The sequence below is a fragment of the Micromys minutus genome, assembly GCF_963924665.1.
Source record: "Micromys minutus genome assembly, chromosome: 6".
NCBI classification, from domain to species: Eukaryota; Metazoa; Chordata; class Mammalia; order Rodentia; family Muridae; genus Micromys; species Micromys minutus.
Genome location: NC_137975.1, coordinates 77,104,306 through 77,176,394, shown reverse-complemented (window position 1 = coordinate 77,176,394; position 72,089 = coordinate 77,104,306). Strand labels below are relative to the sequence as shown.

At 36.3% G+C, this 72,089-nt stretch overlaps 1 protein-coding gene across 1 annotated transcript; it reads right to left on the bottom strand.

Moving 5' to 3' along the window:
• Nucleotides 1–40,320: 40,320 nt before the first annotated feature.
• LOC308422080 (prolactin) lies at nt 40,321–48,477 on the bottom strand (the record flags this gene model as incomplete). Its single annotated transcript, XM_080918536.1, has 5 exons — nt 40,321–40,512; nt 41,957–42,136; nt 44,546–44,653; nt 46,472–46,641; nt 48,450–48,477. The coding sequence occupies 5 exons, from the start codon at nt 48,475–48,477 to the stop codon at nt 40,321–40,323; spliced, it is 678 nt and encodes a 225-aa protein (XP_080774662.1).
• Between the last annotated feature and the right edge of the window lie 23,612 nt (nt 48,478–72,089).

Below are 72,089 nucleotides of genomic sequence, written 5' to 3'. Positions count from 1 at the left end.
GGAACCCTAGGACTGATCCTCGGACGAGGATCCCTTACAGCACAAGGACTGATAGTCCACCCAGGCATAGTAGACAATGAACACTCCTCTGAAATACAGGTACTGTGCTCCAGCCCAACGGGCATATTCTCTGTAACTCAGGGCTACAGGATTGCACAGTTATTGCTCCTCCCTGATAGCTCTGATAAAAAGACTAAGGAAAAAGCAGAAAAACAGATGGGTTCCTCTGGGACTGACTTAGCTTATTTAGCAGTATCTTTGAATACCAGGCCAAGGCTTAACTTGTGGGTTAATGAGAAAAAATTTGAGGGCATCCTCGATACAGGGGCTGATAAGAGTATTATATCCACTCATTGGTGGCCCAAACACTGGCCTGTTGTAGAGTCATCACACTCCTTACAAGGATTGGGTTATAAGTTCTGCCCCACCATTAGTGCAGCCTCACTCACCTGGAAAGCCCCTGAAGGCCAATGTGGGCGATTTGTCCCCTATGTACTCCCTCTTCCAGTTAAATTATGGGGGAGAGATATAATGCAACAAATGAGGCTAATTCTATCCAATAAATATTCTGCACAGGCTTATGATATTATGGATAAGATGGGATATAAAGAGGGAAAAGGCTTGGGACGCTATGAACAAGGACCCCTAGAGCCTGTCTCGCCTAACCCCAACAAAGAAAGGCAGGGTCTGGGCTTTTCCTAAGCGCCATTGAGGCAGTACGGCCCATACCATAGAAAACGGAAGATCCGGTATGGGTTCCTCAATGGCCCCTTACCTCTGAAAAATTTGAAGCTGTTACCCAATTAGTTAGAGAACAACTACAATTGGGTCATGTAGAACCCTCTACTTCACCTTGGAATACCCCCATTTTTGTGATTAAAAAGAAATCAGGAAAATGGTGATTGTTGCATGAATTGAGAGCCATCAATGAACAAATGCATTTGCTTGGCCCTATACAACGTGGCTTATACCTCACAAAAATTCCAACAATTTTGTAGCCACATGGTGGTGACACATCTAACAGGTTTGCCTTACAACCCACAAGGGCAAGGCATCGTTGAACGTGCTCACCGCACCCTTAAATCATATCTAATAAAACAAAAAGGGGCAATTATGCAGGCTTTGCCCCCTGTGCCTAGGACCGCAGTATCCATGGCACTATTCACCTTAAATTTTTTTAAATCTTGATGACCATGGCCATACGGTGGCTGAAAGGCATTGCCTACCCATGGATAAACCAAGAGAGATGGTGAAATGGAAAGATGTCATAACTAATAAATGGAAAGGACCGGATCTTGTGTTGATCAGATCCAGGGGAGCTGTTTGTGTTTTCCCTCAGGATGAAAATAATCCCTTTTGGGTCCCCGAGAGGCTCACTCGAAAAATGGTGGAGACTCCTGATGACAGCCCTGCTCCTGATGCTTTGGAACCAAAGAGTCAGAGGAGAGGCAAGATGGGCGATTCTGTCGGCATTCCTGAAACCAATTCCAGTGGAACATGATGCTACAGTCTTCCCTAAGCTTTTCACCACCGATATTAACTTGGGTGGGGGTGGGACTCTTTGGAGCAATCCTTTGCTGCGGACTTGCGTTGCTTCTCTGGCTGGTTTGTAAGCTCAAGGCCCAAACAAAAAGAGAGACAAGGTGGTTATTGCCCAAGCGCTTGTCGCTCTAGAACATGGAGCATCAGCCGATATCTGGTTGTCTATGCTTAAGCAGTAGGTCGCCGGCCAGACAGCTCTTGCATTTCTAGAACTTCGGTTCATTGCACAGGATTAGAGTGTCTGGTTTGAGCAGCCCATAAGGGATGCCGAGCAAAGCATCGCACTGAGAGCCCCTTGTCTCGGGGTATCTCTGGGAGATATGTCATCTGGCGTGAGGGTTGCCTGCCCCAGTGTCCCTCCCTCAGAAAAACGGCAGAGTGACAGGTCAAGAGTACTACGGGCTACAAAAAGCCTAGTGGTTACTCCTGTACATGGTCTTTATACACCTTAATGAGGATTTGACTTCTATCTCCGCCCTCCTAATATGGGTGTCCTACTTTGCTTAAAGAATAAAAGAAAGGGGGAGATGTGGGGTGCCGCCTGCACATTCTCCATTACAAGATGGCGCTGACATCTGGCTGGAGTTAGCAGTAAACAAGTCATGTGCGCACGTGCTGGGTAACTTTCCACTCCTTGAGCTCTGCCTCTCCCGTGGCGTCATATGGCCTGATGAGTTTCAACCAATCAGGGGGCTCCGCGTCCAAGGCAAGGACTGATTCCTATATAAGGGGACGGGCTAGATAGTTCGTGGTCTTTGCTTCTACTTGATCTATGCTTATGCTCTGCCTCTCGAGAACATTAAAGTTTACCAGAGAAGAATCCTATTTCATGTGCCGCGTCGTTCTTGCAGGCGAGACGGTTGTGCGGGACAAAATATGGATCTTTCAGTGTTGCTAGTGAAATCTCACCAATATTTGAAGAGGAAATTATATTAATACTTTACAAACTATATCAAGAGTTTCAAGAGAGAACCTTTTCAAATTCATTTGTGTGTGCCACCACTAAATACACAGCAGAACCAGATAAGAGTCGAAACAATGACAAAATAATGATGAGAGAAATAGAAGACACAATAAGCAGAAAGACTCTGTGTATTTATCCAATGAACAACTAATACTGTTAAAATATCAACGGTGTTGAGAATGGCCCATGGATTCAATTCAGTATTAACATAACCATAACTTTCCTGTTTTAAAGTTTATTTCATTTATTTACATTTAAAATGTTGACCCCTTTGACAGTTTTCCCTCACTTTCCTATCTCCCATTCCCGAGCATCTATGAGGGTGTTCCCACAATCCACCCATCCACTCTCACCTCACCCAGCTAGTACCATTCTAGCATACCACCTCACTGCGGCATTGGGCCTCCACAAGACCCAGGGCCTCCCTGCCCACTTATTTCTGTTTCATATGCATCTAGAGTCATACATCCCTACATGTTTATTGTTACATTGTTGGTTTAGTCACTCTAAGTTCTGGGAGGTTCAGTTAGTTAATATTGTTCCTCCCAGCCAATAGAAAGTCCTAGACGCCTGGGATGTAAGAGGTTCCCAGGACCCAACAGAGTAACATTATTCCCAAAAGTGAAGAAAAAAAACCTGTAGAAACCACATATATTTGAGAGGACTTGGCCCCTGGTGGAGGGTTCAGGCCAACCACCCTTTTCAAAAATTTTACCCCAGAGGTTTTACTTTCTAAAGAAAGTGCAGAGACAAAGAGTGGAGCTGAGATATAAGCAAAGGCCATCTAGAGACCACCCCAACTATTGATACATTCCATCTTCAAAAAGCAAACCCAGACACTATGGCTGATGCCAAGAAGTACTTGCTGATGGGAGCCTGTTAAAGTAGTCCCCAGGAAGCCTCTGCCAGATCCTGAAGAATACAGATGAGGATGCCTGCAGCAAACCATGGGACTAAATTTGGGAACCCCATTGGAATAGTTTGAAAAAGGACTGAACTATACTTCTTTTTATTTTTCCCACAACCTCACTTGATTCTTTAAATACTAGGATCACTCACAGCCTTTGTTATGGTAAACATCATTCTATAGCTTGTTTCTCTTTTCTTCTTCTTTTTTTTTTTACTTTCTTTGTTTCTTTCTTTTTTGTTTCTTTATTTTTTTCTTCTTTCTTCCTTTTTTCTTTCTTTTTTCCTTCCTTCCTTCCTTCCTTCCTTCCTTCCTTTCTTTTTGTTGATTATACATTCTGAGCAAAATGACTATGACCTACCTTTGGGTATCAAACTGTCACTATTTCTTCATGGACACATTATAATGTAGCCATCAATTATGTGCAGTTCAGCTCAGCAACAATTACCAATAAGCAATTAATTTTTATACTTTTACCTTGAGTCCAACTCTGTAAAGCAGTGGAATTTGAATTTTTTATATTCCTCAAAATTTTTTCTGCAGTAGCCATCAAGAGCAGGATGAGGTTACAGCCCCTAACACCCAAGATAAGGACAGATTCTTGGCATCACAGCCATACTCTAGATATGAACAAACCTCTAAACTATTTCCTGCATAGTATATGAAACGTAGGGTCTCCCTTGTCATGAGTGGAAGGAGAAATGTATATTTTACATTCAGAAGGTCATAACCAAATTATGTTCATTTTCCTCTTTTAAAATTTGATTTTTCTTACAAATCATACAAATTGATATTACTGGTTAAAGAATACACCAGGATATAAAGCTTCCATCAAAAATTATAACTATCTTTTTCTGTGGTTATTTTCAAGGAGTTCCTTTAACATGGTCATTTTTCCACATCAGATGTAAGGTTGAGGCTATAACATTTATATCAATGCATATTTGATAAATCAGCTTTTAAAAATTAAAGTAGGTCATATGGTGTTGAAATAGGCTAGGGTGTCTCTATATATTTATGTATATGTGTTTGTGGGTATATTTGTGATATTATATAAGCCAGAAAATAGTTACATTGTTCTTGTGAAGAGTACTTCTGACCTCATTTAAAAAATATTTTATAGAACTGAATCTCACTTATTAGCATAGTCTTAATGAAAAGACATTCAGTGATCTTGTGTTTCATTTTCCCCAGTGGTAGGATTCAAATGTCTGTCATTGTGGAAGGTATCTTTGTTTCTGAGGATGAAACTTGGGTCCTTAGGTTTAAAAGGGAATGACTTCACAGACAGAGGCATTCACCCTCCCACGCTAATTTCATATGAACAGAATGATGTGATTCATTAATATCATGGTATGAAGAATTTTTTAGAAACTCTGTATTTAACTTGATGCATATTTATTCTTTTGATGATTTGCAAAGAATATTCATTTAATACTTTGGTTGAGTGGATTACTTAAGTACTTCTGTGTGACTATAGATATTGAGTTTTCATGGTAAAAAGATTCTCTAGATTCTATTTCATTTTGCCTGGTATTCTTGGTTTAGAATGATATTACATCATTGTCTCCTTATTTGTTTTGTCATCATTATGTGAAATCATCTTATGTGGACACATTTTTTGGAGTTCTATATAGTCAAACCTCTGTTTTTCATCCACTTACACTAAAAGTAAGTTCTTCCATATTAGTAGGAAATTTATTAAGCAGTATGAATGCTAAAAGGAATGTGAAAAAAAATGTCCAAAGAGGGTGTGAGAAATTCTATCGTGCTGAAAACATTACTCACCTGAGGTACAACAGAGCTCCATAGCTCCTGGTCAACCTCAAATTAGTCACATCCTGGAGGACACTGCATAGCGGAAGGATTATGACGTAAAGACTTCAGGGAAATACTTCCAGATGAACTCAGCAATCTGATATGCTCTCAGACCTCATGTATTCCAAGGCAAAGCCTGCTTATATCACCAACTTGAGTTATAGGATATAGATATATCAAACTAATAGTGACTGGTTTGAACATTGATTCTTACTGGAGAGCATTCATACTATATAAAGTGATGATTCACAATATGAGAGGAAATAGTGGGAGCAAAATTTATCACTAAGGTTTCATACAATTTGTGAACTTGTATGCCATTGTATACACACAATAGCAATAATAGTAGGATTTGACAAATACTCCACAGGATTAAATTCATGTCTCTTTTATCAACCATGCCAAAATCACTTGCTTCTTTATTTTATATGCTGAAGGGAAATTTTGATGCTATTATTCTGTTCAAAATAATGACAATTATTTGACCCTTATGTTCTTGCATATATTCCTTTAGGTTTGGGGAGCTCTCAGTTCTAATCAGAAAACATTTTTAAGTACTAGGGCATTGCTTCTTCCAAAAATAAACATTGTGGAACATGTGCATTCCAAATACTGAAGAGTTTTAAGCTTCAAATGAGATAAACATGAACTAACATTTTCTGTAAATGTGAGAGTCATTATGCACACTTATCTATGAAAGTTCTTACTATATTCATAAAAGCTGCATATAATCAATCCAAGCCAAAGTACATCAATTTTAAAATGAAGCTAATGAAGTACTACAAAGTATTATAATATTATATTATTCTATGTTTAAATTTTTTCTTGGATTTTCTCTGTATTTAAATTTAAAATGATATCCCTGGCAGAACAGGCACACAGGCAATCCGCCACCAAGAACAATGGAGATCCAGGACACAGGCCTGGTGAGAAGGCGAGAAGCAGAGAGATCTCTGCCGAGCATGCAGAAAGTGTGCACCCTCCGACTGATTCGGAGGAGCAGGAACGCTGCTTCTGAGTTGTGTGTTTCCAGCCAGTGGCCCATGCCTGCAGAACAGGCGCTTGGGCCATCTGCCAACAGGAACAGAGGAGATCCAGGGACACAGTCCTAGTGAGACAGTGCTCTGAGTAGCCAAGTAGCTGGGAAAGAGAGGTATGTGCAGAGAATGTGGAAAGTGTGCCCCCCCATTGGTTCAGGGAAGCAGGAACACTGCTTTGGGCTGTCTGTTATCAGCCAGTGGTCCCTGCATACAGAATAGATAATCAGGCCACCTGCCATCAAGAATACAAGGAAATCCAGGGAAACAGGCTAGGAACAACAGAGAGGTGAAAACCAATCACTGACAACAAGATCACATATAAACACAGACAACAAGATGGCAGGAGGAAAGCAAAAAAACTTACCTTAGGGAAAACAAGACAACAGGGCAACACCAGAACTCAGCTCTCCCATCACAGCAAACAACGGAATGTCAAACATTCCAGAAATAGAAGACTCAGACCCAAAATCATACCTCAAGATGATGATAGAGATCCTTAAACAAGAGTGGGAGGAAATGAATAAAGAATTAGGAGCTTTTAAAGAAGAAACAAGAAAAACACTCAAAGAACTCAAAGAACTAGAGGAAAACAGGACCAAAGAGATGAAGGAATGGAAGGGGGAATTTAAAATGGAAATGGACACAATAAAGAAAACACTAAAAGAGACAACCCTGTAGGTAGAAAACCTAAAAAAGAAATCAGGAGTCAGAGATTCAAGCATTTCCAACAGACTACAAGAGATGGAAGAGAGAATCTCGGGGGCCGAAGACAACATTGAAAACATAGACAATACAGTCAGAGAAGATGCAAAAACAAAAAAAGCTTTTAACCCAAAATGTCCAGGAGATCCAGGACACAATGAGAAGAGCAAACCTAAGAATAATAGGAATAGAAAGGATGAGGAATATCAACTAAGAGGCAAAGTAATATCTTCAACAAAATCCTGGAAAAAAACTTCTCTACCCTTAAGAATGAGATGACCATGAGTATAAAACAAGCCTACAGAACTCAAAAAAGGTTGGACCAGAAAAGAAATTCCTTACCACAGGAACAGTCAGTATGCCAAGTGCCCAAAGCAAAAAAAAAAAAAAAAAAAAAGAATAATAAAAGCAATAAGGGGAAAAGGACAAGTAACATATAAAGGCAGACCAATCAGAATCACACGTGAATAATCAACAGAGACTGAAAGCTATAAGATCCTGGACTGATATCATGCAGACCCTAAGAGACCACAAGTGCCAGCCCAAGCTACTATACCCAGAAAAACTCTCAATCACCATAGATGGAGAGACTAAGATATTCCAAGACAAACTAAATGGACACAATATCTGACCACAAACCCAGCACTACAAAAAATTATAGGTGGGAAACCTCATACAATGAGGGGAACCATATCTTAGTAAAAACAAGAAAACTCCTAAGCAAGAAAACCAAAAGAAAAAAGACACACAGGCACAATTCTACCTACAAAAGCAAAAATAGTGGGAAACAGCAACCACTATTCCTTAATATCTGTTAACATAAAGGGACTCAATTCCCCAATAAAAAGATACAGGCTATCAGACTGGCTACATAAACAAAACTCAGCATTTTGATGCATACAGGAAAATCATCTCAGAGACAAAGACAGACACTATCTCATATTAAAAGGTTGGGGAAAAAAACTTCCAAGAAAACAAAATAATACATTTTTTTAGCATCACCAGGCACCTTTTGAAAAATAAGCACATAATTAGTCAAAAAATGACCCTCAATAGATATAAGAAGATTGAATTACTCCCATGCATCCTTTCATATCACCATGATCTAATAACATGGTTTATTAACAACAAAGACAACAAATGCACATATGCACATGGAAACTACACAATGCACTATTGCACGATCACAGGGTCAAAGAAGAAATAAAGAAAGAAATTAAGAATTTTTTACAATTCAATGAAAATGAAAACACAACATACTCAACCCTATGGGATGCAATGAAAGCAGGACTGAGAAGAAAACTCATAGCTCTTAGTGCTTTCAAAAAGAAACTGGAGAGAGCATACACTAGCAACCTGACAACACAATTCAAAACCCTAGAACAAAAGGAAGCAGATACACAAAAAAGGAGTAGACAGCAGGAAATAATCAAACTTAGAGCAAAAATAGACCAAATAGAAACAAAAAAACCATTCAAAGAATAAACAAAACCAAGAGCTGGTTCTTTGAGAAAATTGACAAGATTGATAAACACTTAGCCAGACTAACTAGAGGGCAAAGAGAGTATCCAAATTAACAAAATCAGAAATGAAAGTGGAGACATAATAACTGAAAACGAGGAAATTCTAGGAATCATCAGATCCTACCACAAAAGACTATACTCAACAAAGTTGGAAAATCTTGCAAATGGATGAATTCCTTAGACAGATATCAGATACTAAAGTTAATCCAGAACCAGGCAAACCATCTAAATAATCTCATAACACTTAGAGAAATAGAAGCAGTCATCCAAAGCCTCCCAACAAAAAATAGCCCAGGTCCAGATGGGTTCAGTGCAAAATTTTATCAGACATTTATTGAGGACATAATACCAATACTCTCCAAACTATTCCACAAAATAGAATCAGATGGAACACTACCTTACTCATTTTTTGAGACTACAATAACTGTTGTTCCTTAACCACACAAAGACCTTACAAGGACAGAAAACTTAGACCAAACTCACTTATGAATATTGATTCAAAAATACTCAACAAAATCCTTGCAACCTGAATCCAAGAGCACATCAAAATGATCATTCACCATGATCAAGTAGGCTTCATTCCTGGGATGCAGGGATGGTGTAATATAAGGAAATCCATCAATGTAATCCACCATATAAACAAACTCAAAGAACAAAACCACATGGTCATCTTACTAGATGCTGAGTAATAATTTGACAAAATTCAACACCCCTTCATGTTAAACGTCTAGGAAAGAACAGAAATTCAAGACCCATACCTAAACATACTAAAAGCAATATACAACAAACCAACAGCAAACATCAAACTTAATGGTGGGAAACTGGAAGCAATCCCACTAAAATCAACAAGGCTGCCCACTCTCACCATACCTATTCAGCATAGAACTGGAAGTCCAGACCAGAGCAATTAGACAAAAGGAAATCAAAGGGATACAAATTGGACAGGAAAAAGTAAAAACATCACTATTTGCAAATGACATGATAGTGTACTTTAGTGACCCCATAAATTCCACCAAAGAACTCCTACAACTGATAAACCAGTTCAGCAAAGTGGCTGGATATAAAATTAACTCAAATTAGTAGCCTTCCTCTACTCAAAGAACAAATATATGAAGAAAGAAATTATGGAAAAGATACCTTTCTCAATAGTCACAAAAATATGAAATACCTTGGTGTGACTCTAACTAAGCAAATAAAGGACCTGAATGACAAAAGCTTCAAACCTCTAAAGAAAGAAATTGAGGAAGACCTCAGAAAATGGATAGAGATCCCATGGACATGAATCGGAAGGATTAACACTGTAAAAATGGCCATCTTATCAAAACCAATCTACAGATTCAATGCAATCCTCATTAGAAGACGAACACAGTTCTTCATAGAGTTGGAAAGAGCAATCTGCAATTTCATCTGGAATAACAAAAGACCTAGAATAGCAAAATCCATCCTCAACAAAAAGAAAACATCTGTGGGATTAACTATCCCTGACCTCAAGCTATATTACAAAGCAATTGTGCTAAAAATTGCATGGTACTGGTACAGAGAGTGGCATGTGGTTAAATGGAATAGAATAGAAGATTCAGCAATGAGCCCTCACATATATGGTCACCTGATTTTGACAAAGAAGCTGTAAACATTCAATGGATAAAGGACAGCCTAATCAACAAATGGTGTTGGTCCAACTGGCACTCTGCATGCAGAAGAATGAAAATAGACCCTTTTTGATCACCTTGTACAAAGCTCAAGTGTAAGTGGATCTCCACATTAACTTAGGTACAGTGAAACTATTAGATTAGAAAATAGGGAAAACCTTAGAACACATAGGCACAGGAGAAAATTTCACGAACAGAAAACCAATGGCTAATGTTCTAAGTCCAAAGATTGACAAATGGGACTTAATGAGATTGCAAATTTTCTGTAAGGCTAAGGACACTGTCAAGAAAACAAAACAGCAACCAACAGAGTGGGAAAAAATCTTTACTAACCGCACATCATATAGAAGCCTAATATCCAAGTTATACAAAGAACTCAAGAAACTAGACACCAGAGAAGCAAACAACTATATCAAAAAATGGCTTACAGAGCTAAACAAAAATTTCTCAATTGAAGAATATGGAATGGCTGAGAAGCATCTAAGGGAGTGCTCAACATCATTAGCCATCAGGGAAATGCAAATCAAAACCACCCTGCGATTCCACCTCACAGCATTCATTTTGGACAAGGTCAAAAGTTTAGATGACAGCAGATGCTGGTGATGATGTATAGAAAGCGGAACACTTCTCCACTGTGGGTGGTGTTGCAAACTGATACAACCATCTGGAAATCAGTCTGGCGGTTCCTCAGAAAATTGGACATAGTACTACCTGAAGACCCAGTTATTCCACTTCTGGACATTTACCCCAGAGATGCTCCAACACACAATAAAGATACGTGTGCCACAATGTTCATTGAAGCTCTATTTTTAATAGCGAAAAGGAGAAAAGAACCCAGATGTCCTTCAGTAGATGAATGGATACAAAAATTGTGGTACATTTACACAATGGAGTACTACTCAGCTATCAGAAATAATGACTTTATGAAATTCTTAAGAAAATAGATGGATCTAGAAAATATCTTCCTGAGTGAGATAACCCAGTCACAAAAGAACAGATATAATAAGCAGTCACTGATAACTGGATACTAACCCCAGAAAGCTCTGAACACCCAAGAAACCACTAACAGACTATATGAATTTCAAGAAAAAAAAAAAAAAAGAAAAGAAAAGAAAAAACCATTATGCTTAATCCTTACACACGAAGAAAACTTTGACTAATTCCAGGTTACATTCTGTTTTATATGTACTTTATGCTCATTGTAAATAGTAAGATCTTAATGCACACAAACCTCAAAAAAAAAAAAAAAAAAAAAAAAAAAAAAAAAAAAACCAAGCACTGACAAAAATGTATTCGTAAACTTTTATGCAAAAATGCTTAAAATTTGTACATTTATCTTTGTTTTTAAAAATAAAGTTGTTCAAAATAAAAAATATTAAAAATAAAAATAAAAAAGAACACGAAAAATAATTAAAAAAAAAAAGTCTAAGACTGGGATATATTCATGTCTCCCCTCTATGACCCTTTGTACCTCTCCCTACTTCTCAATTTGTACACTTCATTATTTCTCCTTTCTGATGATTGTGATATCTGTCAGGGAGGAATTTGCTATCATAATTGTTTAGTTGAATAATCTTATAAGAAATCATTATAATCTCTGAAAAAAATAAACAATCTTTACTAAAAGAAATAAAATGATATCCCCTTTCCCATTATTCCCATTCATCCCTCCCATGAAGGTGCTGCCTCTTCCAACCACCCTCTCAACCGCAGCATCCTGGCATTCTGCTACATTGGGAAATCCCACCCTCACTGGACCAATGGCTTCTTCTCCCAGTAATGCCAGACAATTCTATCCTTTGCTGCATATGCAAATGGAGTGATGGTTCTCTCCATTTGGGCTCATGGGTTGGTATTGTATTCCTTGGGAGTTCCAGAAAGTTTGGTTGGTTAATAATGTTGTTCTTCCCCTGGGGTTACAGATCTTCTCAGCTTCTTCAGTCCTTTATCTCCTTTATTCAGTCTGATAGAAGAACCTTCCATTTTCTGAGATCTTCTTCAATTTCTTTCTTCATAGTACTTGAAGTATTTGCCATAGAGATCTTTCAGTTGCTTGGTTAGGGACACACCAAGATAGTTTATATAGTTTATGACTATTGTGAAAGGTGTTGATTCCCTAAATTTGTCAAGATTGTTTTACTTTGAGTAGATGAAGGCTACTGATTTGTTTGAGTTAATTTTATATCCTGCAACTTTGCTGAAGTTGTTTATCTTTTGTAGATGTTCTCTGGGGGAATTTTTGGGGTCATTTAAGTACACTACCATATCATCTGCAAATAATGGTATTTCGACTTCTTCTTTTCCACTTTGTATCTCTTTTACTTTCTATTGCTCTCTATTTGCTCTGGCTAGGACATCTAATATGTTATTGTTATTGAATAGTTTTGGGAAGAGTGGGCAGCCTTGTCAAGTCCCTGATATTAGTGAGATTGCTTCAAGTTTCTCACAGTTTTGTTGAGTGTTGGCTACTGGCTTGCTGTGGCCTTGAAATTTTTAATCTTTCCAAGTCTGTTAACATGAAGGGGTATTGAATTTTGTCAATGCTTTCTCAGCATAAATTGAGATGATCATGTGTTTGTTTGTTTGTTTGTTTGTTTGTTTTTAATGAGTCTGTTAACATAGTAGATTACACTGATGGATTTCCATATATTGAATCATCCCTGCATCCCTGGGATGAAGCATACTTGGTCATGGTGAATGATCATTTGATATTTTCTTGGATTTGATTTGGACAAATTTTATTAAGTATTTTTAAAATGATGTTCACAAAGGAAATTGATCTGAAGTTCTTTTTCTTTGTAGGTTTTTGTTTGTGGTTTAGGTATGTGTATAATTAGGGCATTGAAGAATGAGTTGAATAGTGTTTCTTCTGTTTCTATTTTGTGCAATAATTTGAAGATTATAGCTATTAGTTCTATGGAGGTCGGATAGAATTCAGCACTGAACACATTGCTCCTGGGTTTTTATTGGGGGGGGGTTGCTCTTTGATTTTATTTTGTTTGTTTGTTTGCTTGAGTGAAAGCTCTTTCATGACTACTTTTATTTCTTTAAGGATTATGAGGCTGTTTAAATAATTTATCTGTTCCTGATTTAACTTTAGTGCCTAGTATCTTTCTAGAAATTTGTCCATTTCTTCTAATTTTCAATTTTGTTGGGGATAGGCTTTTGTAGCAGGATTTAATGATTTCTTGAATTTCCTCTGTTTCTGTTGTTATGTCTTCTCTTTCATTTCTGATTTTGTTAATTGGTATAATCTCTCTGCACCCTCTAGGTAGTCTGGCTAAGGGTTTATCATTTTTTTTGATTTTCCTAAAGAACCAACTCCTGGTTTTGTTGATTCTTTGTATAGTTCTTTTTGTTTCAGCTTGGTTGATTTCAGTTCATAGTTTCATTATTTCCTCTCATCTACTCCTCTTGCTTGTATCTGTTTCTTTTTGTTCTAGACCTTTCAGGTGTGTTTCAAGCTGCTAATATATGCTCTCTCCAGTTTCTTTTTGGAGGCACTCAGAGCTATGAGTTTTCCTCTTATATAGCTTTCATTATATCCCATAAATTTGGGTATGTTGTGCCTTTATTTTCATTAAAAATTTAAAAATTCTTAATTTCTTTCTTTATTTCTTTTTTGTCCAAATTATCATTGAGTAGAGCATTGTTTAACTTCCATGTGTATGTGGGCCTTTTGTTAGTTTTGTTGTTTAGAAGATCAGCTTTAGTCAATGGTGATCTGATAGGATGCATGGAATTATATCTGTGTTCTTGTATCTGTTGAGTCTCGTTTTGTGAGCAACTCTATGGTCAGTTTTGGATAAGGTACAATGAGGTGCTGAGAAGAAGTTGCAACATTTGAGGTTTTTAACTTTCAATGAACCTTTTGAGAAAGTGAAAGCTAATGAATGTTAAGCCAGATAATTGCTCTTAATGGATATGCATGTAAACATTCTCTACTGTAGACTTCTTATTCACTTTATGTTAGAGCTTCCACTCAGTTGTGTAAAATTAAAAAAAAAAAAAGATTGCTTGGATAAAACGTGTGATCTCCCAGAAATGGTAGAAAAGACTTGGAAAGATTACATTAACATGCATAGCATTAGGAGTAAGGAAATTACTAAGGTTACAACAGAACGGAAGGAGTAGAGAGAACATTTCCAGAGGGGGAAAAAAAAAACAAAACACAACTTTTGGACAGAACTAAAGAACATTCATGAAACACTTTTAAAAAGAAGTTAGAAATAAAAATTAAAGTCACTTTTCATAGTCTCTTTTTTTTTCTGCAGCTTCAACTAAGAATCTTAAAGATAGAGCTAGACAGTTCCTACAGAGATAGAAGAAAGGAAAATTCACTTTATTCCATGTTGTTTTATAATGAAGTGCTAAATGAAAGAGGCACTAATACTGGACTCTGAGAAATGTTTACTGTCAGCCCAACTAATAAAACACTGAATTTTCTCAATAAAGAAGAATACATTTATATTTTTGCTCTTAAATATCGCCAAGTATTATAACTGTAGCATGCAAAAATCATGCGGACTATGTGATATGTTAATGCTAACATAATCAAAAATAAATCATTTAATGTTAGTAATGTTTGAAGTACTTATTTAGCAATGAGTGAATAAAGAATTTAAAAAATATTATTCAATGTTTACATATTAATTAATAAAAAAATAATTTGTTTTAGATAGTTACTATTTAAATTATAAATTAATTATTTATCAGTATCAAAAATCATATAAGAGTTTAATGGGTTCCTAGGAATGCTTCATGTTGAAATATTGTGAATGAGGTAGAATGATAATGAAACTAGTTAAACATTAAAAAAAATCAGAATGTTTATTTCAAATCTAGGGACATCCTGATTTCTAATTTAGAAAAAAAAAATACTCTTTTGCTGTTTATAATTTCACAAACTCCAAAACAATCAGTTACATCTGTGGGTGCAAAAAGAAAACATATTTTATGTCTAAAATGCATCTTTCTCTTGCACTAAGTCACTCAACAATAAACATTAAACTATAATTCTTAGCCTTTGAGGAGGTTTTATTATATCTCTATTTATATGTCTTCAATTTTCTTTCACTTTATTCTCTAGACACAACTACCTGCACTGAAGTTCTCCTGGTCTGATTCTCCCCAAACTATAGGTAAGAAATGACTATAGAAATCGACCCCCAAAGGATGTAACACCAAGAAATCACAGTTCCAGAGAAGTTTACCATACTTTGTTATCTGAAAGTATTAAGAGAATTATTAGACAGATATCTTCTAAACTTTGCTACATGTTTCTAAATATCTTGAGATTGCCTAGTCCTCTGTGGGAGTAGAAAATTTCATGTTTTCTTTCCTTTATTTTGGTCAAAAATTAAAAAATAAAATTGTGCATTTATCATTTTCTTCACTATTTTTTCCCATCCCCATTCTGTGATTAAGTCATAGAGACTCGTGCTAATGTTCTTTAGACATACCTGCAGGTAGAGCGTTTTGCTCTAAATCCACAGTTGGGAAAATATATGGTTTTTTGTCCATGTGGTTATTTTCAGGTAAATCCTAGAAGTTGGTCAGCTTTTCATAGTGTTCTAAGACTGAGGTTGCAACAATTAGATCATTTCATATTCACTGAATGGGGCTAAAAATGGAAGTGGCTCCTCTGATTTTTTTAGACAATCTCAGGTTCTTTCTTGATGTATTTTTTTGGAAATATGTGTGCACAGTGACAGCAAACAAAACACAACCATGATGTCATTCTCAGGAATGATGTTGACCTTATTTTAAAAAGTCTGCCTTGTTGACATGAATCTTATTAATTAGGATAAACTGACTATTCAGACACCCAGGGATCTTTATGTATATCTCTCCCTTGAGTGTGTATTGTATGGAGATCTACTGAGTCAAATACCTATTGTTAAGGGTTTTCTAGAAATACATAGATTTTGGAGTAAAGTTTAAATTTAAAGGGTGTGAGCTAAAGTGTACTAAAATGGAGTTTCAAACATCTGAGAAGCTCAATAAGCTCAGGTATTAAATACCTCTACTCTGGAGGTAAAAATACAAATGAATCTGGTGCTACTGGCCCTGCTTTGCAGGAGATGATTCAGTGTATATCCAATGTGTCCCACTCTTTTCTCTTCCACGTGGTCCCCTGGACAGAGAGCAGGATGTGAGTGCCCTGGCTGCTTCTCTGTCAAGAGGTCCATGATCTTCCCTCTCCACAAAGTCCCAACATATACATCCGAACATCTCAGAAGACTTTATAAGTCCCACCACAACACCCTCCTTTGAATTCAAGTTCCCACATCAAAGAACACCAAATTATTCTGTGGAGAGCGGGTGTGGCGGCAGTCCAAAGATGGCGCTTGGGACTCCTGCCTAGTGTTGTGACTAGCACCTGACTTATTCCTGCCCCAGAAATTAGCCACTCCCACCGTGCGAGCTGCGCAGGCACACCCATGATGTGAGATCAGACCAGATGATGCGGACCTATGAACTGCAGCCACGCAACATGGACTGAGGAGGTAGAGCTGATAGAGGATAAAAGGGATTGTGCTTGGGGACAGAGGGGGAGAGAGAAAGAGAAACAGAAAGAGAGACAGAAAAGGAGAGAAAGATTTTCACTTGCATGCTATAAGGTTCCTGAATAAACCTCTTTGAGAAGAACGCTGTATCTTCACTCCTTTTCTGCTGGTCAGAGACGGTAGCAACAAGTGGTGGCCCATATGGGGATCTATTCAGAACTCATGGTGGTCAGGGTGACTAGTTGGTGAGCTCCCAGGTAAGTGGGACAATCAAGGTTCTCGGTTACCGACTATAAAGCTCCCTGGTAAAGGGGACGAGGAAGGCTCTCGGTTTGAGACGATAAAGTTCCCGGTACATGGACAAGTTACATCCGCAAACTATGGAAAAAAGAAGACCAGTTCAGACAGTTCACCAAGCTCTGAAGGATTTGCTGAAAGCAAAAGGAATCGGGCTAAAAAAGGAGACTGTAGAGAATTTTTTAAAAGCAGGTAGCTTCCTGGTTCCCGGTATCTGGACATCTCACAATGTCTAGTTGGAAAAAATTAGGAAAGGATTTGCAGTTTGCCAAATAGCAAGGGGTACTAGCTAAAGGAGTGTTGCCGGTATGGAAATTGGTGAAAAACTGTATAGGAGATGAGGAACGGTGTAGTGTGGAGCTGGAGATGGGAAATGAGGCTGTGAATCAGGTTAGAGAAGAGTACTCCCAGAATTCAGAGACAGGAGAAGTGTTTAGTGAGGAAGAAATGTCGGAAGCCAACCTAGAAAGCATAGCCATGAGTTTGGAGAAAATGAAAGTATGGGTTGAAGCGTCGGCTCCGGGGCGGCCAACTCTGCCTCCTTATGCCCCAGGTGGAGCAGAAGGACGTAGTCTGCATCCTGAAACTTGGAGAGAGCTAAGAGCTCAGTACTTTCCTGTATTTCAGGATATGCAGGGTAATCTTTATCATGAGCCACTAGACTGAAAAATCATTCAGAGGCTAGCCAAGGGAGTGTGTACCTATGGAGTTAGTGCTGCATATGTTGTGGTGCAATTAGAACACCTACACTGTAATTGCATGAACCCTAGTAACTGGCAAAATTTGGCTCGTGCTTCCCTGACCTCTGGTCAATACCTAGATTGGAAGGCATACTATATTGTATTTGCCGCGGAGCAGGCCTTTCTTAACACTTGCAATGCTCAGCCTGCCTGGGATCAGGACATGCTGATGGGACAAGGAAGGTTTGTAGCAGCTCAGACTAATTATCCACCTCAGGTATTCGATCAGATCAATATCCTAGGCACTAGAGCTTGAAAATCACTCCCAAATAGAGGGAAAGTAAGTGGAAATCTGACTAAGATTCTCCAAGGACCCACAGAGCCATTTGTAGACTTTGTGGCAAGGATGATGGAAGAAGGGGGATGTGTTTTTGGAGATCCCGATACTGCCATGCCTCTACTAAAACAGCTCATATTTGAACAGTGTACTAAGGAGTGTAGGCGAGCAATCACCCTGTACAAGAGCAAAGGGTTAGAAGCCTGGATGAAGTTGTGCAAGGACCTGGGAGGGCTGCTGACTAATACAGTTATGCAGATGTCACAAGGGAGAAATGGTCAAAAAAGTGGGACTTATTTTGCATGTGGACAGTCTGGCCACATGAAGCATCAATGCCTGCAGCAAGGTGGAAGTGACAGGCAACACACTTGCCAACAGGGGGCACCTGGGCTGTGCCCAAAGTGCAGAAAGAGCAATCACTGGGCCAATGAGTGCTGTTCAGTGAAGAACATCCATGGGTAGCCCTTAAACCCTGGTGTCCAGCTAAAAAACTAGAAGCGGGGCCCCTGACCCAAAGGCCCACAAATATATGGAGCAATGTCAGAAGGATGGCCAAACCTGAACCCTCCAATGCATTGGGGCCGGCCAGGTTGAGCAACAAAGGCAGTGCAGGACTTGACCTCTGTTCCACCACCAGACTCATATTAACCCCCCGAATGGGAACTCAATTAGTGGATACGGACTTTAAGGGCCCTTTACCTCTTGATACTGTGGGATTAATTTTGGGGAGGAGTTCTGTCATGATGCAGGGATTGGTAGTCCATCCTGGGAAGATAAATCCAGATTATACTGGGCAGGTAAAAATTATGGTCTCATCCCCTTGAAGTGTGTATGCGATTTCACCAGGGGATAGAGTGGCTCAAATGGTCCTTCTGCCCAGCCTTCATGCACAATTTCCTGCCAATAATCAAGAGCAAGGAAATAAGGGCTTCAGGTCCATCAGTGCCTCTAATGTTTTCTGCTCCCTTGATCTTGACACCAGGCCACTACTGAAATTAACAATTGATGGAAAATCCATATCGGGCCTTTTAGATACAGGTGGTGATCATAGCATAATTAGCACCAGAGACTGGCCCAACAGTCAGAGCAGACCTTAAGAGGGCTGGAATACGTCCAGATGCCAGAAATGAGCTCTCGCATATTACACTGGAAGGATGACGAAGGCCATTCTGGTGACTTCCAACCCTATGTGTTGGCTATTCTAATATCCTTGTGGGGCCATGACTTAATGAAAGAGATGGGCTATGTGCTGACTAATGAAGGGTGTTACAGCTCACAAGCCCGAGAGATAATGATGGACATGGGTTATGTCCCTGGAAAAGGGTTGGGCCACGCCCTACAAGGCAAGGCCTCCCCTGTAACCGTCCACAAGAAAACAGATCGCAGCAGGCTGGGTTTTTTCTAGGGGCCACTGAGGGAGTGTTACCCATAACATGGAGGACTGAGGATTGAGTTTGGGTTCCACAGTGGCCACTCCCATCAGAAAAGCTGATTGCCACTCAGGAATTGGTACAGGAGCAACTAACCCAAGGCCATATACACCTTTATACTTCCCCATGGAATACCCCCATATTTGTTATTAAAAAGAAATCAGGAAAAGTGGAGAATATTACATGATTTAAGTGAAATTAATAAACAAATGGTAATAATGGGGCCAGTGCAGAGGGGGCTCCCATTGCCTTCGGCCTTGCCCCGAGATTGGCCTCTTATAGTTCTAGATATTAAAGATTGCTTTTTCTCAATACCTTTACATACTAAAGACATGGTTAGATTTGCTTTTAGGGTGCCCTCACAAAATCATGATGACTGGGATAAGAGGTTTGAATGGACAGTTTTGCCACAAGTTATGGCTAATAGTCCCACCATGTGTCAATTATATGTTGATACTACCCTAAAAGAAGTTAGATTGACCTTTTCAAAGGTAAAATGTTATCATTACATGGATGACATCCTTATTGCAGCCCCAAATGAAGGTATGCTTGATGAGGCATATAGCTGTGTAGTATCTCAACTACAAAAATGGAATTTAGTTGTGGCTCCATAAAGGGTTCAGAAGGATATGGTGGTAAACTACTTGGGGACTAAAATAACTATGGATTCATTGACTCCCCAGAAAATCCAAAGTCATACTGATAAGTTAAAAAATGCTAAAAGATTTTCAAAAATTATTAGGAGATATTTAATGAATTCGACCCTATTTATCTCTGACCAACAGACAGCTGCAACCACTCTATGATATTCTGCCAGGTGATTCTGCTCTTGATTCTCCCAAACAACTCACTGGTACTGCCCGAGCCACATTACAACTGATAGAGCAGGGCATCCAGACTGTGGCCTTAAAACGCCAGGATGAGCCACAACCCATTTTGCTGTGTATTCTGCCCACAGAGGCACAGCCTTCAGGAGTTCTATGGCAAGGAGCTCCTTTGCTTTGGATACATCCCAAGATTTCCCCGGCCAAGACACTTGTGCATTATCCCACTTCAGTGGCACAATTGGCTTTGCTAGGCTTTCAACAATGCATACAGTATTTTGACATCCCACCTAAGGATCTTATAATCACTTATAATGTGAAACAGCTAGAAGTATTGTCATCTACTATAGATGACTGGGCTATTCTGAGATGCAGTTTTCAAGGCAACTTTCCTAATCATTTTCCTAAGGATCCTATCCTACAGTTGGTTACCATTCATCCTGTAGTTTTCCCTCTCATCACTTCAAAGGATGTTTTGCCACACTTATCTTTACAGATGGTTCCAAGACAGGGCAAGGAGCATATGTGGTGGCAGGGTCCTTTCTGGTTACCATACAGTTTCCCCCTGCATCACCCCAAGTTGAATTGCAAATTGTGATTAAGGTGTTTGAATTGTTCCAAGGTCCTTTTAATTTGATTTCTGATAGCCATTATGTTGTTAACATATTGCTCTACTTGGAAGTAGTGGGTAAAATCAATTCAAAATCTACTATTGGACATCTCGTTGTCACCTTGCATGACTTCATTTTGAAAAGAACGTCACCCTTTTTTGTACAGCATATCCATGCCCATACTAACTTACCTGGTCCCCTAGCAGAGGAAAATGATATTACAGATAAAGCCACTAAGGCTTGCTTGATTTTTTTTTGATACATCACCTATTTCATTGGTTCAAGAATTTCATTCACAGTTCCATGTTAATTCCAAGACCCTGTCCTCACACTTTAATATCACACGCGATGAGGCATGGGATATTGTAAAAGGGTGTCAGAAGTGTGGTCCTATGCTACCCCAGATTGGGTTTGGGGTTAACCCAAGTTGGTTGTGCCCTCTACACCTCTGGCAAATGGATGTCATTCATTTCCCTGAATTTGGAAAATTAAAGTATCTCCATGGTTCTGTTGATACAGCCTCTGGGACCATTTTTGCATCTCTACATACAGGGGGAAAGGCACGTCATGTAATTGTACATTGCTTTGAAGCATGGAGTGCCTTGGGGCAGCCCAAAGAATTGAAAACAGAAAATGGGCCTGCCTATACTTATGCTTCTTTTGTGTCCTTCTGCAAAATGATGGGCATTTGAGTAACTTACAGATTGTCCTATAATCCTCAAGGACAAGGAATCATTGAAAGTGCTCACCGCACCCTCAAGAAGTGTCTAGTTAAACAAAAGTGGGGAATTACCTCCGCAGGTTATTCCCCTATGGAGACTGACTATTGCTCATTTTACCTTAAATTTTTTATATGAAGACAAGCATGGGCGGGTCTCTGCTGAGTGTCACGCCAATCCTGATGTTTCTCCCAAAGGCCTGGTTATGTGAAAAGATGTCCTGACTGGCAAATGTCAGGGTCTCGATCTGGTGTTTATGGGTGAGAGGGTCTATTTCTGTGTTTCCTCAGGAATATCGATAGCCACTGTGGGTCCCAGAGAGGTTGACCAGAGTGGTCCAGGATGAGCGGAGCAAACACCCTGTGGATGAGCCTGATGCTGCTGATGCTTCTGGTGGTGAAGACTGAAGATCTGCGATCCCCTATCAGTGTTACTAGGATTGTTATGTTTTCAGATGATTATCATTTTCAGGATATAATTAGACATACCAAAATCCTGCTTAAGCAATTGCCAGCAATCCCTTTAATTATGGTTGCTGTGTGGTGTTAATGGTAGTTGCACAGATTTATCTTCTTTAAGTATGCTATTTGAGAGGGGGTTGGGGTAATGCAAGCTTACATTGGATTGGGTCTGTGGTATTTGAGACCTCTGTTTCTCAGTTTGTTCCCTGGCCTGTACAGGCCCCCTTAGCTATGACCTTATTCAGGCCTAAAAGGGATTTTGGGTCACTGTCACTGCCTCAAGGTCTGAAAGTATGGGCTCCACTAGCTGAATTAGCACTTTGCTTGGTCCTCATAAGCGTCCTGGCATTCTGTTGCATGTGCTGGATACTATAGTGACAGTGCAGAACTCAAACCTTAATGATACAGGCTTGTGCAGCAGTGGAGACTAGGCAGTCTCCTCAAGTGTGGCTTGGCATGCTAGAGAAGTAGTCAGTGACAGGTAAGACTCCCTGGGCATGTCACCAACCTAAGGCAGGGATAGAACCAATACTGTTTGTCTCTCAATGACTGGTAAGGGGCACTGCCACAGGGGTAACCTAGGACAGACATTCTCTCGGCCAAAATTATAAAGAAGGGGGAAATGTGGAGAGCGGGTGTGGCAGCAGTCCAAAGATGGTGCTTGGGACTCTGGCCTAGTCATGTGACTAGCACCTGACTTCCTCCTGCCCCCAAAATTAGCCATTCCCACCATGCGCAGGCACACCCATGACAGAAGATCTGGCCAGATGATGTAGACCTATGAACTGCAGCCATGCAACATGGACTGAGGAGGTGGGAGTTGAGAGAGGATAAAAGGGACCATGCTAAGGGACAGAGGGGGAGAGAGAAAGAGAAACAGAAAGAGAGACAGAAAGGGGAGAGAAAGATTTTCCCTTGCATGCTGTAAGGTTCCTGAATAAACCGCTTTGATAAGAATGCTGTGTTGTCGCTCCTTTTCTGCTGGTAAGAGATGATAGCAACATTATTCTGATCCAGTTGATATGCTACAACTAAATAACTCAGATCATCCTGTACAATCTGATACCTTATAAAATATTAGTAACAACTTGTATCCATAAAGAGATGTGCAGAAAGGAATATCTACATCTGCCTCCATGTTACTTTCCTTGAATCTCTTCCTTCTCCTCTCTTGCCCTACCAAAACATTGTCCCCACTCCAGGCTCTACTGTCCAATCATTTATAACCTTGACATTAACCTACACTTTACAGCTTTAGAAAGATCCTAATGTGTATTTCATTTCAGTAGGATTCTCTATGAGAAAATCTACATGCTACACAAACTACAAAAAGACGATTTTAGGAAAGTTGATTTCCCAGAAACTCAGGCTGGATATATCCCATAAATGAGGCAGAGAAATGGCAGATTGGCCAAGGAGACACTTACAAACATCAGACTGCCTGGAATGCAGACTCCTCAACATTTTGAGCTGCTGACAAGGGTTTTTGTTTTTGTTTTTGTTTTAATTTTATTGGATATTCTCTGTATTTACACTTCAAATATTGCACCCTTCCCCCAGACTCCTCTCTCTCCTCTCCTTCAACTTGCTTCCATAAAGGTGCTCTCTCTCCCAATCACCTTCTCCACCTCAGTGCCTTGGCTGGTTGATGATCTTGTTCTTCCAATGAGGTTACAAATCTTTAAGCTCCTCAGTCCTTTCTCTATATGATTGGTTACAAGCATCCTCCTCTGTATCTATATGACTCTGGGAGAGCCTCTCAGGAGACATCTATATCTTGTTCCTGCCAGTAAACACTTCTTATCATCAGCAATAATGCTTGCTTTTGGTGGCTGCATTTTGGATGATTCTCCAGGTAAGGCAGTCTCTGTAGATCTTTTCTTCAATTCCTGTGCCTCTATTTGACCTTGTATTTCCCCCCATGAGTGATTTGTTCTCCCTTCTAAGAAATACTGATGCATCTACATTCTGTCCTTTCTTCTCTTTGAGCTTCATAAGTTCTGTGGATGGTTCTTTGGGTATGCTGAGCTTTAGGGGCTAGTATCGGCTTATAAGAGAGTACAAACCATGAGCGCTTTTTTGTGACTGGGTTACCTCACTCAGGATAATATCTTTAAGTTCTATTTATTTGCCTAGGAATTTCATGAACTTGTTTTTAGTAGCTGAGTAGTACTCCAGTGAGCTATAGTTTTAGTGATTCATGATCATTCATACATTCTGTGTGATCTTTGTTTACCAAACTGTCTTTTAGTGATTGTTCTCTTGTATTTAACCCTTCATCTATACTCCTGTATTTAACTTCAATAAAATGAGTAGCTCACTAAAACAATTTTATTATGTCCTTACTTTGTCCTACCACCACTTGTCATGCTGGTGTGACTCTACCTGTGCCTACATCCCCAAAGGATTGTGCCTTTGGGAATAAAGATTTTAAAAAATTAATTACTGGAATGTGTGTGTGTGTGTGTGTGTGTGTGTGTGTGTGTGTGTTTTATTATGTGCAGATGTGAACTTATGGTATCACTCTCAAACACTATTTTATTGTTAGACAAGTTGTGACATAGGACATTGAGTATCATGTTTTTAGCAGGCTACTGAAACCACATAATATTTCATTAAATATGGAGAAATTTCTCCAGGGTATATGTAAAAATCAATCCAGTGATGACTTTGAATCTTGATGCTTACTGGATTTCTTTAATACTATAAGAATATTTGATTCATTACATGAAGAGGCAGAGTCACTAAAGCTTTACTCAAACACCTACATTATCAGTTTTTATAATTACTGTCTTATGATCATATTTCTACTGTATTAGTAGTGGCATGAATAATGGTACTTAAAGCTTGCACCACAGGACAATATCATTCCTGATTTTATAGTTCTATTCGGAATCACACTACTTCTTATGTCATAGGTCATAATGGGTAACTTGAACTTGATGTTATTATTCTCAAAAAAAAACATTAAATATTCCATATAGATTTATTTGAATATACATAGATTAATGCATCCATTTTGTTTCATCAGAAAAGTTTCTGCTGCAGTACATAGTGATATATTCAGAAACCAAGTCCTCATGTACCTATAAAACACTGATAAGTTTTTAGTGTGAAATGGGATAATAATAGAAGAGTGACTAAAAATCGTCAGAGCCAGACCAGTAGACATATGTGGCCAGAAAATATTTGGCATACTATTTGCTGGATTATGTCCTAGACATGCCAGCTCCATTGTATAAATTAAGCCAGAGCAGTCATGACTATTTGGATAAGAGCTGTGCATAATTAATCTTGAAAATCAAAGTCTTTATTAACAAAAGTAGAGCTAAGGAAGCTCTATAATTGATGATCAGATAGTGTCAGCAATGAAATCTGGAGAAAAGATTCTGAATTATCTACAAAGATGAAGTTCTGAGATGCTTCCTGGTCTACAGTAGATGATCTTAATTTTATTGCACATCTACCATGTCCTTAGTGGATTCTGTAGAATTAAATCAACATGTATATAGTTGAAAAGCTAGAAAGGAAGCAAAGATAGGAGGAACTGAAAGTGAGGAAAGTAACAGAGATGTGCAGAGGAGAATTGATAGTGTGAAGAAGATTCTCAAAGCAATTACATTATTTTCATGGCCACTTTGTTTCATCCTTGCTATGAAATGGTAATAACAGTCTCCTCACACAATTGAAGCCATTATATAATAAATCGATTTTCTTTTATCAAGATTGGGTGGAAACCTTTATATTTTCTTCCTCAGGATAGTAAAATCTTACATTTGGAATTAAAGTTTGGCACAATTGTTTGGAATGAAAGTTTACTGTTTTGGGATGCTTGAATTTTTAAATCTAATATTAACTCATATTTTATATTTTAGATTTTATATTGAGAAGAGTGATTGTTGAGAGTTAGATTTTATTTTTAAGTATTTATTTCTAATTGTTTCGGAAATCTAGTCATTATCTCCCTCCTTTTCTGCCCTCCAACAGCATCTCATCCCATTGTCCTCCCCCTGTCTCCAACAGAATGTCCCCATTCTTCCACATAAACCCACTGACCCAGGCCTCCCCATGGTCTTCAGTTTCTGAACAGAAGCTTCTTCTCTCACTGAATCTAGACCTTGCAGTCCTCTACAATTTCTGAGATCTCTGGGTTTCATGTTAGTTGAGACTACTAGTCTTCTTATGGGGTAAACCTCCTTCACATCTTTTTCCAGCCTTTTCTGACTTCAACCACAGGAGTTTCCAAATTTAGTCCATTGAATGGGTTTAAGTATATGCATCTGTCTCATTCAAAGGTTTATTGGGTCCCTCAAGGGCAGTCATGCTAGGCTCCTGTCTGTAAGCATACCATAGCATCAGTAATGGTGTCAGGCCTCTGAGCTTCCCTTTGAAATGGATCTCAATTTTGGCCTGCCACTGAATGGACCTCCTTTCCCTCAGTCTATTCTCCATGTTTGTCCCTTCAGTTCTTTTAGACAGAAATAATTTGGGGTCAAAAATTTTGACTATGAGATGGAAACCCCATCCCTCCACTTGATGACCTTTCTTTCTACTGTAGGTGAATTCTACAAGTTCTCTCTTGCCAATATTGGGCATTTCATGTAAGGTCCCTCCCTATGAGTCCTGAGATTCTTTCATCTCCAAAGTCTCTAATACATTGTAGTGGGTCCTCCCACCTCCTACTTCCCAAGATCCCCTGTTTCTAGTCTTCCTGCTAGACTCCAGTGCTTCAGTCCTGTTTTCCATACCCAATACCTTACCATGTTTTGCATTTTCTTTCTCTGTCCCCCTTCCCACCCAGATTCCTCCTTTTTTTCTCTGCTTCCTGTAATTGCTTTCTTCTCCCTCTCAAGTGCAATTTAAGTGTCTTCACTTGTGCCCTTCAGCTTATCCATCTTGAGTTCTGTGGATTATCTCCTAGGTATTCTGTACATTTTAGTTTAATATTCATTTATTCTTGAGTATATATCATGCATGTCCTTTTGGGTTTGAGTTACCTCATGCAGGATATTTTCTAGTTTCATCCGTTTACATGCAAAACTCATCTTGTCCTCATTCCTAATAGCTGAATGGTATTACATTGCATAATCAACATTTTCTGTATCTATCTTTCTTTTAGTGGACATAGAGCTTTCTTTTCCAGCTTCTGACTGTCACAAGTAAGGCTGCTATGAGCATAATGGATCCCGTGTCTCTGTATAATGGTGGGACATCTTTTGGGTATATTTCCAGAAGAGATGTATCTGGTTCTTCAGGTAAATCTATTACTAATTTAATAAAGACTATTGTATTTTTTCTTGCATTTATATATATGTTGCTCTTTGTAGACAAGCATATGGGCAAGCACACATGACCTACCTATGAAGATCAGATGACATTGTTCCAGAGTGTGTTTCACCTAAAAACACTGGGCCTTAGGGATTACATTCAGTGTGCCTGGCTCAGAGGAAGTGCTTGTATGTGCTGAGGCATCTCCTCAACTACACATTATTATCAGTTGAGTGACCTTAACTTTCAATACGACCCTCTCACTGATGACGTTAAAGAAGTCATTCCTGTTGGGGCTCAGATACCATCTTCCACTGTAGCATGGCTTAGAAAATATGACCCTGCTTTTATCTACATCATGTCTCACTTTCTTCCACATCAACTTTTAAATTTTGTCTACTGCTTCATTGAGTTCCTTTCATTCTTTGCCAAATCTGCTGTGACTGTGAAGGATTTTCACAGAGAAATAGCATATCTTATTATTGTGAGCCCTTTTAAAAACAGTTGGGGGTGTCAGTTGTCTAAAAAACTTCATTGAAGAGCTTTGAATTTTTTCATTTTCCAGCAGTGACTACAATGGAGTATTATTTCAAAAGTAGATATTTAAAATTACTTTACCTATAAAATGTTTATTCTTTGAGAATTTAATTCAAGATTTACTTTACCATATACTATACCCTCCTTAGAGCATCCCCCATGGTCTACGCACATAACTTCTTCTGTTTTCCTCTAAATTACAGAGTAAAATTGTGTGTGTGTGTGTGTGTGTGTGTGTGTGTGTGTGTGTGTGTGTGTTTGAAAAATGGAACAACCAATCAATTATAACATAGAATCCAGTTTGCTTTGGGTAAGTACTGAAAGTGGTTCCCACCCTAAATGTATCTTATATAGCATGTCATTTCACAGAAGAAAACTAATATATTTTGCTTCCAGAAGCTACCTATTCCATTTGTTTCATGGCAATGGTGAGAAGCTTTGTCTAGTTCCTTCCTCTGTACCGTGATTTTGCATGGCTTAATCTCATCCAGGGGTTGCACATAATGTCAAAGTCTATGTAATTTCATTGGTGCATCTGCCCTGTTGGATTGGGGAACTATTGTTTTTGTTGTCATAAATCATTTTTTTGCCATTTTCTGCCTCATGTTCTACATAGCTCCCTGAATCTTGATATGAGAATTGTGATTAATGCATCTCATTTATAGATGAGCATTCCAAAATGCCTTACACCTTGCACAATATCCAGCATCTCCATGTTAATTAATACTAAGTAGTGCTAATATAAGCTCTTAGATGTGGGGTAAATACTATACTGATTTATGAGCATAAATTAATTCCATGGGGAAATTGTTATTGCTCCGTGCATGTGGCAGATAAATTTCAGTATTTGTTTTTCATTGAACTCAAGATGTATTTATTCTTAAGATCTTTGCCTCAGTAACAATGTTTAGTATGTGGTCCATTAAATTACACACTCCTTAAGTCCAATTGTAAAGTAGTTTGTTATTCCCATTATATTTGTGCCAAGATAGGCACATCTAGGAGGTAGATTATTATTGTAATCCATATGGTTCACTACCTGGTTGTGACTAATAATTGATTTTCTGCTCTGGTACTATGCAATGTAACTCCATCATGAAAATACTATTTAGAACATGAGAAGCTTCAAGTTATTTGCCAGCCATATTTACCTTCTACATCTGAGTCTTTGAGGTTGTAATACTATTCACAATATCTGCAATAGCTTTGGGTTTCTATGGCACAACAGTGACTCTTAATCCAAAGATATCACCTATCCCTATTAATCGGCCTTTATATGTTAATACACAATATCTACTTGGATTATTGTACCTTGTTTTATAGTAGCTATACTTAAACACCTTTAATATATGTATATATTTTATAAATTATCTCCATTGTTATTTACTCATTCCTTTGAAAATGGCCATCACTGTTAATTACCAGTCCTCTTATTACCAGCTCTATAATGCCATCCCATACATTACCTACTATATTTGATGGATGCACTATAATTTTTCCTTATCTCTTTATAACAAAAATCAATATCATTATAATAAATGTCTTTTAAAAACTAGAGAAATTATATATATATATATATATATATATATATATATATATATATATATATAATTCAACTTATATCAACATATTAAAGACAATTATATCAATCCATAGCAACAGTGTTCTATGAAATAAAAAACCCAAAGCATTTCTTCAAAAAGCAAATAAGACAACAGTGCATACTCTCTTCTTGTTTGCTTAATTTAATCTTTGACAATTTCTTGAGAGCATTAAGATGATGGAAGAAGATAAAAAGTGTATTTTTTAATGAATACATCAATGTACTTATTTGTTTTATTTTTCTTATATTCTATGTGCCTTTATTATATCAAAGGAGAACATATTAAATTCTATAATACTCCTAGTTAAAAAATAAAAGCTGTTGAAAAAAAGAACACTACACCCTTTTCTAATATGTCAGAAAACTAAACAAGAGTATTTGGGTTTTCATTTAAAAACAAGTAGCAGAAGAGAAAATTAACACAAAAAACATCTCTACCTTTTATTTATATAGTAACTCTACATAACAAATATACACAAAAAGAGATCAAAACATTTTACCTTTCATAGTAGTCTCAGAATAAATGTAGTATCAAGGAATACGTCTAACAAAGCCAGTGAAGCATTTTTACAATGAAATAATATGGAAAATGTAATAATACAATATTTTAGTTTATTATCTTTTAAATGTTTAAAGATTTTAAAATATTTTATTTATTATATTTTATATTTTTATAATTATAATTACTTATATTTACATAATAATTTATATAACAATTTACAAATTATAAATTTTATAATTTTTTAAAAAAATATGAAAATATATATTAAGAAGACATTGAAAGAAGTTGGAAACCTCAAAAAGTAAAACTTCTTTCATATTTATTATTTAATAGTATTAATATTGTGAATATATAAAAGCAACCTACATATTACATGCAAACCTTTTTTTCTACCAATTCTTCAGAAAATTTAGAAAAATAACTGTAATGATATAGGAGTAACAATAGTGGTACTGATTGGGTCATGTAAAACTATAAACAACAAAGAATGTATTTTTCAAGTCATCACCCTTCCTAATTTAATCCTGTTATGTAGAGCTATAAAAATAAAAAAAAGTTATGGTATTGGCACAAAAGCACATATGTTGACTGTTTAATAGAACTTGGAAGGCAGATACAATTTCACAAAAGAATATACATTTTTCTCAGCAGCAAATGATACCTTTTCTCAAAATCAATCATGCAATCAGTCACAAAAAGGCCTCAAAAGATACAGAAAGACAGAAATAATCTATAAATCTTCTCAGAAAAATTTGAACCAAGACTGGTCTTCTATAAAAACACAAACAACAGAAAGCCCACATAAACATATACGCTGAGCAATGCTATACTCAATGACATCTTGGTCAAGAAAGGTATAAAGAAAGAAATTAAAGACTGTTTAGAATTTAATGAAAATGAAGGCACAACATATCAAACTTATGGGATACAAAGAAAACAGTACTAAGGGAAAACTCATAGTTCTGAGTACCTCCAAAAAAAGCTGAAGAGAGCATATACTAAGTGCTTAAGGCACACCTGAAAGCTCTAGAACAAAAGGAAGCAGATGCTCCCAAGTGGAGTAAACAGCAGTAAATAATCAAAATATGAGCTGAAATCAACCAGTAGAACCAAAAAGAAACTATACAAAAAATCAACAAAACCAAGAACTGGTTCTTTGAGAAAATCAACATGATCAATAAACCATAAGCCAGACTAAGTAGACGGAAGAGAGAAAGTATCCAAATTAAGAAAATCAGAAATGAAAGGGTAGACATAACAAAAAAAAACTAAGGAAATACAAGAAATGATCAGACCCTACTACAAATGACTATATTCAACAAAACTGGAAAACAGGAGAAAATAGACAATTTTCTAGACAGTTATCATGTAACATAGTTAAATCAGGATCAGATAAACCATCTAAACCGTTTCATAACCCCTAAAGAAACAGAAGCAGTCATCAAAAGCCTTCCAACCAAAAAAAAAAAAAAAAAAAAAAATCCCAGGACCTGATGGGTTTAGTGCACAATTCTCTCAGCCCTGCATAGATAGAAGATCTAATACTAATACTCTCCAACTATTCCACAAAATAAAAATAGAGGGAATACAACCAAACTCATTCTTTAAAGCTACAATTACACTCATTCTTAAACCACACAAAGACCCTACAAAGTAAGAGAACTGCAGATCAACTTTCCAAATGAATATTGACACAAAGCTACTCAATAAAATTCTTACAAACCAAACCCAAGAACACAAACATCAAAACAACATTTACCATGATCATGCAGGCTTCAGCGCAGGGATGCAAGGATGGTTCAATATATGGAAATTTATCAATGTAATTGAGTATATAAACAAACTCAAAGGAAAAAAAATTACATGAGTATTTCATTAGATTCTGAAAAAATTTGAAAAAATTCAACAACCTTCATGATAAAAGTCTTAGAAAATCAGGAACTTAAAGCTCATACCTAAATAGAGTAAAAGATATATACAACAAACGAGTAGACAACATCAAAATAAATGCAGAAAATCTTGAATGAATCCCACTAAAAGCAGAAACTAGACAAGACTGCACACTCTCCCTCTTCATATATAGTATTGGAAGTTCTAACCAGAACACTTAAGCTACAAAAATGGTTAAAGGGATATTAATTAGAAAGAAAGAAGTAACTATTAGCAAATGATTTGATAATATACTTAAGTGACCTCAAAATTTTACTAGAGAACTCCTAAAGATGATAAAAAGAAACATCAGCAATGTATCTGAAAATAAAATTAACTCAAAGAAATCAGAAGCATTACTCTAAAGAAAGAACAAAGAGACTGAGAAAAAAATAGGGAATCAACACCCTTCGAAATAGTAACAAATAATATAAAATGCATTGGTGTGACCCAAACTAAGTAAGTAAAAAATCTATATAACAAGAACTTCAAGTCTCTCAAAAAGGAAATTAAAGAAGATCTCAGAAGGGAAGTTCTCCCATGATCATGGATTGGAAGGATCAATGTAGTAAAAATGAACATCTTGAGAAAAGCATCTACAGATTTGATGCAATTCCCATCAAAATTCCAACTCAATTCTTCATAGAGTTAGAAAAGCAACTTGTAATTCATTTTGAATAACGAAAAAACCCAGGATAGCAAAAACTATTTTCCATAATAAAATAACTTCTGGGAAAAACACTATCCCTGACCTCAAGCTGTATTACAGATAAATTTGATAAAAACTGCATGGTACTGATACAGAGACAATCATTTAGATCAATGGAATAGAATTGAAGACCCAGAAATGAACCCACACTCCTATGGTCACTTGATATTTGACAAAACAGCTAAAAACAGTCAATGGAATAGGGATAGCCTCTTCAACAATGGTTCTGGTTCAACTGGCAGTCAGCATGCAGAAGAATGCAAAGTAATTCTTTCTTATCATCTTGTACAAAGCTCAAGTCCGAGTGGACCAAAGATCTCCACATAAAACCCAGTACACTGAAACTCAGAACAAAAAAATGGGAAAGAGCTTTGAGCACATAGTCACAAGGGATATAGCCACATAGACATATAATATCCACATAGATATTGATTATTATAAAAGAGAGAATTTAAATTTGCATAGATGAATAAAGAAATGTAGGCCATGATCTCACTATTAAAAATTAATAATGAAAGAATAAGGCAAGAAATATTTAAGGAGCACAGTCTCAATGGATAATATTGGTTTAGATAGCCTTAATTTCTTTGAATTGGTTTGATTATGAAAAGATGTGTGCTTATAGGTTTTGTGGTTATGATATTAAAAATCCACTGGGAGAGAGCCCAAAGTAGAACTAGTCTGAAGAGAAAAGAGTATACTAATTTGAGTCAATCTATACCTTTGATAACCTCAGGTTACTGGACCAAGGACATTCTATTATGGGAGAGAGACTCTGTATATGTATTAGTAGGAAAGAATAAAAGACTTTAGATTTCTTTCAGTGTGATTTGAATCATATATAACAGGAAAGACCTTCTGAAGTTCTTGGCTAGAGAAAAAAATATATTTGAGAAAAATCAAACAGGAACTTTAACTTGATTTTTTTATTCCTCCTTATGGGAACAGTCTTATAACTGATTTAGGCATACACATGTCTCTAGCCTGAACTTCAGCTAAAATTAGAAACTAAATTTTGTTTGTTTTGGAATCTTTAAGACTCATCATGCAATTCTTCACATGCCATGAATGAAAATTTATTACAGTTTATTATTGATCAGATTAACTCTTAAAAGATAGATGTCTTACCTGCTCAAACAAGGAGCAAAATCATTCTTAGCTGATCTGTGTATATTGCACAATGCATACAAATGTATTAACAGTACTCAGACTTTGATTGTAAAATGTATATATTGCATAATATACAGCACTGACAAGATTTGTCTACAGGGATGCTGAAATGACTTGCCATAACTTTTTCCTATCTCCTGATGCTCTTTCCAGAGTCTTGTTTACAGAATACATTCAGGAATATATACTGATTTCTGATGGATGCAGATTATCCAGCCTTTCAGATGAAGCCATTCAGAACTTTAGTCAGGCCCTGAGTCTTCTAAATATACAAAGACTGAATAACAGATGCCCAGGCTAACCATCTTAAGTCTAAACTATTTTTCTAACTTTCCTTCACCCCTTAAAAAAAATAACATTGTTCCAATTTAATTGGAAGCAGTTGTAGAGAGTCAACATCGTGGTCCCTTGGATTTGAGTGTCTATTTATAATTAAATTATAGATAGATTGTCATTTTAATGGGTTGTGTAATATTTCAGCTTCTCTATTCTTTCTTTCTTCGATATAGGGAAGAAGGTTGAAAGAAAAAAAGGAATAGAGTAATAGTATAAGAAATTAGGTATATGTGAAGGGAATACTAAATTCATCCTTAAAGCATAGTATAGTCATAATCTTACATTGGTAGAAATCTTTATATTTGATATAAAATTGAAGTTATAATTACATATATTAGTACAGAATTTAATATGTTGATATAGAGTTAAGATTTTATTGATATATATTTTTGTATATTGATATAAAATTTGAAATTACTATTGTTTCTCTTAGATAGGAATGGTTCCTATGCAACTTATTTAAGAATGCAAGAGTTTGACGCATTACAAACTGTTTAAGATAATTAAATAATGAAAGTGAAGCATAGATGATAAACTCATGGCTATATTAGTTTCATATTTAATTTTAATAAAGTGTTTTTATAGTTCAGACACAATTTATATAGATGGTCTTCAGAAACATCAGAAATCTATATTTATAGCCATCTCATTATTGTTAGATTTTTTTTACCAAGATACTTATTGGTTCCTGACAGTACCCCTTTCATGGTTTAAAGAAGATATTGGCTCATAACCTCCATATTGCATTACTCCAGTCGTGCCCAGGTAGCTACTGGACAAGAATTGTCCTAATTCATCTACAGACAAAAGATAATGTCCAGGAAAAGACACATGATTCTCGATAGTCAACAGCTTAGATTCTCCAAGACAGAGTAATCTAATACTTCTTAATATGTCTGGCTTCGCTTAAGGTGATGGTTCTGGACCAGAAAGATTAAGACAAATGTTCCATTGTTTTGAAGATTGGGAAACTGTCCAGATAGTCAGCTGTTTTGACAACTTACTTAAGTTTTGGAAGCTTTGCTTTTGTGCTTCATATATATCCAGGTAATATTTAATTTATTCTCGGATCTCTGACAGGGTTGAAGACTCTTTATAGACTCATAGTTAAATTGAAATTTTTAGCAGTGAGAAAGATGACAGATTTGAAGGATGCTTTTCAGATTGTAATGCAAGTTAAAATCAGAACATAATTAACGTATAGAATTATGAACTCTTTAACTTAAGATAGATGTTAGAGTAATATATCTAAATTGGCAAAATTGATGGACTAGGTGTTATTTAGTGTATATCATACCTTACAGTTTACATAACTGTAATATGTTCACTATACATCTGCGAGAAAGGATCCTTGTAATGAATAAAACTGATGAAAGCTTATAGATTTGTTCTAATGTTGTTTGTGTTAATTTTGCTCCCCAAATCACATGTTTGTTTGTAAGATGCTAAGGGATCTCCCTGCCCCAGTTACCTCTAGTTGGTAAGCAAGGGTGCTGGCAGGCAATGGATGGGCAGATAAACAGGTGGAACTTGAGGTTTCTTGGCAAAGAATGAAGAGAGAAAGAAGAAAAAGAACCATCATGTAGGGAAGCACAAATATCAGGTTTCAGAGCTGGAGACGTGAGAACATGTAATAGCCAGGGAAGAGAGGCCAACAGCTGTTCCCCCACCCCATCTGTCTCTAGGGTAACAAAGATGGAATTTAGACTTTTGTAAGTAAAAGTTCAGGAGTATAGAAGGTAAGGAGTTAGAAACATAAAATTTGAGAGTGGCCCATGCATTGTGCTGTTTAAAGCATATTAAAGTGTGTGTGTGTGTGTGTATGTGTGTGTGTGTGTGTGTGTATGTATGTTTTCACGTGTGTATATGTCTTTGTCTCTTTTTCATGAATCCAGAGTGTTTTGGCAGATATTGAAAAATTAAAATTTATGTGATCATAGCATTAATATATTTGATAAACCTTGTTTCAAAATAAGGACTATTTCAAATACATTTGCTTATTTTTTTTCTTCCCTTTAGATATTCAATCTTGTTCACAGACTGATCTCCCAACTTTTAAGCCTTCTATTGTGCTCTAACTTTTTTTATCCTTTATAAATTTTCTTGTTTGGAGGAAAGCACTCAAAAATATACAAATGCAAAATAAGTTACATTTTTTTTAGTGTAGATTTCCTTAGAATTTGAGCTGAATATCACAGAATAAATAGTAGTTTTTCAAATTTATATTTATCTTTTTTCCATTGACCAAAACTAATAAATTTCCTTTATTAAGGGAATTATAATTTTCTATCTTTTACCTAATATACTGCTATGATTTTTATGTTTGCTTAATACCATATTTATGTGGAAAGTAGAATGCCAAGCCATTGAAAAACTCTGAGTGAAAAACCAAAATGAAAGTAAATTCAGTGAGTGACAAAAACATTAGGAGAATATACTCATTACAACTCTAACACAAATTTCCACATCTATCAGCTTATATCTTTCCTCTTGACAGAACCCAGGGATCACAATTCTCCATTAGGAAGTAAGGACATAGTTTTTTTCTCCTTTTTTCCAATTGAATATACTGTTTATTACTTAAAGCATTCAAGCACATGTTCTCCACAGTAATGCTTGGACAATAGTGTTTTCTTCCCACACTTCTGTCACTGCCAACACTCAATTGTGACCCTTATCACCTTTCTACACATACATTAAAGATGTCTGTGCACATGTAACAAGTGTAAATGATCACTTGCAGAGAAGCATAATGGATCAAGATACCAGATGACATTTTTTTATACTGAGAGAACTGTTTTTTCCAGTACCAATATAAATCAGCTTTTGGTTCATATAAGTGAAATTCCATGCTTCAATCCTTTTATTCTATTGATTCCAGAACCTGATCTCTCTTTTCTTTTAATTTTGAACTTTTATTGGTTATTCTGTTCATTTACATTTCAAATGTTATCTCCCATCCTGGTTTCCCCTCTGAAAACTCCCTATCTCACCCCCTGTCTACTTCTTCTATGAGGGAGATCAAGCCTTCACAGGAACAAGGGTCTCCCCTCCCATTGATGCCAGATAAGACCTGCCCCACCTACAGATCTATCCCACATGCGGTCACCAAACCCAGTCACTGTCGCTGATGCCAATTAGTGCTTGCTGACAGGAACTCGACATGGATGTTTCCTGAGAAACTCTGCTAGAGCTTTACCAATACCAACACAGATACTTGCAGTCAAACATTGGACTGAGCATGTGAACCCCAATGGATGAGTTAGGGGAAGGACTGATGGAACTGAAGGTGTTTGCAACCCCATAGGAAGAACAACAATATCAATGAACCACACCACGCAGTGCTCTCAGGGACTAAACCATCAACCAAAGAACAGACATGCAGGAACCTATGACCCCAACTGCAAAAGTAGCAGAGGACTGCCTTACCTGACATGTTTTTTTCTAAATAAGCTTTCCTTTACAGTAAGATGTTTCCCACTAGAAGCTCTAATAAAATAAGGCCTTGGTGGTACATGCTCTTAATCCTAGCACTCTGGAGGCAGAGGAAGGAAGAGCTTTGAGTTAGATCATCCTGGTCTATAGAATGTGTTCCAGCAGAGCCAAGGCCAAACAAATAATCCTTGTCTACATACAAAAGAAGAAGAAGAGAAAGAGGAAGGAGAGGAAGAAGAGAAGAAGACGAAGAGGAAAAAAAAGAAGGAAGAAGAAGTTAAAACCAATAATGTTTTCATATGGATGTTTCTGAGTAGCTAGTATACTCCCCAATCCCCCCATTTACCAGATTTCAAAATAATATAGGTCCATTCTGTACATACAATTCACTGCAATGTAACTCCTCTACACAGAATATCTGCTTTTAAAATCTGTACACTTATCTTTGTTTTTTAAAATAAACTTGTTCAGCTTAAAAAAAGATGTCTGTAAATATATATATATATATATATATATATATATATATATATATATATATATATATATATATATATATGTTGAGAGAGAGAGAGAGAGAGAGAGAGAGAGAGAGAGAGAGAGAGAGAGAGAGAGAAGAGAGAGAGAGATATTCTGTCTAAATATACCTTGATAAGATGACACATTGACCAAACCTCAAGGGACATTTTGAAAGGGTACTCACAGTTGTACAATTGACTCAAAATGAGATGTATTTCTTAGAGCTACCACATGAGTGGGGTCTCCAACTCAGAAAAGCTGTTTCATTCCATTGTTGCTGTCTGTCTACTTTCCACCTTTTATAAATACAAAAAGATATACTCAATGCTGGGGGACATATTGGATCAATGTCTATAGACAGGTGACACTTCCCCTTAAAAAATTATTGATATCCTACTAACCTTTAAATCAGTCCTGGTTCTACATCTACATGTTTCCTTGTTTAATCCCATGTTAGCTTTAGACTGCAAGTCATTCTGTGAGTCTGCAATATGGTTATTCACTTCCAGGTTGGCAGACGTAGCAGACTTAGTTCCCAATACTTTCCCTTAGTTCAGGGTCTGCCATGAATTTTCCAATACATTTTAGTGCTTTAGATGATGTAAATGATTTCAATGTTTTTATGACCACTGAACCATCTTATCTCGGCAATAGTCAATAATCCTACTCTTAGACAAATCTAAGATTCTTTTTTTAACCATCAACAGTATGAAAATGATTTATTCAATAGACCTAGGTAACAGTTTTATAATTAACATATCTGAACATACATGTTTAAGAAGTACTTTGATGGGAACATCACATCCTTTGATCAAAATAAAATTTTATTATATCCTTATTGATGGAAACCATGACCTCCTGAAGCTCTGTTTTTGTTTGTTTGTTAGTTTTGCTTTGTTTTGTTGGGTTGTTTTTGGTGTTTTTTCTCTCACTGTTTTTTATTACTTGTTTTCTTATGTGAATTTCCTCATGAGGGAAAAACTCACTGAAAGAGATAATTGTTGGTTGCAGTTATAATGGTTGTATCAGAATTGCTGGTGATCTTATGAGGTTGCTGAGTTAGAGCAGTTTTTGATAATTATTCTGAAATTCTACATTGTGAGTTAGGGTATCATGGAAGCCATTCCAAGGGTTGGAGACATCTACATCATTTATTTGTTTGGTTTTTTGTTTGTTAATTTTGCAGTAAAATTTTTTAAGTTGCTTCAATATTAAGGAAAAACCCTTTAGTTGTCCTGTAAATTCAGCAGTGGTGTTTGAAGTATGGTTATATTAGAAACATCTTGTGCCTCTTTCAAATCTGGTAGGTAAAAAACTGACCCTGTGCACTGACATTTATTTAACTAATTTATAAACATCAGACAAGTCTTCTGTGTCTAATAGGAACATCTATGCAAATTTTAATTATTAGATGTTTTTTTTTCCAGATACATTTTCCTTCCAAGACACATAGAAGACAGAAATAAGTCACAGAATGTTATACACAGTCAGTGATCAATTTCAAGAGAGTAAAAATTATAATTTGATGTAGGTTTTGTAGGAATAATAGAAAACATTTAAGAGAATCTTCTACAGTATGGTTTGTCCTCAATGAAGTACTAATTAATTCCTCTCAAGACCAATTTGATTAGTTCAGTATAGATGGAAAATGCTGCTCTACTTAATTTTCTATAATCTGCTATCATTCTCTCTGATGTGCAGTTTCTTCACCTTGTCATAGTGAGTAAAGTGATTAATGTAAAGACTGGAGACTCCCAAGGAAACCCAATGAAGCCAACTTCAAAAAGATATTTTAGAATAAAACCTCATTTTATCCCACCAATTTCAGATTGCTTAGCTGATAGTGTATTCTCTAGAGGCAACTCAGTTCCATCACACTTGGTTTACCCATTCCTATAATGGAAATTTTTCTCAAAGAAATGATCTGGGTTCTACCTTTTGGTTAAATAGATAGACTTGTTAATAATGACTTCTTCAATTTTGTAAATCTTGGCCTATATTAACTTTCTGATTTAAACTACCTTATATGCATTATTTGTAAGTCTAGAGCCTGCAAGTCATAGCAAAATTTGATGACATGGTGATAATGATTATGATGATGACAATATCTGCGAAATATTTTCAATTAAAGTAACAAAGGAAACATTTAACAGACAGCCTTTTCAGACATTTAAAATTTTTTTTTTATTGTTTCAGAAGAGACTAATTAAACACTCATGTACTGAAAGCTGTAATGCAGGTAGAAACTTTGAAGAAATCGACTTTAAGGACCGTCTGAGAAGTACATGGAATGAATGGGGGCTTAGCAGTTGTTTTGATGGACAATTTGGCACCTCAGAAACTTGAGGTAATTGTCAACCTTGTGGGAATCCCTGCGCAGGCACCGAATGTTGTTATAAAAAGCCAAGTCTTTGGATTCTTCATCAACTCCCTGCAGGGATGGAAGTTGTGACCAGACAAAGTAGATCTCATTTCCTTTAGCTTCAGGATAGGCCTAAACAGAAAACATAATTCCAATTCATATCTGAGAATTTTTCATCCTTATTTATTGTAATTGAGGGTTTCATATTTTGGGAAACAATGTAAAAATTTCTGCCAAACTCGTGAATATATATCTATACCTATATCTATATATATCTATATCTATATATATCTATATATCTATATATATAGATAGATATGTTGGGTAAAATAAGTTTATTAGCCATCTAAAATCTCAAACTAAAATATGTAGATATACTTCAGATTATGTACATGATCTGAGTTGAAGTTTCCACTTTGCCCGTGTATACAGAGTATTGAACAGGTCCTAAGCTTTTAAGTTGTCATGAAGATGCAGTGCCTGCTTTCTTACTTCAAGTGTTGATCTTGCTAACAACTTTGTATGTTCTTCTGATAGTGAATCATTTGTTGTCTTACTATTTTGAACTTAACTGTACATGTTTGAAACATTAACAATGAGGAGGAATATAACTGGTATGTTAATAAGTATTAAGTCAGAATGTAGACTCATAGGTTACTGCCTTCATGTTTTTATTTGTGATTGCATTTTTGCGTATGTGTGTTTTAATCATAAGTATACTGTTTCTTGAAAATTACAAAAATATAGCATGCATTTACATGTTTAACAAACAGCTAAACAGGAATAAAAAATTATCATCTCTATATTGTTATTTCTTTCAATGGGTAGCATTTTATTTACATGACTTTCACAAAACTACTCAGTTATTGATCTCACTAGCAATGGCAATTACACAAATGGAGAAATGAAAAATACTAATTTAATCTAAGTATGTATAATGAGATGGCTATATGAAATGCAATAACATTGGTTTTGATATAAGAGACTCAAGTCAAACAATGCTTAAGATAAACTACCTTACTCTATATGATAAATTAAAGTTCATTATAAAAATGTGCCATTTTTGAGACCATCTTGGGCAATAACTTTTCAGTCACTTATGGATAATGGTCAAAATCAACAGGAGGGATTCTAAACTAAATTTTATTATCATTTTCATTCTTCACATTTTAATTCTCTAGTGTATTCAGGGTACATATCAAACCAGAATTTCAATATATGTATCTATGTATGTCTGTATGTATTTGAGAAAACTTTATCTTGTCTATTTTATTGTCATCTTTCCTTTCATTATGAAATAGTTAACCCTCAGTGCCCAGGAAATAGCAAACCATTTGTGGATTTGGAAAAGCATCAAAAAGGTGACACTTGTCTAATAACACAGTTGAACTGCAAGATTTTGAAACACTAGATTCCACAGTAATTAGAGTTTTGTGCTTCCTTTATCAGAAGCCTACAAGGTAGAATGCCTAAACTTAGATCTCACAAAGAAGAGGATTTCAGGATTTGTTCCTCATTGTAGAGATCAACTTTCCCAAAAGTCAGAAAAGCAGTGAACTTTCAAAGAAATTCTCACCTGGCTAATTATCTTCTCAACGCCCTCAAGAAGTCGCTTTTTTTGTACCTCAATCTCTTTGGCTCTTGATATGATAGCATCAGGGGCTTCATGGATACTACCAACTCCAGTTATTAGTTGATACAGAGGGTCATTCCAGGAGTGCACCAAACTGAGGATCAGGTTCAGAAGAACGTCCGGCTAATCCACCATGTTGAACAATAATTAAAGCAAGTAAAATTCACCAGTGTTGGTTAAATGTCGGTTTTGTTCATAGAGTCTGAACAAAATATTCATTTTCATAACTAGGTGTTTATTAATATTGTTTCAGAAATGTTATAGAAAAGTCAGACAGCTATTATAGAAAAGTCAGACAACTATTAGTGTATAATTTGAAAGAATAAAACAAAAAATACCTTGTTTATATGACTACTCTTTCTGTATTTTTGTAGATGTGTGTTTGTGTGTGTGTGTGTGTGTGTGTGTGTGTGTGTGTGTGTGTGTTTGTGTGTGTGTACTTGTATGCATGGTTATTCTTTTGGAGACTAGAAAACAACTTTGGTATCATTGCTCATAAGCAGCCCACCTGTTTTATGAGACATGGTATCTCCCTAGCCTGGAAATTTTCCAGTAGGCTAGGATGAATGGCTAGACTGTGCTCACATTTCCTTTGCTGAGATTTTAAGTATGTACCCCAAGGGTTGGTTTTCTTTTGGTTTGGTTTTATTGTGGTTTGCTTTGTTTTTCTGATCTGAAAATATATACTTAACACTTCTCAGCTTTTTCACTGAGATCAATTTCAGAGCAAGAAATCCACCTGCTTCTGCCTACAGAATGCTAGGATACAAACCACCATATCTGGTACATTCATACTTAGTCTTTTAAAGTAAATTTTTGCCATTAAATTTAGACCCTCATACTTACCTTGAAATATTTAATTGACTTAAATATTCTTAGCCTTTAATTGACTATTTATCCTTTAAAATTATCTAATTCATTGTGTTTTGATTATTAACTTCTAGAATTCTACCATCAGCCTTCATGGTCTGGTCAGCTCCTTATATTCTTTGAATATTCATAACAAAGCAAAGCTTTGGTGGCCTCCATTTGGTATTATAACTCAGTGGGTTTCAAGAGGCCCTTGAGGGGATAAGCACCATCATTGTCAATGACTAGTGACCCAAATCATTTTCATGCTAGAGAATAAAATTGATCATTATATGAGTATGTTATTTTCACCTTGTAGAATGTTAAAAAAAAAAGATACTATAAAAAGTGTATGTAGACTGTTCTTCCCACACTGCGCATGACTTGATTTCCATCACCTCTAGAATCATGGCCCATAAGTTGGTATGTACAATTAAAGAAGAATGACACTACCTTGTGTTTACAAACAAGAATGACTGCGAATCATGTGCAGTTTTAATGCTCAAGTGGCTGTCTGCTCCCTCTCAGGACATACGTACATCTCATTGCTGGTTTGAAATGCTGTGCAGATGTCATTTATTTACTCAAGTGAAAATGGAAAAGATGAGGAGGGCAACTCAAAGAGGATGAAAATAAAAAACCACACAGTATTGAGGAGGAATGTAGCAGGGCAAAGAGTGATGATGACATAGCTTCCTGGGAACACCATAGCACATGCAGAAGAGTGAAATCGAGGTAAATGAAGCCACTGTTTGCCTACTATTATAGAAACAGGGGCAAATATAGTATCACATCTAAAGCCCATGTTCTTCAACTCAAAGGTGAAATGATAAGATATTGCAACATGGAATTATTGAAAGGATGATTTGCAGAAATGTCACTAGTGTATTTTGTGGATTTCCTATCAATAAAGTAGTGTTACCATCATATTTTCTCTTGCTCTTCAGCCTGTTATCTAAGTCTTTGTTCTATTAACATATAAAATTAATTAAAATAGCAGTAAGGTAGAACTGAGATGTAACAAGTTAAATAGAGAAAACATGCATATTTTAGAAATGTATACATATATAAATAATATAAATATAAAATTTTATATTAATATATAGAGAGAATATAGAATACAGAAATCTTTCTATATAATATATAGCATTTAAGTATATGTAAATTTATATGTTTGTATGTATGTACATATATTTACACATAAGGTGAAAAGTCTGGGAAGAATGCAGATGGAGGTAAGTAAGGAGGAGAACGACCAGGAGAACTTGGAAGCTAAGGAGTGATGTGCAGTGGTCAGTATTGGAGACTGCCAATGGAGGAGTTCCCAGAATGTACAACAAATACAACTAAGTTGGTATTTTTTACAGACGCATTTCTTACATATTTCCCACAAACATAAATGCCAATTTATCCATAACCATAGAATTCAGTTCAAAGTTTCTTACAGGATAACATGCAAAGTCATCTTCATAAACAATTTATGGCTCAGCTACAATGTTATTAAGTATTTCATATGTTTACCCATTCTGCAATGTGCATTTGTTTTGCAAAATCACTGTACCCCTTGCTTTCTGTCTTTGCAGGGGGGTTACTGTAGTGTCTTGGTGCTCTAATAGCATAGAGTGCACCAAAAGAAGTGAACTGCTTCAATTATGCCAAGAATAACATGGGGTAAGGACTCACAGGGACTTTCTGGGCTTGTTCCTTGTCTTCAGGAGTAGCCAGAGAAGAAGTGGGGCAGTCACTGAGGGCCTTGGCAATAAACTCACGGTCATGGACATACAGTTTATCCTAGAAATCATACAGAAATTCTGTTAATGAAGTCTGATAATTTAAAATGTATATAACTAGAATATTAATGCCTTTAATTGTATTTAACTTTAAATTACCATAACACATGAAATTAAGTGATTAAGTAATTCTTTCAACTTATTTCCCAGACAAGTCTGTATTTTTCTATTGTCTTGCTTGTCTATTTTATGAATTACTATTTGGAAAATAAATGCTAAAAATAACTAAAATATAAAAATATTTTATGTGTCATTTATCATCTTGCAGGTAAATGCCACAGCACATATTATTTTAGTTTACATATTTATTGTTCCCATAGTTTCAGACTCAGAAGATTCCCTCAAATAATCATTATAAACACTTTTGATTTAAGTATTTATTTTTGAATGAAAAATACTTTTAATTCAATTATTTCTGAATCTATGAACATGTCCAGGACAGAATTCTTCATAAATACTGAATATAAATGTGTAGGTTGTGACTAAGTGAACTGTAAAACACAAAGCATACATATTTGAAAAATGTTAAACGGTGAGCAATTAAAATAAAAAGTTACTTAATATATAAATTACAATTAATATTAGCTCATTTGAAAAACTTTCTAATTTTTTATTTATTTTTCTTTCATTGTTCATTTAGTGTATTGAACTTTACTTTCTTGATAATGTGGTTATTTTTGTTTTTGTTTAATTTATTTATTTATTTTTTCACTTCATATCTGACTGCAGTTTCTCTTTCCTCCTGTTCTCCCAGTTCTTCCTAAATTGCCCTCCCCATACACACTTCTTTCTTTCCCTTGAGGACAGGCTTCCCATGGTTATGAGCAGTCTTTTGCAGATCAAGTTGCAGTAAGACTAAGTAGAATTCCTCCTATTTCGACTAGATGAGGAGACACAGTTAGAGGGGAAAGTCTCACAGGCAGATAGCAGAATCAAAGACCACCCTTGTTCTTTTGTTAAAAACCCTCATGTCTACCAAGCTGCATAACTGTTACATATGTTGAGAGGACAAAAATCTGTCCCACGCATGCTCCCTGGTTGGCATGTGTACACAGAATTATAAACTAAAATTTAGAAAACTTCCAAAAATTTAGAAGAATTTCTAGGAAGATTGCAAAAGCAAATTATGACCAGACAATAATTGAAAGAGATGTTAGTAAGACATTATATATTCATATTTAATATCAGTAATGAACCACTTTCAGGATCCCCACTGATGTACTGAAGTTCTCCGTGACCAAATGCCTTGTGGATTGACTCAGAGAAATCAGGTAGGTCCTCTGAAAGGTCTGTATGAACAAGAGAGGACCTTTCTCTCTTTCTTAAACAGGGTTTCTACTTTAATTGAAACCATGCTCAGAAAGTTTTAACAAATGGCTCTGAAAATTTGGAGCTTTCAGAACACTGATTTTTTTTTCTATCCCCACCACCCCATGACTTCAGTTTAGGTTAATTCTAGCCCATCCAGAGTTCATTCCTTCCACAATGTGCCCTTCACTGGGCATTTACAGAGAACTACATAAAAAAGTCCCCAAACGCCTGGACCCACACAAGCCTATGAAGACTTCTGCCATTGATTGAGGGTTTCACGCCTCAAGTTTACATTTAAAAACATGATATTCAACACATTGAAGGTCGTTTCACTTTTGCAAATCTGTAAGATTTTATGAAACTGTCCTATTCTTCTTGTTTCAATTTTTACAAGCCGGATTTTTTTTTCCCATGTAGTGTTTGAACTTTAAATCGTTGTTTGAAATGCAGCAAGATTGTTGCAAAGAGATTCTTTCCAAAAGATGCCAGAAATGAGTAAAGTACTTACGAATTCAAGGAACAGGTCTGAGTATAGGATATAGATATAGTGGGAAAGCATCACCGCACGGTCAAAAAGCTCCCGGATATTTGTATGGCAGTCGGCACCGGGACACGTTGGCAGGGGCTGCACATTTTGGCAGAACAACAGGTTTGACATCAGCAGCAGGAGGAGTCTCCCTGCTAAAGAAACTCAGGAATCAGTGTGTGATGATCTACTCAGCTGAAGGGAACCCTTACCTGTACCCAGAAGCTAATAGGTATGCTTGATTTGTATTTAAGGAAGAATCAACTTCCTAGGTGATATGTTTACCCAGTATTAACATTTTCACAGATATGTGGTGTGAGGAAGGTAGCTTTTGTCATTTTAGACTTTTCTCAGAAGTGCTTGTTCATTTTGCAAACATTCTGTGTATGAATTAATCTGAGCTAGTGTATTAAGTTATTGTCTTAAGGCAATGTCATATCATGGAAGTTTCTTTTGATCTTGAGTAATCACATTCTTTAATTTATTTAGGTTTATTTGTTTATTATATTTAAAGAACTTTCTTCAGACTCACCAAATCAGATCTCATTAAAGATGGTTATGAGCCACCATGTGGTTGCTGGGATTTGAACTCAGGACCTCTGAAAGAGCAGTTAGTGCTCTCAGCCCCTGAGCTCTCCAGCCTGAGTCGTTACATTCTCTAAGAATTTTCAATTCTTAATGCAACATTAACCACAAAATCACTATACAGCATTATTAAAGTAGCTCAGTAGCTGAAAACATAAAATGCTATGGTGATATAGTTGTTGAAAAATACTTCTAATTTTTCCAAAACATATTTAAAATATATTTATGTAATATAATTATGCTTTCCAGATAACAGTATCGTACCAGTCACTTCCATAATTCATAAATAGATAAACATCATCTATCTCTGAGTATGTTTATCATCTGAGATGTTTGCAGTGTAAAATGAGATAAAAATCATAAAGAGCTTTCTTAATCATGTCCCAAATAGCTTTTATGTTGCTATTAATTCTTTTTTTTCCCAAATGTCACCAAAAAAGTAAAGACAATTTGTTCATACTAGCCTCTTTATTTTCCCCCTTATTGAAATGTCTCTTCGTTGCGAACAAATTCTCAGGTCAGTGTAAACCAGGCTCCTGATATCAGTATGTACATCATGCATGAAGGTTTAATCAGATTCATTAGAACTAACCAACTCATAATGAGACCTGGCGACAAGAAAAATGGATTGGGCTTTCTTCTAGAATAGTGACAGGTAGACACAAGTTCCCTCTTGTCTGTGTCAGTCCAGGTTCCCAGTCTCAGCAGCACCAACTTTGTGATCTGGATTGCTTCTTATTTTCAGGCTCAGTGTGCAGTAGTGGGTGTTTCAGAGCACCCATGATTTCTCCCCATTGGCGTCCAGGATGAGCCTCCTTTTTCCTTTCTTACTTTTATTATGCTATCACTATAACCTCTAGATATCTCTAGATGCCTCCCATCTCTGAAAGAAGAATATCTCCCCTACTAGAGATCCACTGATATAATTCTTTGTTTTACTTAAGTTTGAATGATCTCTAAGTCATAGAAAAGGCTATTACTCTAAATGCCATTGTTAACTCATAGGCAACTACATTTCTGAGACTGACCTCAGTGTGAGTAGTATTAGCTGGAATGCAATGTGAGTTTCCCATGATGCTCCTATATCGTTCTGTGGAATAGCAACAACCCCATCACCCAGTTGCTCTGAACCCAATTATCTTTTTGATATCCTTATCTGCTGATATGAATAAGGAACGAAGTTAATTTGGACAGCACCATAGCTGTCTTGGGTCCATATTGGTATTTCTTGTCATGCCATGCCTGGAGAAAGACAATTATTCCCCATGCCCTTCTAAAGTTGAAACTTCCATTAGGTAAAATTTGAGAGTAGACATCTCCCTGCCACACCAGAAATACTGAGAAAACCACTTATTCACTGAGCTGCAGCACATACCTTTCCGGGCTGACCGCTGGCTACTCATGGCGGTGACTGCTGGGAACACAATTCACCAGGAAGTCCTGAGAGAACCACAGCTTTTGCATCTGCAGACATTGTGTTTATAAACCTTTGACATCTTCATGAATATATATAATCAGGCATCCTCTTCCCCTCCCAATTTCCGTCATTAACATAGCCCCCTTAATTTTAAACATCAAATGGTATTTTATTTCTTATTCATATTCAGGAAGACATAGTGGCCAGAAATGAAGGATTTTGATTAATTAGAGCAGAAGGAAATGAGAGAAACGCTGATGCTGAGATCTTGAGTCAAGTTTGAAATATAGAATATATAAAACATATAGAAGGCAATTGATTTAAAATTTACCCTCATTTCTTCTCAGAATCTGCAATGTGTACCAAGACTTTTAACACGGGAAATACCTTCTCAAACATTACTGGTTTTAAATTTTTCATTCAAGGTTATTGGGTAAATTAAAAGCTCCAAAATGTTTACACTGATTACCAAGGCATGTGGCTATAACTTGAAAATGTAAGAATTCTCACACTTTTAATCTCTTTAGATGGTCTTTGTTTTGTCTTTTTTTTTTTTTAAGTGGCAAGCGGGGACAGAACTAAAGGAGCTGAAGGGATTTGCAACCCCATAGAAAGAACAACAATATCAAGACCACCCCAGAGCTCCCAGGGATTAAACCAGCAACCAAGGAATGCACACAGAAAGACTTATGGCTCCAGATGCATATGTAGAAGAGGATGGACTTATCTGGCATCAGTAGGCGGGAAGATTCTTGGTCTTGTGAAGGCTTGATTCCTCAGGGAAGAAGTATTCTAGGGCTGTGAGAATGGGAGAACCCTCATAGAAGCAGGAGTAGGGGTCGGATAGAGGCTTTTAGAGAGGAAACTGGGTAACGGTATAACATGTGAAATGGAAATAAATAAAATAACTAATAATTTTTTTAAAACATGGCATGTCCATCAACAAGTTTGTTTATATTATGGAATTCTATATGTTTATCTCTTGGCTTTAGTATGTAATATTGCATTTTTATCCTCAACACAAATATTAAAAAACAGAGTCTGAGAGAGACTAAATACAGAAACAGCAAACATTCTTTTATAATGAAATTAAATTCTGGGAGGATTTTTGCTTGAAGAACTGTGGGAAAACACATAAAGACAAACAAATGCCAGTTAAAATTCATAAATATCCACCCTTTCCCAAGGATAACCACATATCATCCATTCATTACATAGTTTATTTGGGGAAAGAGGACAGTCATTTTTAGAGCATATTATACTAACATGCACACACACACACACACACACACACACACACACACACACACTGACTCACATGCACACACACATTGACACACACACATTGACACACACACACACACACATTTGACACACACACACATTGATACAAACACACACACACACACATTCACGTAGATGCAAGTGCAGAGTCCAATCAGTAATAATTCTAACCATTTATCTCAAGTGACCTGGAGGATAAAGGTAGATAAATTGTAATGACCTCTTAATGTACCTGCCTCTTCTGACCCCAAGGCACTCTAGGACAAAGTGACAAAGATGAATTTTTTCATACACTCCAAAGTCCCACTCATCTTTTAGAGATTTTCTAAATGATATCATTATAGTGAATAATAATAAAGTTGCTGATGAGTTTTTTTAATTTGTGGACTCATTTATCTGAAACAGCTTGTGACCTTAATTTTGGCTTTACTGTTTCTGAATATGGACAAATGATTGTCCTGTTTTTGTTTCTGTTTTTTGAATCATGTCTTTTTTTTTTTTTTTTTTTTTTTTTTTTTTTTTTTTTTTTTTTTTTTTGTCTTCAAAACAAGATTTATTTTTTTTTAACATGAAAATACATGGAAAATACATTGGTCTCTTATCTGTTACAAATAAGACTCAAATCATTAATCATAACAAGAAGTGTTTCTTGAGATATTTCCATCTACACCAAAGACTAACAGCTTATTATTTTTTTTAAAGATTTTAAACATTTTTTGTTTAAAATTATACATTTTTGTCAGTACTGTTTTTTCAGACATTAAAATAAATTTTACATAAAACCATGTGAATATGTTTTTTAGTCAGTACTTGATTTTTTTCAAGGGCTTGACAGTATGCATTGAAAACGTACTAGTTGCAATAAGCGTAAAGTACATGCAAAACAAAACGCAACATGGAAATAGTCAAAGTCTTCTTGTTTTGTGAATATATGTATACTTTTTGTTTTCTTTATTTCTTGGACTTCATACAGTCTGTGAGTTGTTTCTGGGGGAGTGCAAGCCTCTGGGGTTAGCATCCCACTATCAGTGACTGCATATTATGTCTGTTCTTTTGTGACTGGGTTATCTCACTCAGGATGATCTTCTCTAGATGCAGCCATTTTCTTAAGAATTTGGTTAAGTCATTGTTTCTGGTGGCTGAGTAGTATTCCATTGTGTATATGTACCACAATTTTTGTATCCATTCGTCTTCTGAAGGACATCTGGGTTCCTTCCAGCTTCTGGCTATTATAAATAGAGCCGCTATGAACATTGTGGTGCATATATCTTTGTTGTGTATTAAAGTGTCTCTGGGGTATATGCCCAGAAGTGGAATAGCTGGGTCTTCAGGTAGTACTATATCCAATTTTCTGAGGTATCGCCAGACAGATTTCAAGAGTGGTTGTATTAGCTTGCAACCCCACCAACAGTGAAGAAGTGTTCCTATTTCTCCGCAGCCTCGCCAGCATCTGCTGTCATCTGAGTTTTGGATCTTGGCCAATCTGACTGGTGTGAGGTGGAATCTTAGGGTTGTTTTGATTTGCATTTCCCTGATGGCTAAGGATGTCGAGCACTTCCTCAGATGTTTCTCGGCCATTCGCTGTTCCTCAACTGAAAATGATTTGTTTAGCTCTGTACCCCATTTTTTAATAGGGTTATTTGATTCTCTGGTGTCTAGCTTTTTGAGTTCCTTATACACCTTGGATATTAGGCCTCTGTCTGATGTGGTGTTGGTAAAGATCTTTTCCCATTCTGTTGGTTGCCGTTTTGTTTTCTTGACGATGTCCTTAGCCTTACAGAAACTTTGCAATCTCATTAAGTCCCATTTGTTAATCTTTGACCTTAGAGCTTGAGCCATTGGTGTTTTGTTCAGGAAATTTTCTCCTGTGCCTATATGTTCTAAGGTTTTCCCTACTTTCTCATCTAATAGTTCCAGTGTATCTGGTTTAATGTGGAGATCTTTAATCCACTTACACTTGAGCTTTGTACAAGGAGATAAGAACGGGTCTATTTTCATTCTTTTGCATGTTGAGTGCCAGTTGGACCAGCACCATTTGTTGAATAGGCTGTCCTTTTTCCATTGAATGTTTACTGCTCCTTTGTCAAAAATCAGGTGACCATATACATGAGGGCTCATTTCTGGATCTTCTATTCTATTCCATTGATCCACTTGCCTATTTCTGTACCAGTACCATGCAGTTTTCAGCACAATTGCCTTGTAATATAGCTTGAGGTCAGGGATAGTGATTCCCGCAGATGTTTTTTTGTTGTTGAGGATGGATTTCGCTATTCTAGGTCTTTTGTTATTTCATATGAAATTGCACATTGATCTTTCCAATTCCATGAAGAACTGGGTTGGAATTTTGATGGGGATTGCATTGAATCTGTAGATTGCTTTTGGTAGGATGGCCATTTTTAAGATGTTGATCTTTCCAATCCATGAGCATGGGAGATCTTTCCATTTTCTGAGATCCTCCTCAATTTCTTTCTTTAGAGGTTTGAAGTTCTTGTCATACAGGTCCTTCACTTACTTAGTTAGAGTCACACCAAGTTTTTGTAACTATTGTGAAGGGTACTTTTCCCTAATTTCTTTCTCCACATGTTTGTCCTTTGAGTATAGGAAGGCTACTGATTTGTTTGAGTTAATTTTGTATCCGGCCACTTTGCTGAACTTGTTTATCAGCTGTAGGAGTTCTCTGGTGGAATTTTTGGGGTCACTCAAGTACACTATCATGTCATCGGCAAAGAGTGATGTTTTTATCTCTTCCTTTCCGATTTGTATCCCCTTGATCTCCTTTTGCTGTCTAATTGCTCCAGCCAGGACTTCCAGTACTATGTTGAATAGGTAGGGAGAGAGTGGGCAGCCTTGTCGAGTCCCTGATTTTAGTAGGATTGCTTCAAGTTTCTCGCCATTAAGTTTGATGTTGGCTGTTGGTTTGCTGTATATTGCTTTTATTATGTTTAAATATGGGCCTTGGATTCCTGTTCTTTCCAGGACTTTTAACATGAAGGGGTGTTGGATTTTGTCGAATGCTTTCTCAGCATCTAGTGAGATGACATTGTGATTTTGGCCTTTAAATTTGTTTATATGGTGGATTACATTGATGGATTTCCTTATGTTAAACCATCCCTGCATCTCAGGGATGAAGCCTACTTGGTCATGGTGAATGATGGTTTTGATGTGTTCTTGGATTCGGTTTGCAAGGATTTTGTTGAGTATTTTTGCATCAATGTTCATAAGTGAGATTGGTCTGAAGTTCTCTTTCCTTGTAGGGTCTTTGTGTGGCTTAGGTACGAGGGTTATTGTAGCCTCAAAAAATGAGTTGGGTAATATTCCATCTGATTCTATCTTTTGGAATAGCTTGGCGAATATTGGTGTTATATCCCCAATAAATGTCTGATAAAATTCTGCACTGAACCCGTCTGGACCTGGGCTTTTATGGTTGGGAGGCTTTTGATGACTTCTTCTATTTCTTTAGGTGTTATAGGGTTATTTAGATGGTTTACTTGGTCCTGGTTAAACTTTGGGACCTTGTATCTGTCTAGGAATTCGTCCATTTCCTCCAGATTTTCCAATTTTGTGGAGTATAAGTTTTTGTAGTAGGATCTGATGATTTCTTGAATTTCCTTAGTTTCAGTTGTTATGTTACCACTTTCCTTTCTGATTTTGTTAATTTGGATACTCTCTCTTTGCTCTTTAGTTAGTCTGGCTAGGGGTTTATCAATCTTGTTGATTTTCTCAAAGAACCAACTCTTTGTTTTGTTGATTTTTTCAATAAGTTTTTTTTGTTTCTATTTGGTCTATTTCTGCCCTAATTTTGATTATTTCTTGCCGTCTACTCTTTTTGGGTATATCTGCTTCCTTTTGTTCTAGTGCTTTTAGCTGTGCTGTCAGGTTGCTGATGTGAGCTCTCTCCAGTTTCTTCTTGGAAGCACTTAGGGCAATGAGTTTTCCTCTTAATACTGCTTTCATTGCATCCCATAGGTTTGGGTATGTTGTGTTTTTGTTTTCGTTGAATTCTAGAAAATCCTTAATTTCTTTCTTTATTTCTTCTTTGACCCTGCTATCCTTTAACAGAGTGTTGTTTAGTTTCCATGTGTATGTGGGCATTTTGTTGTCTTTGTTGTTGTTAAAGACCAGCCGTAGACCATGGTGATCTGAGAGGATGCATGGGAGTATTTCAATCTTCTTATATCGATGAAGGCTCGTTCTGTGTCCAATTATGTGGTCAATTTTCGAGAAGGTGCCATGGGGTGGTGAGAAGAAGGTGTATTCTTTTACTTTAGGATAGTATGTTCTGTATATATCTATTAATTCTAGTTGGTTCAAAGTCTCTGCTAGTTTTGCAGTGTCCTTGTTCAGTTTCTGTTTCGCTGATCTGTCCATTGGTGAGAGTGGGGTGTTAAAGTCTCCCACTATTATTGTGTGGGGTGAAATGTATTTTTTGAGCTTTAGTAGAGTTTCTTTTATGAATGTGGGTGATTTTTTATTTGGAGCATATATGTTAAGGATTGAGAGTTCCTCCTGACAGATTTCCCCGGTAATGAGTAAAAAATGTCCTTCTTTATCTTTTTTGATAACTTTTGGTTGGAAATTTACTTTATTCGATATTAGAATAGCCACTCCAGCTTGCTTCTTGGAGCTGTTTGCTTGGAAGTTTTTTTCCACCCTTTTACTCTGAGATAGTGTTTGTCTCTGTCTCTGAGATGAGTTTCCTATATGCAGCAAAAGGCTGGATTTTGTTTATGTATCCAGTCTGATAGTCTATGTCTCTTTATTGGGGAGTTGAGACCATTTATGTTAATAGATATCAAGGAATAATTGTTTCTGTTTCCTGCCATTTTTGCTTTTTTGGGTTGAGTTGTGTCTGTGTTTTTTTCTTTAGTTTTCTTGTTTAGGAGTTTTCTTGTTTTTACTAGGCTGTATTTTCCCTCCTTGTATTGGGTTTTCCTCCTATAATTCGTTGTAGTGCTGGGTTTGTGGTCAGATATTGTGTGAATTTTGATTTGTCTTGAAATATCTTTGTCTCTCCATTGATGGTGATTGATAGTTTTTCTGGGTATAGCAGCTTGGGCTGGCACTTGTGCTCTCTTAAGGAGTGCATGATGTCTGTCCAGGCTCTTCTAGCTTTCATAGTCTCTGCTGAGAAATCGGGTGTGAGTCTGATTGGTCTCCCTTTATATGTGACCTGACCTTTTTCTTTTACTGCTTTTAGTATTCTTTCTTTACTTTGGGCACTTGATGTTTTTACTATTATGTGTCGGGAGGTATTTCTTTTCTGGTCCAACCTATTTGGAGTTCTGAAGGCTTCTTTTATGCTCGTGGTCATCTCATTCTTGAGGGTAGGGAAGTTTTCTTCTATGATTTTGTTGAAGATATTTACTGTGCCTCTTAGTTGATACTCTTCTCCCTCTTCTATTCCTATTATCCTTAGGTTCGGTCTTCTCATTGTGTCTTGGATTTCCTGGACATTTTGGGTTAGGAGCTTTTTGTTTTTTGCATCTTCTCTGGCTGTTTTGTCTATGTTTGCAATGTTGTCTTCTGCCCCTGAGATTCTCTCCTCGATCTCTTGTAATCTGTTGGAAATGCTTGCTTCTGTGACTCCTGATTTCTTTTTTTTTGGTGTTCTGACTCTAGGGATATCTTTTTTAGCGCTTTCTTTATTGTGTCAATTTCTGTTTTAATTTCCCTCTTCCATTCCTTTATTTCTTTGGTTCTGTTTTCGTCTCGTTCTTTGAGTTCTTTGAGTGTTTTTCTTGTTTCTTCTTTAAAAGCTTCTGAATCTTTTTGCTTTTCCTCCCTTTCTTGTTTAAGTAACTCTATCAGCGTCTTGAGGCATGTTTTCAGGTCTGTGTCTTCTTTCTCTGGAGTGTTTGGAATTCCTATGTTTGCTACTATCGGAGAGCTGGGTTCTGGTGTTGCTAGATTGTCTTGGTTTCCTTGGCATATACTCTTTCTCTTTCCTCTTGCCATTTTGTTGTCAGTGATATGTTCTTGCCTTTCCCTTGTATGTGGTCTGTGTCCCTGGTACACTTTCCGTGTGCACTCCTCAGAGATCTCTCTACTCCCCAGCAGCCCAGGTTCCGGGTGGCAGCTGGGACAGGCTCTGCTCTGCGTCCTGAAGTCGCCCCCGGGTGGGAACAGACGTTCCTAAGATCTGTTCCTGGTCACAGTAGCTCAGCCTGTACGAGCCGCCTTTCCGGCTGGTGGTTGGGCCAGGCTCTGCTCTGCGTCCTGAAGTCCTCTCCGGGTGGAAACAGAAGTTCCTAAGATCTGTTCCCGGTCACTGGATCGGGGAGGACAGGGCAGGTCAGGGCAGGGGGTGCCCTTTCTGTGTGCATTCCGCAGAGATCCCTCTGCTCCCCTGCAGCCTAGGTCTCCCACTCACCAGTTGCTCAGCCTGTACAAGCCGTCTTTCTGGCTGGTGGTTGGGCCAGGCTCTGCTCTGCGTCCTGAAGTCCTCTCCAGGTGGGAACAGAAGTTCCTAAGATCTGTTCCAGGTCACAGTAGCTCAGCCTGTACGAGCCGCCTTTCCGGCTGGTGGTTGGGCCATTGAATCATGTCTTATTGTATGTTTTTTCCTTCTTCTAAGAGATTTTTAAAATATGTTGCTACTTGCGCGCTTATTTATGTGTGTGTCTACAGGTTCTCCCTTCCATTTGTTGGGCATTTTGGCTAATCTCATTCCTGTTGGGCCCTGGGAGACTCTTGCTAGCCTGGCATCTTGGACTTTCTGGTTGCTACCCCAAGATCCCCATCCCTCATTGCTACACATCTCTGTTCAAACTGCTGACCCTCTGTATAGCATCCCTCAGTCCACCTATAACTGATTCTGCCCCCCCCATTTCCCTTCCATCCTCATTTCTTCTTCCCAAGTCTCTAGCAAATTCTACCTCCAGTGAGTAATCTGTTCCTCCTTCTAAGAAGGACTGAAGCATCCATATTTTGATCTTCCTTCTTGAGCTTCATATGGTCTATGAATAATATCATGGGTATTTCTAGCTTGTGGGCTAATATCCACTTATCAGTGAGTGCATATCATGTGTGTTTTGTGAATGGTTTACCTTATTCATGATGACATTTTATAATTCCATCCATTTGCCTAAGAATTTCATGTAGTCATTGGTTTTAATAACTGAGTAGTACTCCATTGTGTAAATGTACCCCATTATCTGTATCCATTCCTCTGTTGAAGAACATCTGAGTTCGTTCCAGATTCTGTTGATTTATATTGCTATACATACATATATATATATATATATATATATATATATATATATATATATATATATATATATATATTACTGAAATTATTTAGTGTTGCTTTTATATATGAATTTAGGACTAACTACTTGCCATTCAATAACGTCTTAGAGAGCTCATTTCTGAAAAACATTTGATTCTCTGTTTCTCTCTTTCTGCCTCTCCCTGCCTCTCTTTGTGAGCTCTTTCTGAATAAAACTACGATTAATTCTCTCCCAATGCCTTTCCCTCTCTCCCTCTCTTTCTCTCCCTCTCCCTCCCTCCCCTTCTACCCCCGCCTTTCTCCTGTGCACACCATTATTTGCTTCTAGTATTTTCATCTAGAAGTGAGTTTTTTGTGAGATTTTCCTCTTTCACATGAGCATGTAAACTAGTCATGTTCTTACAAAGACATTGCTTAGAAAATCCTATTTTTGTGACTTTATAGATGCAGCCTCCCTGCCACATATATAAGACAGTATCTCACATCAGATATTCTGGTCTGTTGGCTCTTAAAATTTTTCTGCTTGTTCTTCCATGCTGTTCTCTGAGCCTTATGTGGTTGGATCATATTGTAGGTTACAGGAGTGGAGCTGAGCATCCCAGTCTGGCTTTTTCTCTATATTTGGAAAAGTTGATCATTGGAATTTTCTTAAATGTTCTTCATTTGCTGCAAAAGAAGTTTCATTGCTAAAAGGTGAGAGCTGCACTCTTCAAAGTATATAACGGTATAAGAATAAGTATCTTTAATGAAGTTAAGAATTTCACTAGTTTAATAAGTACTAGTACTGTATTCTCCTCTATGTTCACAGTTCCACCAGATTGTTTATACTGACACACACTTTTGTTATCTAATATGCAATTTCATATTCGGGTATTAACTAAAGTGATGTTTGTTTAGCTAAACTCCTTGTGATTTGAGATCAACCTGGAAAAAATGAAAATATATATGAGTTAATTCCTAATATAACTAAGAACAAGTAAAATATATAATCATTATTTTTCAAATGGCAGGGACAAGTAAATTTTCAAGGTCATGGGGATGATTTCTGATGATGAGAAAGTGACAAAATTTTGTCTGTAGCTAGTCTGATGAGAAAAAATAGATATTATGCTTTAAAAAGCTAGTAAGTACACCTGTGATAAAAATGCAGAGTAGTATGATTGTATTTGTTGTGTGATTTACAAACAGAAATTAAATGACACAGTCAAACTGAGACTTGGGAAAAGAAATATTTCAAAAGATATGGCAAGACGATGGCTGAAGCTAGAAAAGTTTTAGAGACTGTAAACTGTTTATTTGTTAAAATATGAGACAGTCCATTTAGGGAAGAACAACATTATCAACCAAACAAACCCTTCACAGCTCCCATGGACTAAAACACCAACAACTGAGCACACATTGAGAGATTTATGGCTCCAGTTGCATATGTCACTGAAAATAGCAGTGTCCAGCATCAATGTGAGAAGAGGCCTTTGGTCCAGGGTGGACACATTTTTCCAATGTAGGGGAATGCCAAGGCAATGGGATGGAAAGTGTAATTAAGAGCAAGTGTGCCTTCTCAAGACAAGTAGAGGGGGAGGGAGGATGGGTGTGGTGTGTGGGAAGGGGATAGCATTTCAAATGTAAATACAGAAAGTATCAAATAATAACAACAATAATAAAGGCGCTCTAAGTGAGCAAGGCCTAGAATATCCTGTGTTCTTAAGATGTAAAACTGTTTTCCCAAGGACTTGACCTTAGTAGGTGATTTCTGTTTCAGTTGGGACAAGAGTGGGTTCCCCAGGACTTTTGAGAGTTAAATGCTAGTTAAAGCCAGGTGTGATGCTAACCATGACAAGACTGATGATCTCAGAGCAACCTTATGCTATCAAATGCTAGTCCGGATTTAGGGAGGAATTATGATCTATAGTGAGGTACCTTTGAAACATTGAGGTTTGTTCTGCTACAGGAATGTAACAATGAAATGACTTATCATAAAATATTGCTATTGCCACAGAGCAGAGCATCACTCAACCTGATCAGAGATGTTCTTTCTGCAGTGGATAGTAACTGATAGTAGATCCACAACTGGACAATACACAGAGATTGAGAGACACTGAAGCACTTGTCTCTGAATGGGATTATTTTTAAACCAAACACCTCTTAAATTTCAGAGATCTATGTAGAAGAAAAGGAAGGGCTTTAAGAGCCAGAGGAGATGGAGGACATCAGGAAAACAGCATCTATCAGACACAATGGAACTGATATGCATCTCAAATCATACAGACCTTGAAAACACAGACAAGACCAGCATAAACTGTACTGTGTGAAGTTTTGTTTTGATAAGTTTTGTCTTGTTGATATTTTTTACAATATTGTTTTGCTTTTATTCTTGTTTTTGTTGTTTCATTTCTTAATTTTGAAAAGAGAAATAACATGAAGCTGAGTAGGTAAGAAGGTGGGGAGAATCTAGGAAGGATTGGAGGAGGGAAAATAACATGAAAAAATGTATGAAAGCTTTTTAACAAATTTTTAATAAGGTATTATTATACTCAGTGTTTCTATTCCTGCATAAAACATGATAAACAAGAAGCAAGTTGGGGAGAAAAGAGTTTATGTAGCTTACACTTCCACATTGCTGTTCATCAGCAAAGGAAGTCAGGACTGGAACTCAAGCAGGTCAGGAAGCAGGAACTGATGCAGAGGCCATGGAGGGATGTTACTTACTGGCTTGCTTCCCCTGGCTTGCTCAGCCTGCTTTTTTATAGAACCCAGGTCTACCAGACCAGGGATGGCACCACCAATAATTGCCCTCCCAAACTTGATCACTAACTGAGAAAATACCTTACAGCTACATCTTATGGAGGCATTTTTCTCAAGAAAGGCTCCTTTCTCTGTGCTAACTCCAGTTTATATCAAGTTGACACAAAAAAAAAAAAAAAAAAAAAAGCCAGTACAAATATAAACCAAAATGGAAAAAGAAAATACGAAATAAACAAATAAAAAACTACATTTAAAATTGTTATCAATATGTATTTTGTGATATTTGGTGATGTGTATTTATCACAGTATTTTGTGATATTTCATAATAAAAAAGCAGTAAAATTAAGGCAATCTATACTGCTTTTATGTTCAGTAACAGAGTACAAAGCATATAGCAGTTTTTTTTTTTTTAAAAAAGATAGAAGGTAACAAATATTATTTCAAGCAACTATACTAAACAGCATTGAACTTAGCATTAAGAAAAATGTAAGAGTTTTCTAATATTAATTATATATTATATGACATATTATATATACTAGATGTTATATGTTATATACACACAGATAAAAATCAAGTGTGTTTGTCTTACTTTTCTTTGTGTTCAGCAATAAAGCCATTCAATTTCTGCCATAAAAGCAACATTGGGGAAGGCATTAGTCAAAAAGCCTCATGGCTGGAAACAATTCAAAAACCCACTTGGTAAACAGGAAAGAATAAACTTTTACACGTTTTCTTCTGACCTTTAGAAATGCACTATTGCTTCCTTGCACCTTGTATGCACTTACACACACACACACACACACACACACACACACACACACACACACACACACAAGAAGAGACAAAAGAAAGGAGAGGGAGAGGAAAAGTATAGAATTGATACCCTGGATCATTATGCTTGTTAACTTTTTGCTCAGCCCTATTCTCTTTCCCTTGGTCAACTACTCAGTGTCAGCACCATTGTGTCTGTGAACATGTCCTCAAATCTGTGTTTTCCTCTCTCAAATATTCTGAGTTTATATCATCTAATATATATGTCAATGATATCTAAGTAAAATTCTGTGAATTGTTGAAGATAGTTTTTTTTTGCTCTGAAGTTTATAGCTTTTAATATTACCATGCAGCTAACTTCTCAGAGTCTGGGCTGACATGGTTCCTCTTCTTCCTGTTGCTTTGCATCACATTCATGATGGTCACACATGCACATTATTTTGCTCCCAAGCCTCCATGAAATTCTTTTCATATCCTCTTTATTAGCTTGACCAGTACAGGCATTTTCTCATCCTGTAAACAATACACATTTCAGAGTCTTTATCCATCACTGACATTAATCTATCCCAAGAGCAACTTCTGAGCTAAACTACTTGGTTTATAATGTGATGTTAAATGAATCAGAAATGCAGTAGTGTAAATATGATCAAATGCCACAGTTTCCAGATGGAAAAGTGAGGGAAGTTTACTTTCTTATGGATAATACTGGCACAGGACCCACCACAATTCATCATCAGGTTAGCTGTTCTATGTTTATGCTCCCAACAGTGTAGGTGACTGATAGAAAATTGTATGAGGTGCTGGAGATGTGGCCTTGAAAGTGTATTGAAAAACACATCATTACCTCATGAAAAAATGTCAAGGTCATTGGGTTGGTAACATGAAAGAAGTAAGTAGAATATGCAAGAAAATATCACCTATGTCAAAGGGACTCAGTGAAATTCTTAATCATGCAATAAAGGAAATTCATTTGTTAGACAATTTTTCATATGATGTTTGGATATGAGATGAAACGCTCTTGGTTATTTCAATTAAAATTGGTGTTGGATGTATCTGCCATTTTGGTCTCTGGAGTTACTTTATTAATGTGAGTCTTGCATATGTCATAAAATCTTCATTTAACTTTTCTACTTGTCACTTCTATATCATTAGTAGAATGAAAGCCACAGATTTTTGCAGATTAAAAAGAAGATAAAAGGTTACCTGTCAACTATGTGAGAGGGGCAGTATTATTAACAACATTAAGGGTGACTTGGCATTTGAACATTCCTTCTTCTGCAGGCCATTTTGTACTCATGTCTTAGAAGTCTGAAATAGAGGGAAAATGGGCATTTCTTCATGAAAAGGGCATAGATTTCATGCAGGGATGAAGAGAATGCATACAAACTCTAGTTTCTCTTAAGTTTCATCAATACTTACAAAGTACCCATTGCAATAAAGAAAACTGTAGATTAATTATATGGAAGCAACAATGGGCTTATGAGTGTTAAACATTTGGCTCCTAGAAAAACTCTTTCTTAATGAGACTTTAAATACTAAGGAAAGCCTACTTGATTATTTAAAAATGAGAAAGAATAGGGGATGAGCAAAGTATATGGTATACAAGATTACCAAAATGAATTTCATTATTGTGTGTAATAAACACATATTAAAGTTCACATAGATAACATTTTATATTTTAAGGTAATTATCTGCTATAATAAAAAATATATTTGGAAATATCTAAGACCAATATCTTGAAAGTTTTTCTCTTTATAAATGGAGTTTACTAATAATACAATTACTCGTATGATTGAATACAAGCAAATTTTCATTCTCAGTTTTCACCAAAGAGATTTGATAGGCATGCTTTTTATTTTTTAATTTAAAGCCATTTTCAAGAATTGTCCTCATATTTTCTCATGCATATTTTTTCTGTTGCCAGCTTTTATCATTATAATAACTATGAAGTTAATGCACTGAGCATCAGGAAAGGTTGTCAGTGGCTCATGGTTCTAAAGTGTTCCATCTCTAGACCTCCTCCTGCCTGGGGCTATGGTAGAGCTGGTACAATGGCCCAGTGTGATGGCATAACAGCCTGACCACGCAGTGAGTAGCTACAGCAAGAAAGAAAAAAGGCTGGACACTGCTATGCACTTCAAGAACAGGCCCTCCAATATTTGAAAACTTTCCACTGGACCTGCATGATAATGATGTCACTTGACCTGGATGCCACCTGACTGTAACACTTTTAAGCACACATTTTTTTAACATCTTTATTTTACAAAACAAAGATAAATGTACAGATTTCAAGCATTTTTTGCGTAAAATTATACAATACATTTTTGTCAATACTTTTTTTTTGATTTTAAAATAATTTTTACATACATCTATATGAATAGTCAGTACTTGATCTTTTTAAAGGTTTGACAGTATGCATCGAAAACCCAATAGTTACAATGAGCACAAAGTACATGCAAAACAAAATGTAACATGAAAATAGTCAAAGTTTTCTTGTTGTGTAAAGTTTTTGTTTTGTTTTGTTTTGTTTTCTTTATTTCTTGGACTTCCTACAGTCTGTGAGTTGTTTCTGGGGCAGTGCGAGCCTCTGGGGTTAGCATCCCACTATCAGTGACTGCATATTATGTCTGTTCTTTTGTGACTGGGTTATCTCACTCAGAATGATATTCTCTAGATGCAGCCATTTTCTTAAGAATTTGGTCAAGTAATTGTTTCTGGTGGCTGAGTAGTATTCCATTGTGTAAATGTACCACAATTTTTGTATTCATTCATCTTCTGAAGGGCATCTGGGTTCCTTCCAGCTTCTGGCTATTATAAATAGCTGCTATGAACATTGTTGTGCATATATCTTTGTTGTGTACTAAGGTGTCTCTGGGGTATATGCCCAGAAGTGGAATAGCTGGGTCTTCAGGTAGTATTATGTCCAATTTTCTGAGTAATCGCCAGACTGATTTCCAGAGTGGTTGTATTAGTTTGCAACCACACCAACAGTGAAGAAGGGTTCCTCTTTCTCTGCAACCTTGACAGCATCTGCTGTCATCTGAGTTTTGGATCTTGGCCAATCTGATTGGTGTGAGGTGGAATCTCAGGGTTGTTTTGATTTGCATTTCCCTGATTGCTAAGGATGTGGAGCACTTCCTCAGATGTTTCTCAGCCATTCGGTGTTCCTCAACTGAGAACATTTTGTTTAGCTCTGTACCCCATTTTTAATAGGGTTATTTGATTCTCTGGTGTCTAGCTTTTTGAGTTCTTTGTATACCTTGGATATTAGGCCTCTATCTGATGTGGAGTTGGTAAAGATCTTTTCCCATTCTGTTGGCTGCTGTTTGTTTTCTTGACAATGTCCTTAGCCTTACAGAAACTTTGCAGTCTCATTAAGTCCAATTTGTTAATCTTTGACCTTAGAGCTTGAGCCATTGGTGTTTTGTTCAGAAAATTTTCTCCTGTGCCTATGTGTTCTAAGGTTTTCCCTACTTTCTCATCTAATAGTTTCAGTGTATCTGATTTAATGTGGAGATCTTTGATCCACTTACCCTTGAGCTTTGTACTAGGAGATAAGAAAGGGTCTATTTTCATTCTTTTGCATGCTGAGTGCCAGTTTGACCAGCACCATTTGTTGAATAGGCTGTCTTTTTTCCATTGAATGTTTACGGCTCCTTTTTCGAAAATCAGGTGACCATATACATGAGGGCTCAACCTCTAATCTTTGATTAAAGTTTTTAATTTTTTGTGTGTCAGCAAAATTAGAGAGTTAACACAGATGGGTTGCTTGTTAAAGTTTGAAAGCCCAGGTAATTTTAGTGAATTCTTGAAATTTTTTTCTTCTTAAGTTCCTTGAGATCCACACTTTTCATTCCATAAAGTGGATCAGAATCCTGTTGTAATATGAACACTGACATATTAATGTTATGGATTGCTTGAAAATTTTTACTATGAATACTAAGGAGACTTTTTCTCCCATATGAGAATATGTATGTAAGGACTATGTACATATGAATATGTGTATATATATATGATATATGTGTGTATATATATATATAGTTATATATATGAGTAGTTACTATACATATATACATATATATGTATATATACATATGTGCCTGTACTGAATGTTGGTGAGGATAATACTCACAATTTGTATTATAAACATTCACCTTACTTAAAAGTTATTAAATCTCTTACCAGTGCTTTAACAATTTTCTGGTTTTTTAAAAAATATTTATAATATTCTAAGCTTCTAGAAAAACAAGTAAATATAAAACCCCACAAAGTGATCATGGTGAGTTTTTTTATTGTCCTTCGGGAGATCTGAAGACAGAAATGTGAAAATTAAAAAAGCTGTTTATGAACAAAAACTGCATGGTACAGGTTTGTTTAAAATAAAACAGTGAAAAAGAAATGTAAACAGGATCATTTTTTCACTCCCATTTCCTCTCAAGCATGCCTGCTTCTGAAAGTGAAATTCAAATGCACACCTACTGATTATTTGTGTGTTATAAAGGTCTTTAAAAGTAGAATACACCTTTATATTTTGCCACTTTCTTAATGAATATATTTGCATTCAATAATAGGAAGGGACCTTTAGAGATTTCCTGTTCATTTTCTCTGCCTTTATCCTGAGCATCTGGATTTCCAAGGTTAAAACCAAAGGCTTTGTGAAATGTCATGGCTTTGACCTTGTGAAAAATAAATCAGCGTGTACTTTATTTCAGTGGCATTTCAAGCATAAAAACTTGATCCTCTTAAGCATACAGCTGAGTGCTGTGTAGTGTTAAGGGAGGCTTTTTTACATCGGTTTTTCCTTTTCAAAGACATATCTCAACACAGTTCATCAAAATGACCTTAAGATTGTTTTACTTCATTACAATCCAAAATAATAGGTTAAGACCTTAAGCCTAATCTTTGTTGAAAGAGTTATACATGAGTAAAAGCCAAGTCTGTGAATGAAGAAATTAGTTTGTCTTTAGGATAAATTGTAATTTACTATTTATTGTAGGGTTATATAAATGCATATACAAGTCACTGCATAAGGGAAGTTAGCTTGGGAAATACAACTTTCTATTTTCTCTTTTCTTTATATCTTTTGAATGTATATTAAACAGTAGGAAAATTCAGAGGTACTGTTCCTCGTATTTAGTATTTCAAAACACTCAGGTTTCTGCACATTTTATATAAACTCATCTATCTCTCATCATCTGTTTATTCATCTACTTACACGTCTATTCCTTTTATTTATCTTCATTCATCAATCCATAACTACCCTCTATCCTTCCATATCTCTCTACCTATCCATTAATCTATCTTTAATCTATCTGTCCTTCTATCTAACCTGCCACATATTACACATCATTTAGATATCAAGTGTTGGCTCTGGAGAGTTGTCTCAGTGGTTAAGAACACTGACTGCTCTTTCAGATGTCCTAAGTTCAAATCTGGCCACCACATGGTTGCTCATAACCATCTGTAATGAGATCTAATGCTATCTTCTGGTGTGTCTGAAACAAACTACAGTGCACATATATATATATATATATATATATATATTAAACAAATCTTTTTAAAAAAAGAGATCAAATGTTTTGCATTGTATCTTCTTCTCTATTACATACATTGAATATATCATATTTCTGTCTTAATCTTTCTCCCTTACTTTATTTTCTTTTTGACATATCTGATTATAATATAATTATGAGGGCTTTCATGTCATTGTATGCTGTCTATTGTTGTAATAATGTATAGAGTTTAACTTACCATCATGATTTTGTCCCAGATATTTTCATCTACTTTCTTTGGATAGGATATATATGTACTTGTGCTATCCTTGTCTTCTGTTTCCAACAAATGTTTTCCTCTCTACCTACCTAATCACCAAGAATACATTGAAATTTTTTTGAGAAATATTTTGCATGTGTTTTTGTGTATAAGAATGGCAGAATAATTTCTTATGAACAGAATTAAAATTGAAGGTCTGACAACTATTCTTACTGAGCCTGTGCTCCACAATCTGCTTGGAAATATTAGAGTTCCTGTCATGCAGCAACAAAGAACGCAGTTATACTAATATAGTTCCATGTTCACTGAGGTTGATTACCCCATGGGAAGTAAATGTATCTGTTTTTCTTTGATTTACCTGAACAAACAGTCAGGGCTTTGTGGTATTTATTACAGCAGTCTAAGCCCTTGTGGTTTGAATAGTTGCCGTGCAACTCGAAAAAGCACACTTACAACTCCTCTCTGCCCAGTTTGCATTAAGAGTATTGTACTGAAACTGTAGAAGCGTAAGGACTTACTGGCTTTCTTTATCTGATGTGCTGTTCTTATAGTACACTATAAAAACTGAAGTTATGTGAAGCACAAAAGAGTGTTACTTTAGCTCTAAACAGCTATGGTATTTTCATTTTTAAGAATATGAAAAGGGAAATAAATAGTATTTGGCATTTCTGCTATTTTCCCCCTTTTCTGTTTTTTTTTTTTAATTTGATATTTTATGTATTTACATTTTAAATACATAAAATAAATAAATACATAAAATACCTCCCCCTCCCAACCACCCACAACAGCTGGCACTTCCCTACACTGGGGCATCAAACCTTCACCAGACCAAAGGCGTCCCCTCTTATTGATGCCAGACAATGCCATTCTTTGCTACATATACAGCTGGAGCCAAGGTTACCTACTTTACAAAGATCCACAATTATTTGTTAAATCATTCTTATAAAGAATTTTCTTTAACACAATCTGTTACTTCTTTCATAATCATGTATTTTATAAAGGTTTTGTAAATGCTATTATTTAAAATTTTTAATGTTTTCACCTTATAGTTACATATTTTCTTCTTCCCTCCTTCTCTCTATTCCTTTCTCCCTTGTCCCTCCTTTACTTATTTTCTTCCTTCCTTACTTCCTTACTTCTTGTTCTTTAGTGTTCACATACTTTCTTATTTGAGATATTCTTTCACTACATAATTTCAGACTAATTTTAAACTTTTGTTCTTCTCTTTACAGCTTTCTAAATTCTAAAATTTCAGGGTATAACACTATGTCCAGTTTTGCTTCTATTTCTGAAGGTAAGTTTTGTTGGTATAAGAATATTATAATTTAATTTTCAGTATTTTGTAAGTGTATGGTTTTTCTATTTCCAATGTCTTCATTTTATGTAATTTTCAATCAGTCTTCATGTGTGAAACTGAGTTTAGCCCTCCTGAGTAAAATGTATTGATTACTATTACAAGTTTTTGGAATGTTGCCTAGTCTAGGTGTTAGTACTATGCTCTTTCTTGTACATGATATTTTCTGAGTTCCTGCCTTGCATCTCATTAATATAATTGCATCTATATATGTATTATATTCACTAAGTTACCTCTCTTTATTAATGGTTTGCAGAATTTGTCTAACTTTATATTAATCTGAAATTGAGTTTTATTAACTCAGATTGTGGGATCTCTTTTCATTTATCTTCAAAGTCTTTCTTTTTTCTTCGATTGATACATTCTATTATTATTTCCTTCTTTTTCTGCTGAGATTCTGAATTTTTCATTTCTATCATTTGACCACAAAATTTCTGTGTTTTCATTCTGACACCAGAAGTCTTCATGTTTCCACACATCAGGTAATCAGATTGCCCTCTTCACATTGTGCATTATACACTGTATTTGGGTTTTGTTATAGTACAGAAAGAATACTTTCCTTGATTCTCAAATTGCTGATTTAAAAAGAAATGATTCCAATATTTAACCCCCACCCCTTGCCAGCCTCTCAAATGAAATGCATGTCTATGGTCCTTAGTCAGGCGTCTTCACATCTCTCACATTGTTCAGCCACGTATATGCATCTAATTAAAGGCAACTCCTCTGGGACTGTTTTCTTCCCTTCCTTTCACATTCTTTTTTTTGTCCAATGACTGGATTTTCAAACAGAGATTCAGCTGCTCTGAATGGTATTATAAATATCTCCCCAAAGCCAGAACCACGCAATAAAGACAAAAAGTCTCTTGCTCTTCCTTTTCTATTAAACATTGTCCATTCTCTATAATTACTATTCTTCATTTCATTATTTATATTGTTCAAGTAGATTTTGTGATGTCCATGTTGAAATACACCTCTTATTATACCCCTTCCTGTTGTCTATATTTTGTCTCTTCCCTCTCCCTTTCTCTAACTCCTTTCTTATCTTTTTCTTCTATGTCCTCAGTTTTTCTTTCTTCCTCATCCTTTCAGTCTCCTCTGACTTTTTTCCCTTTTTCTTCTCTTTGTCCTCCTGCTCCTTTTTCTTCTTCTTCTTTCTTTCTCTTCTTCATCTGTCATGTGTAACATTTTTCTTTTCCTTTTTCTAGAAAGGACAAAGACTAGTAGCAGATCCTATGTAATGAGAATATACAGATAGCAAATCTTACGTTCAGTATTTCATTGTAAATCATTATGCCTGAGAAAGAAAGTGAAAAAATACGTCAGCAGATGTTGTCCACAGAGGTTGTCATAGTAAGGTCACCTTAACTCTTCATGCTAATATTAAGTTTTAAACATTTAAGCATTGCTTTACTTCTAAAATTAAAAAATACAGACTACCAAACTGAAGAATAAATGAATAATGTAGCAAATTAATTCTAACGTAAGCAGTGGCAAGACTATAATGAACAAACATTTCCTCTTAGGAAAGGCTGGTGAATTAAATGTTTTCTAATCCTAAGTAAGTGTGGAACATAATTATTTTTAGCATACTATTGAATGGTAATAATTAGATAAGAATTCCCCTTCCTCTACATCCTTATCAACATGTGCTCTCTCTTGAGCCTTTGATTGTGGCCATTCTAGCAGCAGTAAGATGAAACCTCAGAGTTATTTATCTCTAAGAACTTTGAACCCAAAGTTTGTGTAAGGCAAAGGACACTCTCAGTAGAAAAAGAAAGTGGCAACCTACAGATTGTGAAAGGATCTTTATCAACCCTAATCTAACAGAGGGCTAATATCCAAAATGTTTATGAATTTTACAGTTTAACAAGACCTGTGAAGTAGCAAGTGCTATTGACATCAGTTCAGTTTCAGTGTCATCACAGTCTTCTGTCACCCAGCCAAGTAGGTAATGCATTGTTCACACATTCCAAGAAGAATTGATTCCAGAATTGCACAAATGTGAGCCAAATGTCTGCCTGGGCTACAGGGCAGTGTAGTTTTCTGCTTCCAAGCTTAGATGGCTACCTCCCAAAATCCCATGGTTCAAATACTGGCACCAGTGTTTTTACTTCACTTCTATCTTTTGCTTTTTTACCCAACTAACAGAGCTCTTGATACTGTGGTTTTCTGGAGTATTTGTATTTAATTTTTCTAATCTTTGTTAATTCCCTTTGCTTCTGAATGTCAGTATCTACATATATGCTAATTTGTCTCCCTTCCCCATGTACAACTTGATGTTTAGCCTTATTACACTTTTCTATGTGAAGTTTTCCTACTGGTGCCAGCTACATTTTTGCTGGTTGCTCACCAATGTCTTGTGCTCAGCTTCATCAGAACTTGTACCATTCCAGTCCTCCTAAAATCCAGTGTTAATCATCCTCCTTGGAAAATTACTTATTTCAATTTCAGTACTTTTCTCCATTAGTTTGAGAGTAATCTTCATATAGCACAAACCAAAAGGACCAGCAGTTAATATATTAGGACCAATAAGTATTTTCCCTCAAACATATATTCAGTTAGCGGTCTGTTTTATTACTGAAAACACACTGTTCAGAACAGACACGACCTGTGCTCCTCTTTTGAGAAGAATGTAAAGGCTAAATTAGGATGTAAAGAACTATTAGCTCATCCAACCTTAGGAATACATATATCCAGTAAATATGGGTGAGTGGTGCTTCTTTGAATGGCTTGAGCATAGGAAAAAGTTTGTCTGTACATGTATTCTATTTTAACATAGCCTTATATATGTGTGCATGTATACACACAAACACACACACATAAGCACATATGCATGAACACATGTATACATATACACATCCCCACAGTGAGTCACTAAAATGGAAGAAAACATTCATAATCTCACTTGTTTACAATGAGGTAAGTGTCTAAAGGTTTGACTCCCCACGACTCCCCTTTGTTTTTATTTACATTTTTTATGGAGCAAAATTGAACAAAAGATATGTAAGAACCATATGACAAACTTTAAAATTATAAGAGAAATTAAACATTGTCTTTATTTTCTGGAAAGAAACGAACAGATGTGCTTTAAACACACACACATGCAGAAAATCAAACAATCCTATTAAAAAAGTGGTACAGAACTAAACAAAGAATTCTCAACTGAATAACATTGAATAGCTGAGAAGCACCTAAGAAAATACTCACCATCCCTAGTCATCAGGGAAATGCACATTAAAACAACCCTGAAATGCCACCTCACACCAGTCAGAATGGCTAAAATCAAGTACTTAGATGATAGCAGATGATGGTGAGGATGTGGAGAAAGAGGAACCCTCCTCCAGTGTTGGTGGGGTTGTAAACTGGTACAACCACTCTGGAAATCATTCTGGTGGTTCCTCAGAAAACTGGACATAGTATTACCTGAAGACCCAGTTATTCCACTTCTGGGCATATACCCCAGAGATGCTCCAACATATTCACAGCAGCCTTATTTATAACAGCCAGAACCTGAAAGAACCCAGATGTGCTTCATCGGAGGAATGGATACAGAAAACTTAGTACATTTACACAATGGAGTGCTACTCAGCTATAGAAACAATGACGTTATGAAACTGCTAGGCAAATGGATGTATCTAGAGAATATTATGCTGATGGAGGTAACCTGATCACAAAAGAACAGACATAATATGCAGTCATTGATAATTGCATACTAGCCCCAGATAGCTCTGAATACCCAAGAAACAACTCAAAGACCATATTAAGATCAAAAAAAGAAAGAAAAGAAAAGAAAAAAAAAAGCCAAATAGTGGAAGCCTCAGTTCTTCTTTTTTAAAAAAAGTGTATAGCATCCTCTCAGAATGTGGTACACCTTGATTTCAAATCAATAATTCAAGAGGTAAGAATGTAGCCTTGTGGCAATCCTTGGTTTTTAAAAATTATTTTGTTTAATCTTTACACACCAAGAAAACTTTTACTATTTCCATGTTACATTTTATTTTACATATATTTATGCTCATTCTAACTAGTAAGATTTCAATGTATACTATCAAATCTTAAAAAAAGCAAGTAATGACAAAAATATATTCGTAGTGTTTTATGCAAAAAAAAAAAAAAACCCACACATGCATATACACACACAGTGTGTCTAACAAGGGTGCCATTAACATTTTCTGTAGAATAGTTACAGAATCTGTAATAACCTACCACTGAAAGCACTTTTTAAAGGTGTCTGTGCCTGTGCACATATGGGCTCAGTTGTACACATGTGCGTGCATATATGGAGGCCAGCAGTTAACACCAAATGTCTTTTCCAATCAATCCTCACCTTATATAATGGGAGAGGTCTTGCCCTTGGACCTGGAACTTGTTGTTTCAGAAGGTCTAGCTGACCAGTAAAACCCAAGGATCTGACCATGTGCATCTCCCTGCTGTGGAATCCAGGTGT